Source organism: Dipodomys merriami, unplaced genomic scaffold, assembly GCF_024711535.1.
Source record: "Dipodomys merriami isolate MVZ:Mamm:240054 unplaced genomic scaffold, mDipMer1.0.p SCAF_7, whole genome shotgun sequence".
Taxonomy (NCBI): domain Eukaryota; kingdom Metazoa; phylum Chordata; class Mammalia; order Rodentia; family Heteromyidae; genus Dipodomys; species Dipodomys merriami.
Genome location: NW_027206290.1, coordinates 36,579,347 through 36,651,435, shown reverse-complemented (window position 1 = coordinate 36,651,435; position 72,089 = coordinate 36,579,347).

The following is a 72,089-nucleotide window of genomic DNA, read 5'->3' as shown; positions in this document are numbered from 1 at the left end:
TGCTGAAAACAAATGACATATGGAAAATCAAAGTAAAAACTATAAGATGTAGGATACACAGAGAGGAATATAAAGGAAAATATTAACAGGACAAATGGGGCTTGATTTTGTAAATACAATAGAGAACGAGTCTAGCCACAAAAATAATGAATAAATGTTTGCAGACAAAAAGCAAGAGAGAAGGGGTGAAGAGAGAAAGGAAGAAAAAAAGAAAAAGGAAGGAAGGAAAAAGGTTGCTTAGGGTAGTATAACTAGTGAGAGTCCAATGAAATTAAACAAAATTCAATGTAGGCTGCATTTCTAGGGGAAAAATCTAAATCATCAGATCCATTGATTGTAACGTAAGTTCCTTGGAGGAAAATGCTAAATCCCAAATTTGAAGCACTTTTGTTGTAAATACCAATCGCTTGAAACATAACCTGGATGAGAGGAGAACATTTCATGGACCAACAGCATCATTGTGATAGATGATTTCCTCTTTGTAATATTCAGATAACTTTATTTCTGTGATGTGTCAGCATTTTAGAAACAAATACATTTTGCCACACAGCTCCTTTCCAAGTCTAGAATTCTACATTGGGTCAGAATGGTGAAGGTCATCACTCATGAACACATAGAGAATGCATGTTCAAACACAGAAATGATCCTGGAATGACCCAAAATTTCCCATTCCCATTCCTAGAGAGAGCACTTTCTGGGATTCAAGGGGACCCTTGGTATTTGAGAGCCACAAGGTGCAATTATATCCATGAAATATTTAGGCACTTGAGCACCAGCAACTTTTGACTCTCAGGCTGTTATTTTAAAACTTAAATTGGTTCAAATATTGAATTTGCTTGTGGATTTTTTTAATTTCTTTTTTCTGTATGTAAGCAGCTGCTAGGAAGCATTTGATACCAGGGACTGAGAACTATGGCATGGGATTTTAGAACTGAGATCTAAGTTGTGATCTAATTAAATAATAAGATATAACAAAATAGTGACTACTGTGCTGTTAATGACTTCCTGGGGCAGTTCAACTTCCTGTGTCCATGCAGAGCAAGGGCCATGACATATGCCTGTGGCTGAGCATTTTTTCCATAAAAATAATGTTTCTACAATTTCTTCTTACCCCCATTTCTTTTTTTCTGCTTCTCTTTCTTGTATAAAATCATACACTGAAGCAGTGACCAGAAAGTCTGATTTGAGTCCCAAAACAGCAAGAGAGAGAGAGAGAGAGAGAGAGAAAAAGTTCTTAACAATCATCTAAAAATATGCAAGAAAGAAATAGCATACCACAGCCCACAGCTCTACCAACTAGACACAGACAATGAGGCAGAGCAGTTGGATAGCTTGAAAACACACATTGCCACAGTGGAGACCATAAAGGAAAAGGCAAAGGGAGCAAATAGTCAAACCCCAACTCATCTGCTCTCATGTGGAAACATCTGCTCTCATGTGGCCACACCTGTTGGCCTGTGTGGAACACAGAGCCTGGCTCAGCTTCAGACTTGGGCTTATCATCAGCCCCTACTATACATATAGCTTCCTGAACGCTTTGGTGGCTGCACCCATTTTAGTACTGGCAAATTTTCTTTTAAGAACCACTGCACCTGCTTAGACTTAAACTTAAATACAACTTCTAGCTTTGAGGCTAGTTAGGTTTCTTACAGTCTTTTTGACTGCAGAAAAGTCTAGGACTAAAATAAAAAAGCAACAGCAATATCAATCTTGACTGCATGGAATTGAAGGTAGATTAAGTAAAAATGATAAAACTGCATTTAGAGTGCTTTTGAATTATTTTCTAAAATAAATATTTGAATAACTATTTTCCATGATGAGTTTCGGTTGGTTGGTTGGTTGATTGGTTGGTTGGGCATCATTTAGGTCCTTGGTAAATGGCATAACCACAGAATATTTGGCTGGAATTTAGACTTATTATTTTTTACAGAATAGTTAGATACAATAAAGAGTGCCAGGTAAGTTGTTTTTGAGATAAGTAATAAATAATTGTATGTTCTTGTTGATGTTCATGGCGTTTCTGTGTATGACTTTCAGAAACCTTATTTTCACACTATTTGGGGGGTTTAAATAGTTTTCATCACTCTTCCCTTATAAAGAAAGGGGATCGAAGAGAATCATACATATGATGTGTTTGACACAAACCCAATTAAATGAAAAACATTATTTTGAAGAAAATAAAGACTTTCATTGTAAGGTGACTGTATTCAGGCTGCAGATGGGTCCTTCTGCTAAGGGCAGAAGCCTGGGCACATCCCCAGAGACTGAGGATACAGCTTCTTTTCTTCAGCCTGGAAAGAAGACCAGCAACTCAGGTGACACTCCTGCATTATTGCTGGTGATAATCTTCATAAACACTGCTCTGGCTGTCATGTGTATGGCTTTGTTCCTTTCTAAAAATTTCCTCTTAAATTTCTCCATAATTATAAGGACATCTCAGAATACAATCAGGGGAGTGTCATTTAAGCGAGTAAAACAGATTCATTCATTTAATCTTCCTCGTAAGGATTTATTCACCTTCTCGTCCTCTAAAACACTGAGCTTTCTTTTTAAGTTTTTTAACGCAGCAAACATTATCCTACCTGCCTGCTTCCTTTGGGATTTCTGCATGGTTTGCTCTAATTACTCTCGATGCCAGACCTTGTGTGCTATGAACAACTTCAAAGAAATAACTAGAAAAGAAACAGTGTGGTTTTTTTCCTTTTCCACCCTCTCTTTTCTTTCTTTTTTTTGACACAGTATCAAGGAGACAAGATAGCATTTTGTTCTCATAATATGATGGACAAATCACATGGATGATCTATTAGGATGATGGATGGTATAAATTTTAATAAGAAACATCAACTGCAGTGAGTTTCTCCTAGAATGCCTTTGAAGCTGAACTCGCTGCTTGGTCCAAATATAATTATCAGATCTTGAAGTTTAAAACTTCTCTGTATATAAAAAATGATTTTAATTATATTCATTGCAAGAACCATTAAAATCTTAGTTGAGAGCAATGGTTTCAGAAAGAAGTTTCTCAAAAACAAACCCATTTCCTGCCTGAATAGTCTTTTACCTTCAGTGTCTATTTACCCTGTGTTGTCCTAAGTATTATCTCCTTAGTGTGGGGTTTTCTCTTTTTATTCCATAAAACTAAATTAATCCAGTGAAATTGTTTTTTTAAATCTCATTCTTTTTTGTTTTGCTCTGGACTTCATTTGTTTAGAAGGTATTATTTATGTGTCTAGTTTGTGCCAAGATTCACATCTCTTGGCCTTGACAATACTAAAACACTATCCTTGTCCTCAAAAAAGCTCAGTCATCATAGAGACATATAGAAAAGAGTCAAAGCAATAAGGCATGAAAAGTGCCTTATGTAAATGAAGTACTTTGGGAGGAAAAAACAAGGAGAAAACAACTCTTAAGTGTTGTCATATAATTCTAATCAAAGAAATTTTTATAGGGTTTTGAAGTTTGAAAGTATGTCACTGGTTTTTTCATAGTCATATATCATTTTAACAATTACTTAAACATCTTGCACTTTTGGATGCCTTTCTGTAACACATTGATGCTTATTTGTAAGAGGGTATGTTGTTAGAATTAAATTAAGTTGCCAGTTTCTAGTTCCTACTATTCAACTACTATTACTACTATTGGTTGGCATGCATTCTTGATTAGATTATTCTAAAACCTTCACAGCAGCTTTCTGAGTGAGGTTTGTTTCACCTGTGCCCATTTCACAGATGAGGAAATTAAGGTGCTCCAAGTCACATCTGTTTGGTGAGTGTAGACAGACTTTAGGGTCTCACCTATAAGGACAACACTGAAATAGTTCAAGGGCCTTATTATTCTACCATTTTTAAATACTTTTTTTCTTTACAATTTTGATGAAAATAATCTAGAATGATCTAGTGAAAGCCTTCCACCACTCTTTTTGTTTCTGTATCAAGGAACATGAGAGGAGTGAGTGGCTAAGAAACTTGGGGAAGCATAGACAGTATAAAATGATACATACTAAGTATCTAGATCTGCTTGCGCTGTTATAAGAATATATTTGAGACTGCACAATTAAAAAGAACAGCAATTTGGGCTGGGATGGTAGCTCAGTGGTAGAGTGCTTGCCTTGCATGTCTGAGGCCCTGGGTTCGATTCCTCAGCACCACATAAGAAAAAAGAAAAAAGCCGGAAGTGGCACTGTGGCTCAAGTGGTAGAGCGCTAGCCTTGAGCTGAAGAGCTGAGGGACAGTGCCCAAGCCCAGAGTTCAGGCCCCACAACTGGACCCAAAAACAAAACAAAAAAACAAAAAGAACAGCAATTTATGTCTCACAGTTGTAAAGATTGGAAGGACAAGAACAAGTTACTAGCTGCTTTGGTTTTCTAGTGAGGGCTTTCTTTGTGCTTCCAAGATGTGGTCTTGAAGGGGAGGAATACTGTTTGTTGCCCGTGATAGAACCCAGCCTGAGGTTCATTGTGCAGTGAACCCACAGGGCTAATAACTCATGGATCTCACTTCTTAGTGTCACATCTGAATCTAGAACCTTTGAAACCACAGAACTAAAACTTTTAAGTTCAGAGTGTTTCTCTTTTTTGCCTCAGGAGGATGACTAAAGTGGTAGCTGTGAATTTGCATATTGCAGGTAATTTTTATCCTAATATAATTTAAAAATATAGAAACATAGGTTCCTTCTTTGGTTCAGGGTTACTTAAGATTATAATGCCCCATCTGTGTGCCATGGAACCACACTGCCTTCCCAAGTGAAGGGAATACTTCACATATTACAGGAGCCCCAAGGTACCACATGTGGGACAGGCAAGGCCAAGGAGCTGATAGGTGTGCAAAATGCTCCTTAAATAAACAAACAAAGAAACCAAACTGCTCAACTTCTGAAATGGCTGATTATGCGACAATTTTTAGGCATTTTGATTGGACTTACATAGTAATTCAATTTCCCAGTGGTCCTACTCAATGGTTACATCAGAGAAGCTGAGAATAGATGTAAACCTGAGTGTCACTTAGTAAAAGGAGAAAGTATCTGAAAACAAATTCTTCTTTTAAAAAATTCATAATCCTTGAGGTATAATTGACATATAGGAATTCCTTATAGTTAAGTCACACACTTGTATTTTGCTGTGTGTACACACTGTGAAATAATCACCACAATGAATTAATTAGCACTATTACCTCCTCACATAGTAATTATTTCTTTCCTTCACTCTTTTCCCTCCTTATTTTCTTCCTGTTGGGGGCCAGGGATGTGACAAAACTCTTAAGATCTACCCTCTTTTAAAATCACAGTCATAAAGTTCAGTATTAACTATAATCATCCTGCTGTATATTAAGTCTCCAGAATTTGTCTATGCATAGTCTAAATTTTCTACACTTTGACTAATATCTCATTTCTTTCCACCCCATACAGACTTATCCCTGAAGACCAGGAAAATTTGTAAAATTTTCTCTATAAAAGTGAGCTATGCAGTGTTTGTCTTCTGTGTCTGCCTTATTCCATTAGCACAGTGTACCCCAGATTCATCCATGATGCCACAATTCATGACTGGCCATCTTCCTCCACTGCTAACACCTCTTCTCCTCCTCTCCTCTTCCTCCTCCTCCTCCTCCTCCTCCTCCTCCTCCTCCTCCTCCTCCTCCTCCTCCTCCTCCTCCTCCTCCTCCTTCTTTTCTTCATCTTCTTCTTCTGTCCTGTGACAAATAAATGATACAAACATCTTAAAAAGAGGCAAGGAAACCAGGCTCCAATGGCTCACACCTGTTATCCTAGCTACTTCGGAGGCTGAGATCTGAGCAACATAGTTGGAAGGTGTGGGACTCTTATCTCCAATTAATCACCCTCCCAAAAGCTGGAAGGGGAGCTGTGGCTCAAGTGATAGAGTGCTAGCCTTGAACAAAAAAATCTCAGGGACAGCACTCAGGCCCTGAGTTCTAGATCCAGTACTGGTACACAAATAAAAACAAACAAACAAACAAACAAGTAAATAATTGGAGGCAAGAGATATTTTGGCTCACAGATTTAGAATTTTCAATCTGTGACTATTTTAGCTCTTTTGTTTCACTGGAATAGTTAACATCCTGATGACTTACTTTATCTATCTATCTATCTATCTATCTATCTATCTATCTATCTATCTATCTATCTATCTATCTATCTATCTATGCTCTTTTGTTTCACTGGAATAGTTAACATCCTGATGACTTACTTTATCTATCTATCTATCTATCTATCTATCTATCTATCTATCTATCTATCTATCTATCTATTGATCAATCAATTGATCTTTCTATCTATTTATTTTTATTGGTTGTATGGCTTGAACTCAGGGCCTGGTCACTGTCCTTGAGTCTCTTTCTGTTCAAGGATAGCACTCTACCACTGAGCCACAATGCCACTTCCAGTTTTTCAGTGGTTAATTGAAGATAAAAGTCTCTCAGTGACTTTTCTTCCCTGTCTGCCTTTGTCCACGAGTCTGGTATTATGAAGAAAGTCTTCTTCATGTTTTAAGAGATTTCTACCTGGTGTGAGATATAGATCAGGAGTCAATTCATACTTGGAGATACTATGGTGCCAGAGCTACACCTGGCTAGTTTCATCCTTGTGATGATAGGAGTAGGAGGATAACGGAAGGGCACCATTGACAAGGGAGGAAGGAGGGAAAGAAATACTTCCTATTTAGCATTTTGAGGTCATAGGTTGAGGCTGAAGTATTCACACACCTCTTGGTATGTAATGGCTCCTGACTATTTCACTATTCTTGTCCAGAGTAGCCTGCAATCTTTTTTAAAAATTATTTTTCAATGTTAGTTTATTGTCAAGGTGATGTACAAAGGGGTTACAGTTACATACAGAGGTAGTAACTACATTTCTTGTTTAACCTGTTACCCCCCTTTGTTTTTCTCTCAGTTTCCCTCCCCCCAAACTCCCTGCCAAGTACTACAGTTCATTTTCAACATATTGTCTTGTGAGTATCACTGTTGTATGGTTCACCCTTTGTCCTTTGTCTCACCATTTTGTTGTTCCCCTTCTCTTCCCTAATTCAGATAAACATATATACAATACCAAGGTACCAAAATCAAATACAGTTAAAACAGGGGATAAACCATAGTAAAGAAAAATAAATAACACAAAAGAAAAAAGAAATCATATAATTCATTAAAAACAACAACAATAAAGAAAAACCTGGGAGAGTGTAGTTGTTGGAGATGGGAGGGAAGGGATGGTAGGGGGAAAACAAAGGAGAAGGCAACAATGCTTATAAGAAATGTACTCATGGGAGGAGGGTTGGGTGGGGGGGGTGGGGAGAGGATGGGATGGGAAGGGGAAACAAAGGAGGAGGCTACAATGCTTGATAAGAAATGTACTCATTATCTTGCCCATGTAATTGTAACCCCTCTATACAGTATTTTCACAATAAAAAAAGAAATGTCCTCATTATCTCGCTCATGTAACTATAACCCCTCCTCTGTATATTATTTTCACAACAAAAACATATTTTTTAAAAATGAAAAACCTCTTGTTTCCTGCAACCTTTTAAAGATTTTTTTTCACCTGATTTCCTTCTTTTTTCCTTCCTTTCCTTCTTTCCTTACTTGGCCTAGTCATTTTGGGTCTGTGGTGAGACAGAATGTCATGATGGGGAGCACCTGGTAGAGCAAAACTACTAACTTCAGTAAACAGAGAGAGAGAGAGAGAAAGAGAGAGAGAGAGGGGGGGGCAGAGAGAGACAGAGAGACCGAGAGACAGAGACAGAGAGAGACCGAGAGACCGAGAGACAGAGATAGAGAGAGACAGAGAAAGACAGAGAGAGAAAAAGAGACAGACAGACAGACAGTCAGGCAGGCAGACAGAGAGACAGAAACAGAGACAGAGAGACAGAGACAGAGAGGTCCTGGGCTCCCAATATCCCTTTCAAGAGCATGACCTTAATAATATCATTTCCACCTACTAGGATTCATCCTTTAAAGTTTCTACCACCTCCAAGTAACATCATAGCCTAGTGATCAAGCTTTTAGCACATGTCTTTAGGTGATTCTTCAGATCCAAATTCAAGCTGCTAGACAGAATATTTATGAAGCAAAATAGACAATCCTTCATAAAAGGACCCAAATCTTTTCCAATAAGGAATCTAAATTCCAGAATATTAATTAACAGGTCCAGGTCCTTACACTTAATTTGTACCAGCGGCAGGGCCACAACTCATATCTTTCTGACCCCTCCAAAGCTAATACTTTTTCTACCATTTTAGGTAACTTTTGAGGAGACCATGAATTTTAGAGCCCTACCTGAAAGAGAAGAATTTAAGTAGGAAAGGAAACAAAGGATAGCTGATTCAGAATTCTAAACCTTTTTCCTTTATGACTTTGTAAAATAGCTCCATTACTTGGTTTAGAAAGAAGAAATGGGTTATAAAGGGAAAAGGACCACAATAGCAACATCAGGACCTTCAAATTACTTCCTTTGGGCAATCCCTTCACAACAGTTGGATTATGATACCTTCATGACAACTTCTATATCATAAATGAGGAATATAATATTCAACTACACTCGATCTCATCAGACTGCCTCTCCTCTTTCTATCTAAAGAGGCAAAAGTTATAAATCTTGACCTTAGTGTGAGATACAAAGAACATTATTATTTTATCTAATTTTCAGGAACTATGTCCAGTCTCAAACGTTATAGACACATACACATACACAAATGAACACACACACACATATATATATATATATATATATATATATATATATATATATACACACACACAAAGGTCAATGTGGACACATTCACTAAGAGAAATTGTAATATTTCACATTTACGTTGTGCTATAGAGTGAGTTTTTTTGTGTTCTTAGGTCAAATTAACTATTGATAGCATCAAGGAATATGCTCTGGTTAATCATTTCTAAATGAGCTTCTCTTTGTTTACAGGATGAATTTGTGACAATGATATAATTGAATCTGATGCTGTCTAGAAGCATTTAAAAACCTGAAAGTGGAGGGAGACCAAAAGCCTATACTAGATGCCTACTCTATATTTTGTGGTATATAATCGAATTGTCTGAAACATAGCATAAGGAAGAATGGCCTGGTGATTGTTCAAATGACAACCCTTTGGTGTGTATGCTGATATTGGAGCTTAATTTCAGGGCCTTGAGCTCTTGATAGGCTTTTTGCTTCATGGATGATGCTTTACCACTAAACTTCACTTCCAGTCCAGCTGGTTAATTGGAGGTAAGAGTTGCTCTTACCTCCAATGCTTCACATTCAATTCCCAGATTTTAGCCTCTGGAATAGCTAGGTTTATAATCATAAACCATCAGTTCCCACTTAACATGACAACTTTTTAAAGCCTTGGTCCATTGTCATGATTTTTTTAAATGCTGGAAACTCAGCAGAGATTCTAAAGGATCTCTAAGCAGAGTAAAAGTAGAAATCAATGCTAGAATTATTATTTTGAGCAGGGTATTGACAGCTATAATAAAGTTATAGCAACTGGACCTGGGAATGTAAAGTCAGTTAATGGACTTTATTTAGACAACATCAGATAAGGACATTAGTAATAACTGTTATCTTGATTGATAACCTTAAATCCAAGAAAACATTTCCCCAAACACAAGGTGTTGTGAATTTCTTTTCCTTTTATCTTACAGTAGGCAGAAAATTGCAACCTCCTATTATGAAATAGCATCATAAAATGCAGGGCACAACCACCCTGACTAAAACCACCTGTCTCCTCTGCTGATACAGACAAACTAGCAGTAAATGCTTTTTGAGCTCCTGGCGTGCAGATAAATTCCTACAGACGTCCTCAATTGGACTGAGAGATTGAGAGACACAAGGGAGAGAAGAGCTGAGGCCAGGAGAATTTAACATGGCAATTAGCAACCCTTTGGCTTCCCTAGACCCCACAGCACAAGGTGGGATGCGAGGAACCAAAAATCGCTCCAGCAGTGTCGGTGATAAATGGGTTGGGTCCCTGGGGCTGCTGGACACAGTGATTACCCAATGGCGGGCCCGGATCGTGTGAGAATCTATGTAGTGAGGTCAGAAAATGAGACAGGGCTTTGAATTCCCAAGGAGAGTACCTTTGCTGACGTCTCAATTGGCATGACCTTTCCCCTCATCTAGGAAGGCTGTGGATCACATCACATCATCTGTATTACCTGCTCTTTCAACAAATAACTTCCAAATATTAAGTATATAAGGAAATTGCAACTATTATTGCAGGTGATTCTGTTCCCGAGAAGTTAGAAAGATAAAAAATAAAATTTAAAACAAAAATGCACAAGGTTCTTGCAGATCCCTCTCTTAAAGTTGAAGCTACTTTGGAAAGGAAGAATCTTAATCCTCTTTCAGTACTAATACTGAGAGCCGTGTTCACATACTATTTCCACCATTCAAGATAATACACAATAACAAAGCATTGGATTGATACTAACTCTTCACACTTCTAAACTGAATAACATGTTAAAGTTATCTTTAAGTAGTTGTATAAAGGAGTTTTAATTCAACAGCTCAGTTGATGAGTACACTGCATCGTGATGAAGATCACACCTTCCAACATTCTCCTCCATCTATGCTAACATCACTCCTCCCCTCCGAGTCTCAGTATTCTTTTCAGAGCGATGGGGCTAATAGTATCCCCTGTATACAACTCTGTTGTGAGGGTTCAGTGAACTGAAAGACTACCTCGCCCTTTGGAAATTCTCAGTGTGTCAGTAGTGATGATGATGATGACAATAGCAATGAGGACATTAAAAAAGTTGGTGATAATTATGATGGCTTTTAATGTCATCTTAACTATATTTTATGAACCATAGATGATAGGACATGCCTGACTTCTTTATAGTGAAAACCCTAGTATCTAAGCACATTGTCAGATATTAATTTATATTTATTGATTGACACATTATATGATCATCTGAGTGTCTTAAAGGCTGAATTCTACACTTCTTTTACTATTGATTTAACTCAGATATGAGAATTATTAGGAGTCATTATAAAGGAAGTGGGAAGTAGAAATAGTAAAAATCAAGGCCATTAGGACACATTTATTCAAGGACTACTACATGATTCTTGGAATATGTTTGCAATAGGTATGAAAAAGGAATCAAATGCAGAGGATGACCTAATGATGAAAATATATGTGCCATACATAACTGGTACAACACAGGAGATACATGAGATGCTTACAGATGTTCTGTTTTGAAAATATCTAGTTATCTTATCATTCTTCCCTTCCCTCTGCACTCCTCCTTCTCTCTTTCTCTCTTTTTCCTTCCCCATCTCCTGGCTTTCTATCTTGACTCTTTCACTTGGCATAAGACAATGTTTGGGGAATCATTTAGTAATGCCAATGTTCTTAGACTATCTACCTTCAGTGATACTTTGTTTCTTTTCCCTTTCTTTATTAAAATTAACCAAGTTGAAATCAAATTAATGGAGAAACTTTTAAAAGAGTTGAAAAACAGCCCTAGAAAAATGAACATTGTTTAGCCCAAACTTAATACTCGTGTCGATATCAAATATTCTCTTGAAATTGTAAAATATCTTAGCTCTGTGTAATAGTTTAAAAAAGAAGTTCCCGGAAATGAATCCATTTCCTGTCCTAACCCAGTGTCTGAAGTTTAATGGTCAGTTTTTAATTTTGTTTTTTTTTTCTTTGCTTTGACAAAATGCCATTTGTTAGCCATGTTGTTCACAAAGCTAACTATTCTCAATTGTTTTTTTTTTGCTGTTTCCTGTGTTTGTTTTGCCATGAATACATGATTTGCTTGTCACGTAATTTACTCAACAGATATTTTTAAACTGATATTGTGGATAGGCATCCAGAGACACAAAGCTCTCCTGACAACTGTGTATTTAAAGTCACTGACCTTTGTGACCTCCACTGCCTATGTTCCTTAACTTGTGGTCTCTCTTCCTGTCCCACATCTACTGGTCATGTATATTCATCTGCTTAATAGTGTGTTATAAGTATACATATGCAATGAATGAAAAATAAAAAACATATCTGCTAATAGGACTCATGGAAATCAGTAAGAACACCTCCACATAGTTTTGTTTTTATAAGCTTGGGGTCCCTTACAGAAGACTATTTTCTTTGTGACAAATGATTGGCTGTATATTTTCTTTGGTAGGTTGAAGGGGTGCATTGTACTGTACAGTGAGGAAGATTAAAAACAATCCCAAATATCTTTAAATCACATAATAATCCTTACTTGTTGGCTATGACAAATTTGTCTTAAGTGTTAATCTCAAAATACATTGTATGAACAAAGTATCTTCATTTCATAGGCCAAAGCTAAACTCAGGCAGCAAAATGACCCACTAGCTAGTTAACTACAAACTAAAAATCTTTATTTTGTGCCTACCTGGTGTATCCTTGACTACAAAAAAGTAAGTTCAACTGGGTGCCAGTGACTCATGCCTGTAATCCTGGAGGCTGAAATCTGAGGATTGTGGTTTGAAACCAACCTACACAAGAAAGTTGGTGAGACTCTTAGCTCCAATTAACCATCACAAAGCCAGAACTGGAGCTGTGCCTCAACTGGTTGAATATGAGCTTTGAGAAAAAAAAGGGCTTAGTAACAGTGCCCATCCCCGAGTTCAATCCTCCCCGCTCTACACACAGTTTAAAGGCAGAAAATGTTTCATAGGCCAAGTAGTATAAAGAAAAATGAACTAGTTACCTACTTTCTTGTTCCCTGCGAATACGTGCAAAGCTTAAGTCAAGTTCAGGTCTTCATTGTGGTTCACATAGGAAGGTGAGTTAAACAGTCTGAATGAAACAATCTTTTTGCAGACTGAAAATGGGTTCTAAACTACATCCAGGTGCAGTACAGAAAGTCATGGATTCAATGACAAATGCCAATTTGATCTGAATATTCAAAATAAATTCATGGGTGAGTGAATTCATGGGTGAGTGCCCCCCTGAATTTTAAAACATAAATTTGTTTCCTAGATAAAGTGTAGCCGGTAAGGTTGGTGGGCTTTTCAGCAGGAAAAATGGTGTCATGCATGCCTTTGGCATGTTTATTCTTGTGATTCCTCCTCATCAATCCCTGGAAGGGAAGCTCTACCAGCAGCAGACATCACCCAGATACCTGTGTGCCAGCACCAGAATTTTGTGCCTTTGGCTATGGTTGTACCTGATAAACAAGGAAGGGCTTGTTCCATTAAATAAATATTTCTATTGCTTATGAAAACTAATGTTGTAGAAACCAAAGAAAATAATTATGTCCTTCTTGAGGGAAGCTTATTTCAAATCAGAGCCAGGGTCCCATTGTGGCCATTGCTTCCATTTTTCAAAATTGATTTTTCAGCATATAAACCTTTACTCTGAAGTTACGTATGGGATTTCCTCTCCGTTAACAATGATATGGTGTCTTTGAAACATGTCCTGGTGTTTCTGATTTTTCTCTCTTTCTGTAACACTCATTTCTTTAACACACTTTCCAGGAGGATTTGTACCTTGGGTCTCACCATGCTCTCTGTTGACCTGTATGACCCAGGGAAACAAGAAATCAGTAACTTTTACAAGCAGAATTTTAAGGCAAAGGAAGGCTTGTTCTGCATTAGTCTCCCCTCAATAAGTCTTACTCACTTTCATGTACAGCGCATTAAGACCTGAACTAATCAGTTCTTGTTGTATTGCTCCCCAAGGCAAACTTGGGAAGAAGAAGTTGGTCTTTAGAGCTTATCCAAGCTCCCTTCCTTTCCCTCCTCTGTTCTCTCTTCTATTAGGAATATTTACTATGTGTCTTTCCTGAGTCCCATATACCAGTTCCCTAGGCCTTGGCCCATAGCTCCACATTATGGAACAAATCTATCAAGCTTCCTTCAGTGTACACCTGTTATGGGCTCTTTGATTGGACTTTTATTTCTTGTTTCTGAATGTAGCTATGAAAATAAGAAAGTAATTTAAAAAATATTTAACAAAGTTGCTACAGTAATTCTCCAATATGTGGTTTTGCTTTCCGTGGTTTCCCTTATATATGGTCTCTCTGCCCCCAAATCACTAAATGGAGAGAGACAGAGAGAGAGAGAGAGAGAGAGAGAGAGAGAGAGAGAGAGAGAGAGAGAGAGAGAGAGAGAGAGAGACAGAGACAGAGACAGAGACAGAGACAGAGACAGAGACAGAGACAGAGAGACAGAGAGACAGAGACAGAGAGACAGAGAGAGACAGAGAGAGAGACAGAGACAGAGACAGAGAGAGACAGAGAGAGACAGAGAGAGACAGAGAGAGACAGAGAAACAGAGAGACAGAGAGAGCAATAAAAAAGAGAGAGAGGACAGAGTGAAAGAACATGGATTTTATATATATATATTTCTTTCAGTTACTGTTTATCTCTTATTGTTACTTAACTTTTGTCATACACATATACATATTGGGAAAAATATAGTGTACTGAGAGTGTAGTTAGTATTATCTACACTTTTAGGTGTCCACTGAAGTTTTACAACAAACCCCTCAGATAAAAGGAAGTTACTCTACGTGTTGTTGGAGGAGGCAGAAATCTGTGGACTTGGATACAGAGGGCCTCAATTCACATTTTAGCATTTCCATTTGAGATCTGGGTGACAGGGCTTATAGTTTATAAAACTTGCTTTTCTTACCAATAAAATGATAATAAGGCTGTCAGTACAAACTTTAGTACTGTGATGCTGAAATAATAAGTGCATTAGTCTGCCTGCAAATTGTAAATTTTCCAGCTATATAATTTATCTTAAATAGAACTATTAGAGGAGAAATTTTATCTTCCTCTACTGACAGCATGAATGTCATGATCTACTCTACCAGTCTGCAGTACACAAGTCTCTTCCTAGAGAGAGTAGCAGAAATGGCACTCAATTCTGAATTTGACCCCAATGCCCAGTTTCCTGTCTCTATTTTTTCCATTCATAAATGGTTGAACTCTAGTATGAAAACTCTATAAGAAACCCAACTCTTCACAAGTAAATGACTTCCTTTGTACACTCTGTGCACATGAAATGATTGTATTTATAACCCAGGAGTAAGAATCTTACTTTGCTTCAAGGCTTTGGCCCCACAAAGTAAATTCAGAGCAGACAGGTTGCTGGTGGCTCACGCCTATAATCCTGGTTACTCAGGAGGCTGAGATCTGAGGATCACAGTTTTAAGCCAGTCCAGACAAGAGTCTATGAGGTTCTTTTCTCTAATTAACCACCAAAACCCTGGAAGTAATGCTGTGGTTCAAGTGATAGAATGTTAGCCTTGAGTAAAAAAGCTCAAGGAGAGTGTGAAGATCCTGAGTCCAAATCTCAGTACCTGCACGGACACAAACAAGAATATAAAATAAACTCAGCGCAATTGGCACTCATAAGGGATGGAATATGCCTCAGATTTTAGTTGTTTAGTTGTCCGAGGAGTCTTGTCTCCAAAGAACTCAAGGATGAAGGCTCCGAGGGCATCCTTTCACCCATAGTTTCACCTCCTAAGTGTTCCCAAAATATGTGTGTATTTTGAGATGCTAGAGAACAGCAGAAAAAGGAAAAGAAATATTCCAAAGTGAAATAATCAAATAAGGTACACATTATGTAGTCTCAGATCAGCACCACTGAGCAGTACATCAAATGTTTTGTTAGGCCTCTAGAGAAGGGATAAAATGAGAAAAGTCTTCATTCCACCAGGCCCAGACTTACATGGTCAAAGCTGTAGAATTTGGCAAAACTTCCAGTGTATATGGACGTTCTGGACTCCTGTCATGTGGAATTGACTGAGTTTCAATTAAAGTGGAATGTAAAAGCAAAATCCCCCAGGGTCAATTTCAGTAGGAAAAAATGTTTTTTAAGGATTTTTACTGGCTTGAGATTTAGCTACTGGCACACCTAGCCATGTCTTGACATGATTTTGGTCTTAAAACCGAAAGAAAAAGAGTCCAAATTCCTCAGATGTCTAAGTTAAAATTTCTTCCCATGAGTTGAATTTAAAAACTCCTTGGTGCAATAAAATCACTATTTAAATTTATTATGAATGGAAATTCACAAAAATAGAAGGGCCTCAGTGACTGCCTATCAATGCATTCACTGAATTGGTTCTAATCAGTCTCTCTCTGTGAATTCAACTTCCTCTACGTATCTTGCTATTAGTGATTTACAGCAGATAATGCAAATGTTGTGAGTGAGTCTCTCTCCTTAACTCCAAGGATGGATGGAAGACTTCTTAACAAGCTCTTTGAATTCATGTGCTTCCTAGAGAACTTTGAGGAGTGTGTGAATGGGGCAGTTACCTCTGTTTTTCTAGTAACACTGCAGCTCCATAGCAAGAGCTCACGGGCTCATTTAAAAATTCTTTTAGTGTTTTCATCCTGGCTCGTGGCATCACATTATATTTTGGTGTATAGAAAGCACAGTATGTGAGGAGGATAATATCATATCAAAAAGAACCCTGGAGATAGCTGTAAAGTATACCAGTTAGCAACTCGGCAGAGAACCCTCCATCAAACAACCTGAAGTGAGGTTTCTTTGTTCATTAAACTGACCCTACATGAACCATTATTGCTATTTGGCTCTGAATTATTAAAAATCAGTAGCAAGATTTAGCACACCTCTAACTCCAGGCTCTCCTGTTCTTTAAGATAAAAACAGTCTCTCTTTGTGCTAGTTAGAAAACATATGTGAACGTACTAGCACTCAGCTTCTAGTGATAACCTTGTTAGTGTCTATATAACTGCATGTAACCACTCAGCATGACATCCTTTTCCATTTCTCTTTATGAATAATTTTGTTATACCTCATCCATTTTCTAGTGCTCTTTATTACAGCATGCTACTACATTTATTAGAGTTCCCATCAGAGAATTCTTCTTCTTGTTATCCTTAATAGCGCCATGTACTGCCCTCTCTTGACTGGATAGCTGGCACTGTTCAAAGTACATTTATTAGTTTATAACCCTTACATTTTAAATTCCTGCCAAGAACTTCCTAGGTGAAATATAAGTTTGCAATAGATTTTCACACACACAGTACCATCACCAGCACCACTACAACCACCACCACTGCTGCCATATTAAAATGCTAGAGAATGGACTCTTTTTTGTTGTTGGTGGTGGTCATGGGGCTTAAACTCTGGGCCTGGACACTGTCTCTGAGCTTTTCAGCTCAAGGAGAGCATTCTACCACTTGAGCTACAGTGATACTTCTAGTTTCATGAACTTTGCTGCCCAGGCTGGCTTTGAATCATGATCCTCAGATTTCAGCCTCTTGGGTAGCTAGGATGACAGGTGTGAGCCACTGGCACCCGGCTAGAATGGACTCTTATTACATAAACACTGGAAAACACCTAGAGTGCTGCCTTTTTTTTGTTTGCTTAAACAGTTTAGAACCAAGTACTTCAACAAGCTTGATCAAACAGATGCTTCCATAGGTTGTAGAATGCACCCAGGAGTTAAATCTTTGAGCTGACCTGGGGACTTGTTTTTTTTCTTTTTTGTTGTTTCAAACACTTTTGTAGTTTTGTGGTGAACAGACTACCTTACAAGGTAAGGCAAAGGTTCATGGTTTCTCAACAGTGCAATTCAAAGCCTTTGAGCTTGGCCATATTAGATATTAGATGTTTGTTATTGCTAAATTATCTTATGTAGGAACTCTAGAAGATCACTTCTGGAATACATCCATCCATATACAATGACAGGGAAAATACACATTTAGTTGTCCCTATATTGGCTAATCATCTGTAAATGAAAAGAAAGTGTCTTTATCTTGCCAACCTCTGCCCTGCCAATGGACAGTGTGTCAATCTCTGTTTAATCTTGTGTTCTGGTAGGTGGGGGAAAAAAGAGGAGCCAACAATGCTGGATAAGAAATGTACTCATTACCTTGCTCATGTAACTGTAACCCCTCTGTATTTTCACAATAAAAAACTTATTAAACAATCTTGTGGCTAGGTGCCAATGGCTCACGCCTGTAATCCTAGCTACTCAGGAGGCTGAGATCTGAGGATCCTGGTTCAAAGCCAGCCCGGGCAGGAAAGTCTGTGAGACTCTTATTTCCAATAAACCACTAGAAAACTGGAAGTGGTGCTGTGGCTCAAGTGGTAAAGCGCTGGCCTTGAGCTGAAGAGCTGAGGGAGAGAGCCCAGGCCCTGAGTTCAAGCCCCATGACCGACCAAAAAAAAAAAATCTTGTGTTCTCCAGAGGGAGGGGTGAAGAAGTTAAAAAGGGACAATGACCCTTGAAATGGGAAGCAAGAAGAGAAACGTCGGTAGGACAAGGAGAAAAACAGGAAACGGCCACTGCTACCACACAAAAGTTCTTTCAGAAACGGAATTTGCCAAATGTACATTCATATGTAACCATAAAAATCTCTAAAAGCTTTCACCACTTTAGTTTCAAGTGGATTTACTCCTTCTTTGTCCAAACAATAAAACACATTGTTACAGGAAGATAGAAGTAAGGACCTGCCAACTATCTTATAATTTTTGGAGCTCACAAAACCCTTATTATGTTGCTGCCTTCCAAAAGTCCTAATGGATAACAAGAGGCAGCCATCATCAATAATGGGACAGAGTCACCAGGGGAAATAAACTATGCTTCACTCATAATTATATTCTGCTTTGATTCCCAGAGATGTGTGGTCCCCACTACCAAGTCCACAAACCACTTTACATGTCATTAGAATCAGCCCCTGGTCAGAGGGGAGACATGCCATCTCAGCCTTGTAGTATTAGCTGCTATTAATATTCTCCACTGAACCTTACTTTATTGCCTCTTGTTTTCTCTCTTTGATGTTATCATCTAGAATATACATGCTGCTTTGGAAGAGGCGTTGCTCACTCTAGCCTTTGCTAGTGTAGCAGGTAATCAGAGATCACAAGCTAAGGGTGGAAATTAAGAAGTAAAATATGTAGATGTGGGAGGAATCTGAAACAAATTATAATTTTTCCAGCTGGTTATGTTTTATTCATATATAATGCCTGTCAAAATGGTGGTGTTAAGCACTCTACCACTGAACCACCTTCCCCGCCCTGAGTTCGATTCCTCAGCATGACATAAGCAGAAAAAGCCAGAAGTGGCACTGTGGATTAAGTGGTAAAGCACTAGCTTTGAGCTGAAGAGCTGAGGGACAGTGCCCAGGCCTAGAGTTCAGGCCCCACGACCAACAACAAAAAAAATGGTGGTGGTTTTTGTTTATTTCCAGCCCCTCTTTTGGTATTCTGTGAAAGGCAAACAACACTTCCTACCCTTTTCCCCTTCTATCCATGTTTCTCCATGTGAGTTCTCCACAATTGCATCTTTATATACTAATTACATGATGTGTTCAATTTCTAGCAAACTGAAGGAAATTTCTTACGTGTCTAGTTAACTATTGTATATAACTCTGGAAAAGACAGTATGCTGAACAGGCTCAAATCAATGCCTGCAGTTCCTAAGACAAATTCTGAAGTGAGCTAAAGCACGAGCTAAAGTGATGTCTTAGAGGAAAGCTCACGGTAAGTATGTAAAGTGCAAGTACAAGGATTAGATCATAAAACCTTGATGAAAAGCAGACTTTCTAACTGAACTATATTATCCAAAAGAGTGATAAAATGAAATAAGTCCAAGGAATATTAGGTACAGAATCAAGAGAAGTGGAAAACAAAAATCTTTCTAGATGATACCTCAATATAGTGAGAACATAGACAAAAAAAAGAGGAGGCATAAATATCAGGAAGATAGGAAGGCTAATGTTAACATTGAAGAGTAGCCAAAGGGGTCCAAAGGGCCTTTAGACCTGGGATAAAATATCAGTGGGATAACCAGACTCAATACCTCAGTGGTGTTCCATGGAGGCCTTTTCATGGATGGAATGAAGAGTACTTTCTACAGCTTCCCAAGTCAGGAGATAGTGGGTTTTCTTCTACTATTTCTATCTCATCTCATTGATTTCTTTAAAGTGTTTTAAACCCAATAAACAATTCTCTTTCATAAGAATAACTACTGTGGCTCCAGTGGCTAAAGTGTTTCCTGAATGATAATTTTCTCAGATCCCTAGTATTCACTGTTGGGCTTGCTCAGGGATGAACTTGAATTTCAGGGGAAAAAATATCCAGTATAAGTTGAAGGTTTATTATTTATCTTTTATTGGAGAGACTGTTTAACTCAACTTCTTGAGCCAACTGAGAAGCAAGTTAGGAAACTTTAATTTAATTTAAATTTATTGTCAAAGTGATGGATAGAGGGGTTACAGTTACATACAGTTACATAAGTTAATGAGTATATTTCTTGATGAACATTGTTACTCCCTCCCTCATTTATCTCCCACTTTCCTTCCCCTTACCTTCCCTCCACCACTTCTAACTTTCATTTCCAACATAGTGTCTTGTGAGTATCACTGTACGATGAGATAAAAATCTGAATTCCTCTGGTGATTGTAAAATATTGCCTGCAAAGACTTTATGTGTCATTGGTGATAGTTAACTATGAGAATGGGTTGGTGAAACTATTCAACACTCACTGCTGTGGTTTTTTTTTTTTCTATTTTCTTTTTTTGGGTGGGAGTCCGGTTGTGGGCCTGAACTCTGGGCCTAGGTGCTGTCCCTCAGCTCTTCAGCTCAAGGCTAGCGCTCTACCACTTGAGCCACAGCACCACTTCTGGCTTTTTTTTTCTGCTTATGTGGTATTGAGGAATCGAACCCAGGGCCTCATTCATGCAAGGCAGGCTCTCAACCACTGAGTCGCCTTCCCAGCCCTTTTTTGCTATTTTTTTAACTTAACTCTTAACCTAATCTGCTGTTTAACAAAAAGGCCTTATTAAGGCCATATTCCTTGGCACTGAGATTTACCCATCTTTTGTTTATACACAAAGAATCATAAGTGTGAATCTTAAATATTAATTCTAATTCTTGTAATATACTCCGTGCCAGGCAAATATTCCTCATTTTTAATTGTTTTCTAATATTCTAATATTTTTCCAGAAATATATGAAAAATAGGGACTTTCTTAAATGGAAACCAAATTTACTATATCTTATAATTCTCACATGAAATCTTAGAGTTATTTCATATTAATTTAACACTTGCATGTTGTTAGGTGTATATAAGTTATAAAATCATCAAAAGTCTAATCTTTGGTTATAAGGAATGTACTGTTACTATTCTCCCTTAACTGCACATTCTGGGACTTGTATTCCACCAAGGTAATGAAAGCATTAAGAGTGAATGATGTTCACAATACAGTTTCCATCTTGGATTTACCCCCATAAATCTTTAAGTGTGTGCTCTCTGATCACTCAGAACCAAAAAAGGGCTATGAGTAGAAGGCAAAGATTCATGAATATTAAGGATGACCAACATTCTTTCATAAATGTTACAAGTTGAAATATATAGCTATGTAATTCACATGAAAACAAATAGAAGCATATTGACAAATATGGGGTAAGTCAACTTTTCTTCATGGATTTATTGTTATGAAAGCCTCTTATACTACCTGAATCAGATAAAATAATCCAAACAGAAACAGGTTGTTTGCTTAATGGTCTGTGAAACTAGGACCAATGATTGCACTTTTAATTTCTGGCACTGAGGCTCTCAAACATTTAATAAAACCATCAGATTGCTGAAATTTCTTCTCTTGCCTCTGTACCCTGTAATAGTTCAGAGATGAAATTTCAATAATGCAATCGATAATGTGATGAGGAGACTGTGACTTTCTTTTCAGGGATGTATTTCTCAGAGAAATTGGGTACCACTTTCTAAACTCATGTAGAAAAAAAATAGTTTAAACAATGGCAATCCCTTTTGTCTTTATCTCTGTCCTCAAACTCCTCTACCCTTTAACTCAATACATATTTTGATGTTCCTTTACACGTTACTGTAAAATCCTCAAAATAATAAAAGCCCATTACCTTCTATATGCATTTTTTATTTTTCAATTATATTACTCCATCCTCTCTGAAGGCAGTGTGCATGCTTACACAAAATGTAAAGTTAAAACAGTGAAACAAACATTATTTTAAAGATCATTAGCTAATTTCTCAGGACATTTTCCTTATGAGCTTTATTGCTGTGACAGATGATAAATCAATATTTCAAGTAAATTTTCTTGATTTTTAAAATTCACTTTAGAAGAAACAAATCCAAATAAATCAACATTATTTTAATTCATAGAATAGTGTTTTTTATTATTTATTTTTTTTAAACTTTGTCAAGGTGATGTACAAGGGGTTACAGTTACATAATTGAGGTAATAAGTACATTTCTTGTCGAACTTGTTACCCCTTCCTTCATTTTTCTTCCTCTTTCTCTCCTACCATCCCCCTACAGGTTGTACTGATCATTTCCAACATATTGTTTCTTGGATAAATTTGGGTGCTCCGGTATTTGGTGAATAGATGTTTAGAATTGTTATATCCTCCTGTAGCAGAGATCTCTTTATTAATGTGTAATGTCCTTCTTTATCTCTTCTCTCTAATTTTAATTTAAAGTCTATTTGATCTGATATTAGGATTGCAACTCCAGCCTGTTTATGGGGCCTGCTTGCTTGGTAGATTTTGTTACAGGCTTTCACTTTCAGGATATATTTGTTTTGTGGGCAAGGTGTGTCTCTTGAAAGCAGCAGATAGAAGGATCCTGCTTTTTGATCCACTTAGACAGTCTATGTCATTTAATTGGAGAATAATTTTTTTTCTATGAGTGTAAGTTTCAGTTCTTCTCAACTTTCCCATAATCACTGGGCTTGCACTACAAAGCTATTTTCAATCATTTCCTTAGCATAACTGTGAGCCACTTGTTCGCACTGAGTTAAGTTTACTAAAAACAACACAACTTATAAAATGGCACTATTGTCCATAATAAGCTAGAATATGTCATACTATTCTGAAAATTAACCAATGACTTGAAGATGACTTAAATTAGCCATTTTGCTGTACAGAATGTGTGTGTGTGTGTGTGTGTGTGTGTGTGTGTGTGTGTGTGTGTGTGCTGGTCCTAGAACTTATACTCAGTGTCTGAGCACTATCCCTGAACTATTTTGCTCAAAGCTAGTGCTCTACGATTTGAGCCTCGGCTCCACTTCTAGACTTTTGGTGATCAGTTCAGGATTTCCTGCCCAAGGCAGCTTTGAACCATGATCCTCGGATACCAGCCTCTGGACTGTCTAGAATGACAGGCATGAGCCACTGGCACATGGCTGCTTTACACAATTTCCATACCATTCTTCTCAGATACTTAACATAACACATATCCTCTGAAATGCATATTGAGGATAGTTACTTTAATTCTTAAAAATTATCTTTAGGTGGTTGTACAAAAGAGTTTCAATTCAACATATCAGTATATGAGCACAATGCATCATGATCAGTGTCACCATTTCCATCCTGCTCCCTGTCTCCCAACCCTCATCCCCTCAAATTTCCTAGTTCCATTTCACATTGTGTACCATTAAGTGTTATGACTGGATTCACCAGAGAAATATTTTAATGTTTATTAAATCTTCCATTATTATTATTAACACAAGCAACAAACATATATAAAAGCTCATGCTTTCTTTTATTTAAATAGATCATCTTATATACTAGAGCTGGTTTACATATCCAGGTTTCTATCTCAACTAATAAACTAAGGTTTGCTTTTATGTTTTCCATCTCCTAAAATTGTATGTGTATGTACACACATACACATATAATTGCTTACATACGTACATACATACACATCTCCATGTAAAAACTCTACCACTTCAGAACTGAACCTACATGGTAATTAATGGCTCCCTCCATGTGCTACTCATCAAATTCTTATACTGTGGCTGGACAATTATTTTTTTTTTATTATGGGGCTTGAAATTGGCCTCATACTTGCTTGACTCACTTGTTTGTCTGGTGCACTAACACTTAAGTCATCCTGTTTGTATTTGTTTTTGTTTTGGGAGGTGGGTATTTTAGAGATGGAGTCTTGCAGCTTTTTCTGACTGAGCTGACTTCAAACTGTGATCCTCCAGATCTCTGCGTAAGAAACCAGGATGACAGATGAATAGCACTTGGCAGGATGATCTTTTTTCTTTACTCTACTTTTCTTCTTCTTCTTCTTCTTCTTCTTTTTTTTTTTTTTTTTTGCCAATCCTGGGCTTGAACTCTGGGCCTGGGCGCTGTCCCTCAGCTCTTCAGCTCAAGGCTAGAGCTCTACTACTTGAGCCACAACGCCACTTCTGGCTTTTCCTGCTTATGTGGTGCTGAGGAATTGAACCCAGGACTTGATGCAGGCAAGGCAAGCACTCTACCTCTGAGCCACCTTCCCAGGCCCGGATGACGTTTTTTAAAAAATAGATATTGTTGCTCTGTTGTAATTACTCCACACTAATGTTTCCCCTTTGTTCTATCTGTAGTAATTTGTTTTCTAAGGACAGAAGGATGCCTTTGACTTTGCTGTCTCCCCCTCTCTGTACTCACTCTTACACTCTTCTCTCACACCACTGACTCTAATCATCCCAGGTGAGTTAAGAATCCTAATGACATCATAGTATTCCATAAATCCATTCTAAGCTTTTCTTCTGTTTAAAATGCGTAAAATGCCAGCCAACCTCAACCCACATTGAAAATTCATATACATTTGATAACATAAATTTTCTACTTCTAATTTTTCTGACTCTATATAGGCTCCTGTTTATGCTAGCCTAGGTATCTTTTTTTCATTTTATTTTAATTGATTTGCTTATTTTCTTCTCTGTCTGATGTTAAACTTACTTAGAAGGAGTTATTTCTTATTTCTGTTCATAAAATATATGTCGAATCCAGCATGCAGCAAGAAGACATTTCATTAACACAGTGTATAAACTGGTATAGAGGTTGAAGATTCAAGAGTGAATAAAACAAACAAAAATCTGAGTTTGTACAGTATGTATTACAAGTTACAATGGATTTTATCCATATTACAATCTATAAAACAATGCTCCATAATTTATATTATGTTTGTTTGAACTGAAATGTACCAATCAGTAAAAAAATCACTTTGTTGTCATCAATCTGACCATAAACTGAAAATACATTCTGCTTTTTTATTAAGAAGCCCTTCTTGTAATCAGATAAAGAAAAGTTTTACTCACTAAAGGTAATTTACATGGAACCAATTTTAAACATTTAAGACATAGGACATTTTATATAAAATTGGATATATTATTGTTGAAATGTTTTCTGTGCTCATATTTACACACCTTTGCTTTTCCAGAGTAATATCTCTTAAAAATAAGTCTGCATCAGTATGTGACCACATAAATACAAACTGATTAATAGCATCAAATATCTGATTTCTTATAACTTCTCTTCAAGTAAAAAAGCTAAATGACAAAGTGGATAAGCTAGGAGCAATGACATGTTCAGCACAAACAGTGTACTATTTATTTTTTATTTTATTTTAGTGTTTTTGTTGGGGGATGTGAGTTCAGGCCTGTGTTCTTGCTTGGCTTCTTTTGTCAAGCTGGTGTTCAACCACTTGAGCTGTGCCTCCACTTACGGCTTTTTGCTGGGTGATAAGAGAGAAGACTCCCATGGTCTTTTCTGCCTGGTCTGGCTTCAAATCAGCATCTTCAGATCTCCTGAGGAGGTCAGATTACAGACATAAACCACCAGTGCCCAGCACAGTGTATTTAATCTTCTCAAAGGACTGGCTTTGGCAATTTCAAAAGTTTTTTTCCAGGTGTAATAATACCAGATGACTATGTCATGAATCTTTTTTTTTTAATTTTTATTTATTTTTTATTGTGAAAATACTGTACAGAGGGGTTACAATTACATGGGCAAGATAATGAGTACATTTCTTATCAAGCATTGTACCCTCCTCCTTTGTTTACCCTTCCCATCCCTTTCCAGCTTCCCCCTGCCCCCCCACCTAATCCTCCCCCTCCCCACCACCAAAGTTGTAAAGTTCGTTTTCGACATGACAACTTGTACTTCTCATTGTTGCAACAGGTCCACCTGTATCCTTATTTAAACGACTTGTTTTTCCCCTTCCCCTCCACAAATTATACCGACATCAAATACAGTGAAAGCAGGGGTTATACTGTGGGGGAGGGACATACAAAGCAACAAAGAAATAATCTTATAAATGCGTTAGAAACAAATGCATGAAAGAAAAAATTTAAATACATATCTTAGGGTTCATTTTCCTAACATCAACTTATCTGACCTTTTCTGCTTGTATGTCATGAATCTTATATGAAGTGTTTTGCATGAAGTATCTCATTAAATGGTCACAACAAATTTCTGAGATATTCTTATATTTTGCTTTGTGATGAGAAGATTGAAATTGCTTAATAGTCTTTCTATCATCAACTTTGATAACTGAGAGAGAAAGAATTTGAACTCATGTAATACCCAAGATTAGATACGTTTTTCACTGCTGTTCCCTAGGGCACTACTAATGAAAGTTAAGTTTGAAGGTTATAAAACCACCAAAACTGCCTGCAAACATATGTATCATCTACCAGAGTTGAGAAATGTACACATATACACAGTCCTGGGGGAAATGACGAAGGGAGGAAGTACTAAGTATGAGTTGAATGTGGAAGTTGTAAGTCTTCAACTTCAAAAAGTTTCAAATAATTAACTGGCCATCAGCTCAGGAAGAAAAAGAGAAAATAGCACTACACTGATTATTGCTAAAATTGTTTATGGAGAAATGAATAAACAATTTTTGCCTCTGCTTCATGTGAGTTTTAAATCCATGCTGGCATGCACAATGTGAGAATGTCCGGATGGGACTTAGAATCAGCAGAGTATGCTGGATGGGAGGGCCCAAAATATATCACTGCTATTTGAGATTAATATATTTAGTATAAACTGGTCTATCAGGCTTCCCCTGGTTATCAAGCACAGAGGTGATGAATGGGACTTCGGCAATCATGTTTTGAAAGGATATTGAATTTGGATTTGGTGAGCAGAGGACAGAATTAGAAAAATGGAAATTGGGGTCATGGTTGATTGAGAAGAATGATGATGGGGAGATGGATGGAAGGAGAGTTAGAAACAAATTCTACTTCAATATATTTTCTATGACTATTTCTATGACTTAGCAACTTACAAATTTTTGCAGCTATTCACACCTCAGAAATGAGTTCTTTTTGATGAGCAAGAGGCCCATGGTCAAATCTAAGTTACATTTCTTGCTAGATTTGCAAGTTTAAACTTATCGGGATACCTGCTTATTCTGTCTTTAAATGAGAATAGTACTATTTATCTCTCCAAATGACTGTGAAGACTGAAGAGGTAACATGTGATATCTTAGTACTGATTGAGGACATGGTAAATAATCAGTAAATTTCAGTTATATTTTTCTCCAGTGAGTAATTGCACTATGGAAATAAATGTGCCTTTTATAAGGAATTATATTCACATGAAAGCTAAATGATAATGTTTTGGAAAGTAAGAGTTGTAAACTCTGCTTGCCATTCAAGCTATTCAATGTTTATGTCCTGATCTTCAGGCCTTGTGTCCATTAGATGGGCACTCTACCACTTGAACCAAGTCCTCCACCTAGGCAGTCTTTCGTAGGAGTACTACCTTGCAGTCTTTTGTGTATCCTCTGTCCTCCGTGGGATGTAAACTTTTCTCCATCTTATCTGTAATTAGTATGGCATTTCAAACAACTGTGCATATTCCTAAACTGTAAAACGTGAGAATGTTCTATCCTACATTCAACATTCTTCAACTATGATGATGCATAATGATTGTTTTATGTTCTTTCTAGAGGCTTCCAAATAATACTTCATACATATCAGTGATGATGTTTATACAAGGACTTAGAACTAAGTTTTAGTCAGCCTTCTTATTGTTGCTTCTTCTTCTTGTTGTTTAATGTACTGGGCACTATTTTAAATGTTTACTTTATATCATCTTGATACTATAAAAGAAAAGCTACATAAAATGGTTACTGTTCCACTATGCCAATAAGGAAGTTTGGACTAGAGAGGGTAAAAATTTGTTAATAGTAAAATACCTGTAAATATATACCTGCCCTCTGTTAGGATCTACTCTATTCTGCCATACGCAACTGTGTATGCTCTGCTGCTTAGAATCTTTCAGGGAAATAAGGCAACTTCTTCCTGTAGATTCAGTTTTTCCTATAGAATTTATACCCTATTCCACTCTTTACCCAACTTCTTAATGATGAGTAAGGAACTTTCTCACAATATGGAGAGAATTTCTTGCAAAATTCAAATGCCACACTAAATTTTTATGACAGTTGCAAAAACTCAAAAGAATCTAAGTTTATCATGATGCTGCTGATAATGACTTTGGTCAAACACTATAGTGTAAGAGTGTAGAGACTCAAGTCAAGCAAACCAGAACAAAGATTCAGATGCTCTTTTAAATTCCACACTACTCTCTTCTTCCTTTTCTCTGCAAGAAGGGGAGAGATGAGGAAAAGTAGAAGAAAAAAGAGGCTTCCCATAGGAAGCCCAGTAGATCTAATTTTCTGAACTCTGGTTTTCTTTCAAGTAAAATGGTATTCAGTACATTGTGAAGTTCTTTGAAATTCCATTTCACTAAATCCGCTCAAGATTTAGGAGGCCAATTTAATAAGTGATTGTAGAATTCCCGCCATCCAAGTGCTGCCTTAGGAGTTATTCCCCTGTTGTGTGTTTCTTTTTAAGTATTGGAAGGCCTGGGGAAATACTAAACAGAATTACAAAAAATGAATTATACAACATGTGACTTTAAAGTAATGAGACCCATTCTAGGAGCCACACCTGAAAATCAATGATATTACCATAATCATACTTGTACTTTTTGTCAGAAATGCATAACACATAATCAATGGGATTAGGGAACAAAAAGGGATTAGAAGAATCCACATCAAACTCAGAATAGTGGTTACCCTTGGGATTAAAAAGGAATTTTTAATGTTCTAATTTTTTAAGTGCAAAATGTTCAGGTGTGTGTGTGTGTGTGTGTGTGTGTGTGTGTGTGTGTGTGTGTGTGTGTGTGTGTTTACTCTTCTGACTCATTTGGTTTAAGGAGTATGTAAGCAACTCCAAAAAGAAGTAAAAAAGATTTTTCAACTTATTTTTATTTTTCAGTAAGATTTCATGCTTTTAGGAAGAAACCATCTCAAGGATTCAACTCTTAGTGAATACTATATTACCTATATCTTTTTCTGTGTGTCAGTATTGGGGCTTGAACTCAGTCCTGGGCACTGTCCCTGAGCTTTCTGGCTTAAGGCTAACATTCTACCACAGCTCCACTTGGAGCTTTTTGGTGATTAATTGGAGATAAAAGTCTCATGGCCTTTCCAGTGTGAACTGGCTTTGAAACAGATCTCAGCCTCCTGAGTAGCTAATGCAGCAAGCACCTAGTTTTATTTCATTTTTGTTTTTAGAGTTAGTCTAATTATCATTGCCAAAGAGAAACACAGCAACTTTTCCATGAATGGGTTGTCACTGATTTCTTTGATATACAAATGGAACACTGCCATATTTCTCCCTAAGACTCCATTCACTAATTTGTTGTCAGTTTTGCTATTATACTTAAAAGCTCCGTCATTCATTTCATTTCTTTCGTGACATTTTCATCAAACAGATTAGACCAATTGATTAGATTTTTTTATACATCTCTTAGATGTTCAAGAATAAAATTCACTTTCTTTCTTTAGAGAGCAAAAGCAAAAATTATTTATTCCTAAACTTTATTTTGTCATTATGGCAAGTATTCATAGGTGATGAATCTTCAAACAAACATGATCTATCCATTGGCACGATTCTTGGAAAAAATTAGATATATACTTTAGAATACCTAATGGTAAAAAATACATATTTTGGAGAAGACTAAAGAAAAAGTGCATTTTAATTTCACCCAAAGGACATGTATTGATCAACATAAAATTAAACTTGAAAGCAATATTTCTTGTTTCCTCCTCCCCAAAGACTGCCTTCTATAAAGTTTTTTTTTAATATCAGAAATTTATGTATTTTTACAAAAATTTTGTCAATTTTCATAACACAGAAGAAAAAAAACTTATCATGGAAGGGAATTGGCCAGTGAAGACAACACATGACAGTGTTACAACCAGAGATGACTGAAAGTGTTCAGGCATACCATCATGGCACAGTCTCTGGCTTAGCACACAGGCCAAGAACAAGAGAAAAAGAGTACCTTTCTGTTCACTGATCTGCATAGTAACTCCAATATGGAAAAATAGCTTATCATAAAAAGTAAGCTTTCAGCCTTTCTATTTGGTGAGGATGGGTAACCCTGAAAATAGTCCCATATATAATTATTGGCAATAAAATTTCAATACAATGATCATTGACAAGAACTGAACAAGAGCATGCATTCATAGAGTATGCAGTGTGAGACAAATCCCTTTGGAAGAATCCAAGATAAGACATCCCTGACTCTTTATCAAATAGTGAAATTAACTGAGAATGCCTGGTAAGACTGCTCCCTGAAGCCAAGTGATATTCATATGAGATCTTTCTGGGTTAACACTCCAACCTAGGGAATTAAGGTATAACTACTAGGTTCAATCCCTCCAGCTGCCTGCTCCCATATGACTAGAAAGCTTTACATTAATCTGTGCTGGGAGCTAGAGTCTATGTTGCATTGAGCAGATGAAATATCCTAGAAAAAATTAATTTCTTAAAAATTCATATGAATGTGTTTGTAAACGTCAATTTTAAGGGGAACTTGCTAAACAGCATTTTTAAGAAAGCAAAGATATAAGTTATTATCATTAATAGAAGTCAGAGGTATGACTGTCCAGACAGTATTAATATATCTCTAATGATGTATGGACCACCTAAGTTAAAATCTCCTAACCAATATCTGGAGAGACATAGAAGTAATAAGGTCTTTGGACCAAGTGTATCACTTGAAGCTTTACTTGCTGGCTGTTTGTCCCTGTTGGAGTGGTCAACCTTCTTGGAGTCATAATTTCTCCATCTTCAAAACAGAAATAATGTTTATATAACCGAATTGTGTGTTATAGAGAAAAATGTATTGGGAAACTGGAGCAAAGTTGGGTCTGCAATAGTGTTTTCCTTTCTATTTTTGGGAAAATGGATGCCAGTTTTGTAAAGGCCTTATATTCTTCTAGGAATAAACCATAAAAGATACTAACAAGAGTAGAATGAGCAGACTACCTACTCAACTTCTGGTATACACCCCAAATTTCATTTGTACTTTTTACATATTAACTCATAAAACTTAACAAGCGGTTTTTAGGAAGCAAGGAATGTAGCTCTGCTTAGATGTGAGATGACTGAGAATGAACAGGATTAGGTTATCTCCTGAACGCCACATAGCAATAGCTGGTCAAGTATCATAAAGTGGAGATTTCTAAAATGCTGCTTGTTTGTCATTGCTTTGCTAATTGAGTCTTTGTGTCTGTCTAGATTCACTTCTTAACCAGCAGATTGTGTCAGGTGTAATGTCTATGATCGTAAAATTACAGTTCTCACTAAAAATGTCTTCTGGCAATCTGCAAAGAGCTGCAAATACGGCTCAGTTGCTTCGTGACAATGTCCAGAAATCTCAGTAATGCAAAGCTTGGAATTTCATCCTCAGTGTTCAATAGATCTTCTCTGTGAGGGAAAGGTTTATTTTTCTTCATCATGGTAAAAGAGAAGAACTTGCATTTTCGAGGTTGAAAATAGACCTTTCATTTCCCGCATTTCCTTCAAATCGCCTAGGGTGACAGTTGATCAAGTATTCTGTACTACGTCAAAACTGTTTGTGGAAATGCTCCAGGAAACAGTAAATTTCAAAACATGTAGTTGTGTTGTCTTCACAGCACAATAGCTAATAAAGTCATAAGGGCATCCAGGACTATTTTTATCTTTGGGCCTTCAGTGTACAAAAATTGCAGACATATATCCAGCTGCACACACACTCAGATGGTCAAACAATCACCTGAATTATCCACATTGCTGGATATTTATATATTCAAGAGATTGAAGAAATTTAAGTCAAAAGGACAAATCTAAGAACTCTGTTAATTCACTGTATGAGATTGCTTTGCCACTCACTGGATGTCTAAGAACTCTTGCTAGAGTGAGTCATCATAAAATGTGCCTGTATAGCACCTTGCTTTAAATTACCGTCATACGTGCCCAGTGAATGAGCAAATTAGTTCAAAAACACAGAACATATCACAACCCTTTTCCCTGTGAAAACATACAAAACATAATTTCTTGGTTAAGGTCGCCAGATGAATCATTCTAAATACATGCTTTCAGAATGAATGACTTTATTCTCACTTAACTAATTCTACAAGAATTTATACTTAATATTTATGCACAGAACATGCAAAATATATAAAAACCACAAAAGAAAGCATTCTTAGTACTATGTATCTGTAAACACCTTAATTTAGGTAACAATTATCTCATGCTCCATATTAAAAGGAATATATAGAGGGCACTATGAATTCAATATTCATTTATTAATTACCAGAATTAAGTCATTTGGAAAGGCACATTTACTTTACCAGTAATGGAATGAATAATAACAATTATCTTTTTTTTGCCTTACTAGGGGTTACTTATTTAACAGATTATCTGTCTAGAGGATTCCAGATCTTTGTGATGTTGGTAAGTTAGAATGGCCCCACAGTTTGGAAAGACATTGTCATTTATTTCACACTACCGTCTTCATTGGTTGTTCCTGCCCCCCGCCCTTCACAACAAAACCAAAACTTCCATAGTAATGAAAGACTTTTATATGGAAACCTTGCTTTCCTTTAACTAGGCTAGGGAGCTTCACTTTCAATCAAATAACACTGACTACAGTTTGGTAAAAACCCAAATTAGACCTTTCAGAAGATCTGAAGTTTATGAGAAACTTCACTATTCCATGTAGCAATGTATCTGAAAGGTTTCAAAGACTATCAGTCTTTTTGTCATTCTATCAGATTCCAACCTAAAGGAAATATAAGCACTAGATTAATCCCACCCCAAAGTATCTAATGGCAAAAGATAGTTCTTTCCAAATAAAATCACATTCTTACTGCCTTAGAAGTGGAAAGAATAGTGGCACATGACAATAATTGTCCATCTTTTCATAGTGTTATTTCCTTTCTCTTTCTTTCTATTACCTCAGTTCTTGCTGTTCCCTGTATCCTCCAGATGATCTGACACCTCCATTTTATTGCCATTCCATATCCTTTCCCCATCTCCACTAATTTGCCCTTTCTTTTTCTGCTCTCATCATATAATTCTGACCTATCCTCCAAGACTCTGCTTCTTTCCCAAGAAACTTTGGCTTACCTTTCTTCCTCACACCCTTATTCACAACTGGATTATGTGTCCTTATTTCCACAAGATTCTGTCTTTGCTTTCATTATTTCTCTTACCAAAAGTGTCATTGTAATAGGAATTACATCTCTATATCTCCTCCTCAGGTCTATCCCTACATTAGTCTGTGGCTCTCCATTCTTCTCTTTCTTAGGTTGAAGATTAGCGTGCTCTTGGGAGGAAGACCCTAAAGAGCACTTCACAAGTCCAAGAATTATAGTGCTTCCCTCTTTGGTGGGTAATTTCTGATTCTCAGGAAATTGGTATCCGGTCAGGATGTGGGGGAAAAGGTGAGAGGTATGGACTCTCAAATTCTGGGTTAGCATATCTTCTTGGTCCTTCAGTTCGTTGGCCTCTAAACCCTGTGCCTAGTGTATGGACGCCAGTTACCCAAGTCCAAGTCCTATTCATCTAAGTTGAGGCTTACTGGAAAGAAAAACCATGTTTTAACTTTGTAAACCCAGAAATTCCTATAAGTCATTCATGGTTAGTGCCCTAGGTGAATTTGATGGGGACTAAGTGAATGGGCTCATAATGGTTTAGTTGTGAGTGCTACGGAAGAAATTAAAGACTTTAATAACTCATTTTTAAGACCTTATCAAATACATTAATGTTTAATTGTAGTTGCTTTCTCAAAAAATGATTCACAAACTGTTGTACAGAATCAATTAGAGTTTATCTTGCATGTGTCGGTGTTTGTAATATATCTTGTATGTAAAGCTCTGCACAAATTGGACTATGATCGTTAATAATATTACAACTAGCTGGGTGCTGGTGGCTCACATCTGTAATCCTAGCTTCTCAGGAACTGAGATCTGAGGATCAGAGTTCAGAGCCAGTCCTGGCAGGAAAGTCTGTAAATCCTTGAGACTCTTATCTCCAATAAACCACCAGAAAACCGCAAGTAGCATTGTGGCTCAAGTGGTAGAGTGCTAGCTCTGAGCTGAAGAGCTCAGGGACAGTGTCCAGGCTCTCCAGAGTTCACAACCAACCCCCAAAAAAAGATTTAGTATTTTAAATTCTCATTATTTACACTCCTCTATTTCCCTTAAAAATGTTGGTAAATTCAAGTTGGACAAATTGATTCACTTCTATAATTCTAATTGAGAGATTGAGATCAGGATTAAAGGCTAACCAGTACGAAAAAGTCTATGAGACTCCTTCTCAACCAAGGGCTGGGCACCATGGCTCATACCTATTATCCAAGCTATCCGTGAAGTACAACAGATGGGGCAGGGGACCATTTCTGTCATTGCCAGTGACAATGGGAAGCCAAAGTAGAAGAGTAGCTCAGGCCCACCTGGGTGTAAAGCAAGATTTTAGTTCAAAAATAATGAAGTGAAAGAGCTGACTCTGAGTTCAGTACCCATTATCACATACACATTTTTTTTAACTAAATCTATTATAAATACTAGAAGAGTTCTTAAACAGGAAAAAAAGCAGCTCCCAACCTGGCACAAAATATTAATTATTCTTAACACACTTAGATATATGTGAGATAATTATAATAATGCTGTCATTTTGGTTACAACTCCATTTTGCCTGTGATTAAAATATCCTTCCATATAAGCTTATTTATGCAAGAAAGTTTGTCATGTACAAGTATGACATGACTTCAGTAAAGTAGATATTAAAAGTAGGCTTTAGTATAGACAGATTCTCTGCTGACTGAGCTGTGTTCATCCATGTATTCATTCTTCACCCACTGTAAAACAGTTACTGATCAGCAGTGGTTCCTGTAGAGGTTTTAGAAGAGGTAGGGATAAAAGAACAAATAAAACAAGAGATTTCTCCCCATGAAACTGAGGTTCGGTTCAGAAGACAAAGGTACTGTAGCAATAACTTCAAACATAAATATGGATATAGAGGTAGATGTTCACTCCATTCTTCCTAGGTTCTGTGGATTCTGGAAACCTCAGCATTGTGAAATTAATGGCAAAATGGGAATCAGCCATTTAATTCCTTCTTATGATGTTTTATGTTTGCTCAAGTTTCAGTTTCGCTTTATACTTCTCAATTTTATTTTATTGTAAAGATGCTGGACAGAGGGGTTACAGTTACATGAGTAAGTCCATTTCTTGTAGAGAACTGTTACCCCTTCCCTTGCTGTGCCCATTCAATTTTTGTCAACAGATTGATTGAATAACTACCAGGTCACAAGATGAAGATGACTGTGCCTTAAACATCCTCAACATCAGCAAGAATGACAGAGCTCTGGAGAACAGGGATAGTACCCTTAATCCACGCCACTTACCGTTAGAAGCATGTCACTCAGACGCATTTCTTAAGTGTTACTTGATGAATCAGGCCTCTACATTTAGTTCTTAATTGTGTATCCAATGTTCTGATGAAATAGCCAAGAGCTTTGAACACTAAGTGCCTGCCATGAGTAAGCTATCGTTAACAGGATCCGAGCTCATGTGTCTGGCCTCACTCTGAGCTCACTCTAGCATCAGTGACCTACAAACTTCAGTTGACAGCAGAGTAACGTCTCCTTGACTTTTTCACATTCTTCTAAATACCAGGACTCTTTCAGGTAAATTGAACTTGAGAATTTAAACGAACAATATTTGAGAAGCAATAGCACTAGAGCAATGACTTGTTCTTCAAACTTTGATGATGTTATGCTAAGAAAATTCCAGTAAAAGGATCAAAAGAATCATAAAGAAAGAAATGCATAGTCTGAGAAAGTCTTACTTTTGATACCCCCAACCCTTGACACATAGTACCTACCAGATCATGAACTATGCTAAGCTCTTTGTCACATTGTCTATGTAATATTTTCTGAGTTCCTGAGACTGGCTTATGTTTGTTTAACATAGGTCTTCATTTACTTCCCTCAATCCTGGGGGACTGCATGCAACAGCTGTTTATACGTGAGTCAGGAGGAGAAATAGGAGTGTCTGAGCTGGGTCTGCAGATTGTCTCATGTCAGAAAAGGTTCCAAGTCACTGAGGGATATGGGAGACCACAGAGTTGAAGGAAAGTTCGATCTTTAGTATTTTCTTTTCTGTCTTTTTATGTTAAAAGTACTAAGCCCAGGCTCAGTCTGGCTCCCACTTTGTGGGCCAATTTGCATCAAGTGTTTCCTGATGATCAGGACTGTTGGGCAATAATGAATCCTAACCTCCTCAAGTTGTATAGGATATGACTTAATAAGCAACTTTCCTTGGGGATTTGGCTTAAAACAGTCAGCTTAAATTATTTCCTTAGACGAATAGGAAAGAGAGAGGAGAGAGAGAGAGAAAGAGAGAGAGAGAGAGAGAGAGAGAGAGAGAGAGAGAGAGAGAGAGAGAGAGAGAGAGAGAGAGAGAGAAAGAGAGAGAGAGAGAGAATGCTCTGATGGCTAAGAAAATCTAAGGGTAAAATGCAAATTATATGAACTATACAGTGGAGTATTCTGGGTAGCCTTTAACGTTGACCTCCCTCTCAGATGGCTGTTCACATTGCTTCACCTCTAGTGGCCTCCTTATGACTGTAGTACAAGCATCATATTTTTTTGTGCCACTACTAAAAAGACAGATCAATTATGAAAAGATTGTGCTTCTGTTACTTAGGTGGTGGAGACAAAGTGCATGATTTATAGCCCATTATTTTGATTTTGTGTTTTTAAGATCATTTTGAAAAGAACCAGTCAATAATAGAAGCATAGGACGTAGGAGCAGAACACTAAGGACCATGGGGGAAGTGTATGCTCAGATCAGTTCACCTAGACACCATTCTGGAAGCTTTGACTTTGCAGAAGGCACTGGGCAATGGTATGCAAATGTGGTTCTAACCTAAACTTTATGCTGAAGAGGTTTTTATAAGCAGGCACTGACACACACTCGTCTGCATTTTACAAAGGGAACTCACAAATGTTAGTACATGCAATCCTCTCCATAACATCATGATATGGAAAAGGCATACAGGAAGATAAAGCTTTTCCACTTAAGTGATGTTTGTTAAGGCCACAAGCGTAAAATGCAGCGAAAGTCACATCTAGCTTCTGGGCTGTTTATGCTTACATTGACTATGAAATTTATGTGTAGGAAGGGAAAACAAGGACACATCTAGCCAGAAAGTCAGACCTGTGAGGTTCTATCTTATGGATGTAATTTCATATTTTGTTTTCTTCTTTTTTATTCCAATGCATTCACAAACACATTGCTTATTTGCTTAAAATATGGGCCAATTAGATACTACTTACTTCCATTTTACTCATCCACTGAGTAGGAAAGGAAGAGTTCTTAAAATACTCACTGAGCACAGGTGGCTCATGCTTATAATCCTAGCTACAAGAAATACTGAGATCTGAGACTGAGACTCTTATATCCAATCAACTAAAAAAAGGCCAGAAATCATGATGTGGCTCAAGTGGTAGATAGCCAGCCTTGAGTAAGAACAACTGAGGTTCAGAGCCCAAGCCCATTGTTCAAGAACTAGTACTGGCATGTGTGCACCTGCAACCCCCCCCCCACACACACACAAAGAGATGTGTCCATCCACATGCTTACTTTTACTTTAAGAGGGAATATGGTAAGGCTATCCTTGGAATTCTTAAATTTATTCTATTAGTTTACAGTAGGAACCTAACACTGTAATTGTCTGAGTCTTCAGAAATAAGTTGCAGGTGAACATAAAGGAAACTCAGGAAAAATCTCTCACCTACACACACACACACACACACACACACACACACACACACACACACGCACACACACACGCACACACACACACACACACACACACACACACACACACACATGATCCTATGCTACCTCACTATCATCCTGAAAACATCTTCTACCAGCTTTGCACTAAAGATGCAAACTACCAAATAGCAGATGATAAATCATGGTTCTCTAGCTGTTTTCCATTTGGCAGGCCTGTATTCACAACCTCACAACCTTGGTAGCAATAAGTAAACCTTCTGTTTCTTTTTCAAAAATTTTATAGGATGCTCTCACATCCTCATCTACCCCATTCCTCCTCCCACAATGCAGCTCACTCCGAATATGCTATAAAGTTGCAGAGAAGAGGTTTGCTCAAAGCAACTACAAATAAAGTGCATGTACATAAATAACTTAGCTTGACTTTTTGTTTAATGTCCAAGATGATTGGAACAGATTGTATCATGAACTACTTTCCCTTTGGCTAATTAAATAGCAGTCCCCATTTACCATAAAGCATATTCTTATTAGAACAAGTATCTATAGTCACTCTACTGGATAAATTACTCGCAAGTAAGTGCCATAAAGCCCATTACATTCCTGCTTTTGGAATGGAGCAAGTCCAAACAGACAATCAAAAGATTTCACTGGGATTATTTTAGATTAGAAAAACTAAGGGAGACATGTGGCACTGACAAGATCGTAAAGGCATAAAGGATAAATTAGCGGTTCCATCCCAAACAAAGTGCTCGAATGGTATTACAGTATATTCAAAAGTAAAAACAAAATCCTACTGTATTAACCTTCGCCAAAATGGAAATCTGTTTATGCAGAAATAAAAATGTCATGAACAACTGTTATCTCCTGTACAAATCAAAATGACTGTTTTGAATAATAATAAAAAATCTTTTCGAACCAACTATGGAAATATGCCATAGAAAAGAACATGTCCTCATTCCAATAAATTGCCTTTTACATTTTATGGTAAAGGTTATGTTATGATTTATCACATTAATGAACCATTATTGTACAACCATATTTTTATTTCAATACATTACCTGATAAATGTTGATTTTTTTCAAAACAAAAAAAATTCACAGAACAGATTCTTAAGGGAGTTTTTCTTGCTGCCAATTGTTAAATCTTTCAAAAGCTGTCAGCACCCTCAGAAATCAAGTTCAAAATACCATAGCCAACATGAGTATGGGCATAGGGGAGTCTTTTTTAAGTTGTATTGCAAAACTGACAGAGGAGTACCTACACACAAATGATTATTTAAAAGGAGATCTCTTATCTAGCTTGTCAATGTAATCTAGCTTGACAAAGTCAGTGAAGGGAAATTTAACCCACAAGTTCTATAAATACCAGTAGACATTTGAGAACTAAGTGATTTTTCTTCAGGCTAATTTTTCTTACACTATATTTTTCTTTTTTATACACTAATTCCTTACAGAACTGGTCCGTGTCAGCCAAAGAAAGTATGGCTGGATGAAGACACTAACAGTGTTAGTGGTTAGTTAGTAATTAGTAATAGATACTAACTACCTAAGCAGTGAAAAGATTCATTGTTCTACCTTGCCTCATTCACATGAGGCCCTTTCCTTAAGGGTGAATAGATGGCAAAATCATGGGCCTCTGCCCTGAAATAGGAAGAGTCATAGTTGTTCTGGAAGATGGTGTCCTGATTTTGCCCTGTCTCTGCCAGCTCTGATCCACCATATTGTGTGTGCAGGACTTGACTGTGAGCATTGCAATCATAAAAACATCAACTGGGAAAGGCTCAAGAATCTTTCAAGCTCGTGACTGAGCTACTTACCTAATGGAAGCAGAGGTAGAACATGTGGGCTCATATTTCTATTTGCTCTACTTCTGTCATATTTTCTGTAGACATAAAAGTATATGTTTCCATTTCTTAAGGCTCTGACTGCCTTTGCTTTCAGTTCATGAATACACCCATCTTTGGGAGATGGTACACGTCAATTATTCAAACCACACCTTATTAGTAGTATTAGTATTAATATTATTTGTAATAGGTGTCAACACTGCATTTACATATTGAACACAAAAATAAACAAGATAAGTAAGTTCTCTACTCACAAAGAACTTTAAATCTAGTGAGGATGACAATGAACAAGAATTCAATGCTTTGGAATATCTGAGCTCTGTAAAAGTGAAGCCTTGGAAAATCTTAGTGCATTTTCCCCCAAAGCAATATAAATAACATACAAATATGTGTGTGTTACAAAAGATCTAAATGATCCATTATTCTGAAAATTCTTTTTATCTCCCTACAACCTACACCTATAGGTAGATACTTCACTTACGTTTAAAATTAACATCCAGACATGTGTATACACATACGGGTTTACATATACTTTCTTTCAAGAACAAGATTATACTGTAAATATTATGCAATTTCAAATTATCTCTGGGAACATTTTCACACAAATATAAAGACATACCATATGCTTTGTGATTATTAAGTTCCTATATATGAACATAACATAATATGCATGATCATTCTCTTTTGGTGAGTGTGTTTACTCGATCACTGTAATAAATGAGCCCAAATTACAGAAATGTATTATTTTACAGTTCTGGAGGCTAGAGGACTGAAATCAGCATCACTGGATTGAAGTCAAGGCATTGTAGAGTCCACATTCTCTTGGAGACGCTAGGAGAATATCCATTTCTTATTTCTGAGCTTATGGTATCAACAGTTGTTGGCTTCTGGTTGCATCACTGTAGCTTCAAGTCCAGCATCAGCAAGTCTTGCATCTTAACATTACTCCTTTGTATGTGTGCAATTTCTCTTTAATAAGAGTACTGTTATTCTATTCAGAGCCCACCCAATTAATTCCAGGAGATCTCCCATGCCCAGATCTTTAAAATAAATTATATCTGCAAAGTTTAATTTTTAATAGAGAGCAACAATCAAAGGTTCCAGAGATTACAACCTCATGATTTTGGAGGCCAGTATTTGTCCAGTATTTGTTTTTATTTTTTTAATAAGAATGACAAAGCAATGATGTCATATACTATTTATAATTAAGCACTTGTGTAAATATTTTGGTGGGTAAAAATCCTGAAAGTTAAAGCAATTTCAGATCCAAAGACTACATACAAAACTTTTTTTAATTTTAACTCTCCAAATCAAAGACAAAAGATTATCACATCTCTGTACAGTCTCCAAAATACTTGTGAAATTTATTTTCTCAGTATTAAAAATCAACATTATATATTTCATCATCGTTGTTATCAATTTGAAAAGTGATAACTGGCAACATATATATGTAATATTTTATTCTAGTACATTACCTTTGTCCATTTACCATTTATCTTTAGAGATATGTTCAATTTTAATTAATGGATTTATGTCATTATTGACTTTATGTGCTTTTAGTTTGGGATCTTGTTTGGAAATTTTTACTTCCCTTTGAAAATGAAAGCACTCTCTTAAATTTTCTTCAACTTCACAATTTTATGTACTATTTTAATTATCGTATGTCTAAACTTTCTGTGAGGTATAAATTGTCTAGTTTTAATTTTTTCCAATAGAAAGCTAATAATACCAGTGATATGTATATATACATACAGATATGATTTATTTATTTTTATTTGTACTACAATCTAAGTACTCAAACATAATAAATATGCTTTGAAACAATATATGGTTGATGTCTTTTTCTATCTCTGAGAATTCTATGAGAGCAGACTTTATTTCTTCATTATTGGACTCAAGTGGCACAATCAGTAATCAGCTAAGGTTTTTGATGAAATTCAGTAGTTTACTTTCAGCTAAATATGAAAAATAAACTTTAGCATAGTTGTGTCCCAAATACTAAAGGGGATATATGTGTACCAAAATGAGTTTTATTATTTTTATAAATGCAAATTTAAATAATATCATATTTGTTTGCTAAATCTATTAACTTATTAACAAGAATAAGTGAATACATTGTACCAATTTTGTAGAATATTCCTCATAATTTTTGAGCTATTGCTATTTTAATTATGTTTTTATTATCTTTATGGAGATGTGCAAAGGACTTAACACTCAGCAAATCAGTTTATGAATACAATGCATCTTGATCTTAGTTTGTAAATGTATTTATTATCAGGCAAGAGAATTTCTCCTCATTGTTCTTCCATAAATATTTTTGAGTATTTTAAAGAATGATGCTTGTTGATTAAATGTCAGAAATACATTACTGTCCATTTTTTATTGAAATTTAATCAACTTCATTAATGATGCTGGTGTTCCTTCTTATGTTTTTGAGACCTGAACTCAGAACTCCATTCGCTCAGTCAACTTGCTTGCTTATGGCACTACCAGTTGATCTATGCCTTCAGTCTGGAATTTTCTCTGGTAAATTCGAGGTAATAAAATCATACTTTTCTACTCTGCTTGGCTTTGAATTGGTTTCTCAGATCTCAGCCTCCTGATAGGCATGAGGCATCAGCACCCTAAACTTATGTTCTTTCATTCATGATATGAAGTTGTATTCTGTTAAAAATAAAATAAAACCTCTGGGTAATATCATGATAAATGTGTAATCACTAAAACATTATATTGAGAAAAGAATAAAACAAGGGTAAAAACAAAAATTACTAGGAATTTTAGCCTCTTTCTATTGGATGAGATAGCTTATTACCAACCTGTCTTGGCCAAGGAAACACCAACAAACCAATGAAACATATTTGAATTAACATGAATTTGTTTATATTTTTGACTAAATAAAATGAATATACAAAGAAGTAATTTGATACATTTCAATAAAAATAGAAACAGAAATTATAGTCAACCGTATTTATTTCTTCACTTGGAAATAGAATCATAAAATTGCTAGAAACAAGAATAACAAAATGTATGCAATCAATAAAGTCTATAGTAAATTTTAGTAAGGGAAAAAAGAGAAGTGTTAGAGGCATGACAAGATTTTTCCTATTCCTGGGTAAGAAAACTTAATATTGAAGCATTATTTTATTAAAATTGCATCTGTTTATTATAATCTTTATTACAAAGTACAAAATTTATGTTTTTATATGTTTGAAAAATCTTTTGACATATTTTATATTCTTCCTTATAAAGGAGTTTTCAAAGTCTGTGGATTATTTACCTGTCTTTTATATATCTAGATTATTAATTTTAAATATATGACCTAAAATAATGCTAAAGTTCTTTGTTATATTTATGTGTGAGGGCCAGTTACTTGTGTATCCAGCATTAATGAAAGTGCCTTCATTTATAAAATGCATCAAAATCATTCAGAAGAGGAATTTTGTTTAACTGAATCCTTGAATTCAGTTTGTACTAGTAGATATGAGAGAATAGGATAAAGACACAGAAATAAGATTAATTGTTTAGGATAAGACAAAAATACTTTAGGATGGAAAGTGTGTATCCATATACTATAACACTCTTATCATATTTTTATTCCCAACAGAGATAAAAATGAGTTTTTTCCCCAAAAAACTTGTCTTGAAATAACAGGTTCAACGTGACTATTTTCCGTGTAGAGTTGTCTCTTGACCATCCATCAAAGAAATATTTCTGGGACATCTCTCTTACATATCAAGAATGTGGAGGCTCACACCTCTTATATAAAATGGCATAGTTTTTTTTTTCCTTTGTGGTCATGGGGCTTGAAATCTGGGCCTGGGCACTGTCCCTGAGCTCTTCAGCACAAGGTGAGCACTCTACCACCTGAGCCACAGCAACACCTCCGGTTTTCTGGTGGTTAATTGGAGATAAGAGTCTCACAGACTTTCCTGCCTGGTCTGACTTTGAACCAATGTCCTCAGATCTCAGCCTCCTTAGTAGCTAGGATTACAGGCATGAGCCACTGGTGCCTAGCTGGCATAGTCTTGTATATAAGATAGACACATCTTTTCATATATCTTAAATCATTTCTTGGTTGCTTTTAATACTTGATATGATATATAGGCCGTATAAATAGCTGTTATTCTATATTGCTTAGAACATAACAAAGAAATCTGTGCTTATTGAACACAGATGAGCATTTTTGTGTGAATAATTTTAATCTTCAGTTAGTTGAATCTATAGATGAGGAATTAATGGCTAATGGATATAGAGAGCTGACTATAAATACAAACATACATATAGACAAAGTCTGTCAAATCAAAGAAGAGAACAGGAATGGAACAGAAGAAAAACAGCAAAACTTGGAAATTAGATGCAGGTGGTGTTAGACTGACTAGGGAAACCCCACAAGGAAACTCATAGACGAAGAAAAGTAAAAGTGGTTCATTGCATCTGAAGAATTTCAAATGTAAGGTGATAGTGTTAAGAATGGATGAGTAAGAATGGAATGATTACTTTTAGATGTCAACTTGATTGACTAAAGAATATCTGGGATCCTGGTAAAACATTATTTGGGGTATGTCTGTGATGATGTTTCTAGAGGAGATCAGTATATAAGGCTCTTGGTGTGGGAAAGCACTATCTAGTAGATCAGTGGCCCAGGAAGAACAAAAATAGAAGGTAATTACTCTCCCTCCCTCTCACCTCATAGCTGGAAAAGATTCACCTCCTGCCTTGGACATCAGGATTCCTAGGCTTTTGAACTCCAGTATATTCTTCTATTCATGAACAAATACTCCCAAACTAAATTTTATTGGTTCTGAGGCTTTAGAATCTGTGCAGAATTCTGTGCTTCCTTCCACATGCCAGAATTTTTAGCCTATTGTGACACTTCCCAGCACCATAATTACAGAAGCCAATCTATAGTAAATCCTCCTTAACATATTTATATGTGAGTGCATATATACATACCTATATATAGATACATGTATACATACACATATATACATGTATGTATATAAATATATTAGAGGATTTACTATATATATATATATATATATATATATCTTATTGGTTGTATCATCCTGGAGACCCCTTATAATCCTCAGAGACAAATATTTAGAATAACTGAGCAAGTTGTTCCCCTTCACTTTCCTTCCTGAAGAGGGCAATTGCTTTCCTTTTGAACCCAACAGGAAAGAGGGAAATTGATCAACACATGATATGTTTAGGTGTGGATAGCAATAGCACAGAGAATATATGTGGGAAGTATTGGGGTTCAATTGAGGTCCAATGCCAGCATGGAGAGAATCTGAGAGAGTCTTATTCTAGCAAAAAGCTAGAATTGGAGCTGTGACTCAAGTGGTGGTTTTAGCCTTGAGAGGAAAACACTAAGCAGGAGCATGAAGTCCTGAGTTATAATCCTAGAACCAGCACAAAAATATCAACCAAAATTAAAATATAAAGTAAAATTGTGGCAGGAGAGATGTGTGTCTAACAATTAACTATACATATATTTCCCTCCACTAATCCAAGAGATTCATATCCAGTTTCCCCATAAGGAAAAAGAATGTTCAAAAATGCATCCCTGAAAATATATACTATCTCCCTGTAGTAAATCACTCATGAATACAATACAACTAGAGAAAGTTAAACACTTGAGTGAAACTAGCCCATAATAACAAAGATAAGACTGATAAGAAGAAAAGGGAAAATAACCTAGTGGATATAGCCATAATAGAAATGACAGAAATAAATAAACAATTCTCACTAGAAACCTCAGTACTTTTAAAACAATGTATCTGCAAAGGAAAAGAAATCAGATAATGCCATAAATTATAGTAGATTCAATAGAATAGAAAACTTCATAGCTCCCGGCATAGCTATTTGTAATGGCACATGTGAGAGTAAAGAAAAGTCATGGGAAATGTTATGACTGAAAACATGTGAACATGGCTAAGGATGTGCAATAAATGCATGTACTCATTAGTAGAACAACCTGTTCTACTAAGGAGAAAGAGGGAGGAGAAGAATGGAGTTACTTTATTACTTCTGTATAGTTTGAATTTTTCTCCGGATGATTTTTGTAGGGTTGAGAGGTAATAGTTTCTCTTTCACTGGGAGAGTTTTGATGTGTGTAATATACCTCATACTATAGAACTTTTTCAAACAGGGTTTTAAAAAGAGTTTGTAAATGATGACAAACTTAAGTTACCAAATTCTCCATTCCCACTCTTTTATTCCAAGCCCTTGCAATCACATATGACAAGGTATAAGTGAGATTAGCGGCAGCAGGGATGCCACACTTCAACTTTTCCTTTATTCCCAAACAACTTCATACTTACCTGATAAAGATAAATTAGTGGGAGTTCACAGATGTGCAAACAATTGATCACTGGTCAGAAGGGAGTGAGTTATGAGGACTGATAGAACAACTGAATATGTATCTGGTACAGTAAGTGACAGCTGGATTAGGTGGTAGGGAAGCATCGTGTGATCAGTATTCAAAGAGCATTTGAGAATGAAACATTTCAAGCAGAGCAAATCTGTATTATTAACCTGGTGTCAACAAATGATTAATATACTTAGATGAAATGCCACCTCCACATTCATCTGGTAGTAGTAGACCTATTTCTTTATAGCTTCTACTTCAAGGTGTTGCACTTAAAGGTGATAGGCCCTCAAGGATCATTTTGGAGTAGAAAGAGTCAGTTAACTATCCAGGGGCTTCTGGGTGTCTCTCAGCCCTTAGAGCCCTTCATGAATGTGCTGTCCCTAGTATTAACTTACAGCATGGCTGATGAGAGGCTGTGCTACAGAACTGTGCCTGCAGCCTATAGGATCACTTCTAGAGCTCTTCCTCTCGCCTTTTACCTAGTGCTCCCACAGGACTCTCGTATGTTGAAAGTCGAACAACTTCTTTCACTGATGGAATCAAGTTTCCTTCATACTGCAATTATCTAACATAACCTCCTACCTGACACTCATTTGGTTCAACCTCTTTTCTGCAAAGCTCTTCCTGGTGACTTGCCCAAGTGTAGTTACTCATTTGTGTTTCTTCCAGGAACACCTTGTTTGCATAATTGCCGAGGGTAGTGTTTTCACATAATGTTTGTTCCAATGATTATATACAAGTCTGCATACTCCCTTCATGAAGGAGGGAGATGTAAAGAGCAAATCACTTTCATTGACAATGCATGTGTAGCTTCTCCTACCCACCTGTTTCCTTGGTCATCATCTATTATATCAAATTTCTCAACTATACTTGAATTGGAATCAATCACTCTTTGCCCATTTTTTTCCTCTAGCTTTTGTTACCATGACTGGCAAGTAGTAGGAAGTCACTAACTCTGCTAGATAAATTAAGTTTTCTGAATATGGGCATGCTTGTCTTCATCTCCTTCCACAAATGCACATTTTAAAATTAAAAATAGAATCCACACGCCATAATATTTACCTTTAAAGTGTACAATTCACTGGGTTTTCATATATGCATAAGTCTAGGAAATGATGATTACAATCTCAGAACCTTTCCATCATCCCCTCATGGTATTTGGAACCCAATATTGGGTTCCAACCCCGTATTGCCCCTTAGCAATTACTATTTACTTCTATCTCCCTATCCGTTTGCCTATCTGGATACTTTACATAAATGGAACATACATATGTGTTTTTTGGTGCCTGACTTTATTCACTGTAGTGTAGTGTTTTCAAAGTTCATTGACACTATGGTATGTTTGAACACTGCATTTTTCCCACGATTAAATAATAGTCTCTTGTGTGGCTATGCTACATTTTGTTCATCCATCATGAATTGAGAAGCATTTGGGTTGGTTCAGCTTTTTTTCTATTATTAGTACTTTGGCTATGAATATCCTTGTACAATTTTTGTGCAGGTATGACTTTAATGCTTGATATATATCAAGGAGAGAGATAATTTGGTCATCTGTTAACTCCATGTTTAGGTTTCTGAATAACTGAAACTATTTTCCAAATGTGACATGAGTGCATGAAAATGTATTTTCAGGCATTCCCACAAGCCATGTATGTAAATTCTGATTTATCCAAATTCACAGAAAAAGTGCTTTTAATCCAGCTTTTTTATTGTTACCATCTTAAACAAATGTGACATTATTTAGATTTGTCTAATGGTTGGTGATACAGAGTACTTTTTAATATGCTCATTGGTCATCTGTATATTATCTTTGGAGAAATGTCTCTTCACATATTTGCCCATTTTTAAAGTGGACTATTTGGCCTTTACTAATGAGTAATAAGAGTTACTTTATGTTTTTAAAAAATCCATTTTTCAGTTTGTACCCCATTCTGTGGATTCTCCTTCAGTGTATGTATATATATATATATATATGTATATATGAATATATTTTATATATTTATATTCCATTGTGGGGTTTGAACTGTCCCTAAGCTTTTACTTTCAAGGCTAACACTCTACCACTTTGACCCACAGCACCACTTCTGGTTTTCTGGTGGCTAACTGGAGATAACAGGCTTTCCTGCCTGATCTAACTTTGAATCACCATCCTTAGATCTCAACCTTGTGAGTAGTTTAGGATTACAGGTATGAGTCACCAGACCTGGTGCATGTCAGATTCTTTTTTTAAAAATATATTTTATTTTCTGTAAGTAGTTGTAAAAGGAGTTGTCATTCAACAACAAAAATTATTAATTCAATGCATCTTGTTCAATGTCACCGCTTTCATCCTTCTCCCCTATCTCTCCTAACCCGACCCTTTCCCCCAATTTTCTTAATTTTGTACAATATGCACTTGATTTTATGACTGTTCTCACCCACTTTCCTTGATCCTCACTTCCTTTTCAGTTGTTTATTTTGGTGTTTATTCTGGTGCTTATTGTGTTATACTGTAAATTAGCCTTTCTAAGTCAAAATGTTCTCCCATTCTCAAGACCGTCTTTCATTAACTGTGTCCTTTGTCTTGTAGGAACTTTTTAATTTGATAAAATTCCATTTACCAAGTCTTATTTTGATTCCCCATGCTTCTATATCTTTACTCAAAAAGTCCTTGCTGGTACCTAATATTTTTCTTACTCCTTTAATACTTTTGTGGTTTCAGATCTTCCATGGAAGTCTTTGATTTATTTTTCATTTTGAGTTATAACTGGAGCAAGGTGATAAAGATCCACTTTCAGTTTTCTGCATATGGATAGCCAGTTTTCCACTTGAGACTGTCTTTCTTCCAGCCTATGATTTTGGATCTCTTATTGCATATTTGGCTGTAAGTCTATAGGTTTATTTCTGGGTCTTTTATCCTGTTCCATTAGTACTCAGGCCTCTGTTTGTTGCAATACCAAGCTGTTTTCATTATTATAGCTCTGTAATAGAGTTTGAAGTCTGGAATTGTTATGCCTCCAGCACTACATTTTCTGGCCAAGATTGCCTTTTGCAATTCAGGGCCTTTTGGGGTTATACAAAGTTTTCGATTGTTTTCTCTATTTCAGTGAAGAATGATGTTGGAATTTTGATGAATATTGTATTGAATTTTTAGAGGAATCAATACCAAATTTATTCTACGAACCTGGTACTACCTTTATCCCTAAACCAGAGATCCATGAAAAAAAAAGAGTTATAGACCTAGCTCTTTGATTAACATAGATAAAAAACTTCTCAATAAAATACAAGCCAATCAAATTCAACAACCAATAAAAACATTATACACTACCATCAACTGGGATTCATCCCGGGATGCAAGTCTGGTTCAATACATGTTAATCAATACATATAATGCAATACATCAGTAATAAAACACATTAATAGAAGTGAAGACAACAAATGATCATCTCAATAGTATACAGAAAAATCCTTAAGAAGTTGCAATATCTTTTCATGACAAAACTCTGGAGAAGCTAGGAATCCATGGCACATTCTTCAACATAACAATGCCTGTTTATGATAAATCTACAGCTAACATTATACTTAATGGTGAAAAATAAAAATCATGTCCATTACAATTCAGAACAAGACAAGCAAGCATGTAACTGTCTCCACTAGTAATAGTATTCCTAGCAAGAACAATAAGACAGAAGAGACATAAAGGGGATCCAAACAGGGAAGGAGGAAGAAAAATTATTTCTATTGGCAGATGACATGATTCTCCATTGAAAAGACTCTAGTGACTCCGCCTCCCAAGCCCCTAGAGCTGAATAAAAACTGTGGCAAAGTAACAGCATATAAGATCAATGCACAAAGATCAGTAGCTACTCTGTATATCAACAATGAAAAGATTGAGACTAAAATCAGGAAAGCAACTCCATTTGCAATAGCTGCAAAACAAAAAACAAAAAAACCTAGTAATCAACCTAACCAATGACCTCTATGTCAGAAGCTATACTTTTCTTTTCTTTTCTTTTCTTTTTTTTTTTTTTTTGTCTGTAGTGGGGCTTGAATAGTGGGCCTGAGCACTGTCCCTAAGCTCTTCAGGTCAGAGCTATCACTCTACCACTTGAGCTACAGCACCACTTTCAGTTTTCTGATGGTTTATTGGAGACAAGAGTCTCACGGACTTTTCTGTCTGGGATGGCATTGAATTGTGATCCTCAGATCTCAGCCTCCTGAGTAGCTAAGATTACAGGCATGAGCCACCAGCACCTGGCCAAAACTGTACAATTTTGAAGAAGGAAATATAAAAAGACATAAGAAAGAGGAAAGAACATTATGTCCCCGGACTGGCAAAATAAATATTATTTCACTTTCTTGATGTTATCTTTTAAGAAGCAAATATTTATCATTTTGAATTTCAGATAGTGTAACATTGAAGGCAATTTAGAATATTATTTCTTTAGTTAAATGCATTTGGTGTGATGTGTAAGATATCATTGTTAATTAGTATTTAAAATATTTGGATGGATGTTTCTTTACCTACATTTTCAAAGAATTTTAGAGTGTTAACACTTTTTACTTTTGTGATAATAAAAGGGGTTGAACAATTTACTTGTTTAGCTATTTACTACTGAAACCATACCCCATGTCCTTTTTGCTTTTAGATGGTAAACTTTAACTAAGCCTGGATTGTGATTCTCCTGTCTCCACCTACTAAGTAGCTGAGATTACAGGAATATGCAATTACTTTCCTTTTTTTTTTAGTTGCCATTGTTGCTGTTTTCATTTTATTTTCTTTTTTTTGTACCTATTTTATTGTAAAAATGTTGTACAGAGGGGGTTACTGTTACATGAGTACATGAGTACAGTTAATGAGTACATTTCCTATTGAGCCTTGTTGCCTCCTCCTTTGTATTTACATCTTGTATTTACATCTCTGAAGCATTTTTAGTTCATTTTTTCCATAATGCTAAATAAAGGTCTTACTTCATTTCCTCATATCAATATTCAAGAATCATTTGCTGAGAAAACTATTTTTTCCCTCACTGAATTGTCTCGTTATCATTGTTGGAAATAAACTCTCCATAAATGCAATGGTTGCTTTTTGGATTTTCAGTGCTATGCCATTGATCTGTGTGTCTACTTTTACATCAGTGTTGTGAAATCTTAACTGCTTTACCTTGATAGTAAGACTGGAAATAAGTTCTTCAACTTGGTTTTCTTTTTGAAGAGTCTCTGGGATATTCTGTGTTTCTTCCATTTCTTTATGATTTGATTAGACCAGCTTTTCCAGTAAGCAACAGAGATTTTGCACATTATGTTGAACTTAAAGTGCAATTGGGATTTATTGCCACTTTCACAATAATAAGCATTGCAATCAATGAAAATTAGATATGTTTACACTTATCTATTATTAATACTATTTTATATTTAAAATGTAAAAAGCTTGCATTTATTTTATTTGTGAATATTATTATCAGATATTATTGCAAGTGAACTATCTTTTTAATTTAATTAGATTAAGCATTTTTCTATTTTTCAAAATTTTATTGTAAAGATGCTGTACAGAGGGGTTAGAGTTACATGAGTAAGGCAATGAGTATATTAATTGTCGATCATTCTTACCCCTTCCCTTCCTTGTTGTTGTCTCACCCCACCCCATGCCTCCATTGCCTGAAGTTGTAAAGTTCTTTTCCAATATATTGTTACTGTGTAGAAATAAAAAAGTTTTTAAAGTGTATTTTTCTTATATCCTGCAACCTTACCGAATTTTTAATTAATTGAACTTATGGTTTTATGGTACCTTAAAGTTTTCGGTATATAAGATTACTTCATGTGTGAACAGAGATTATTTGATATCCACTTTTTGAAACAGTATACATTTTTCTTCTTCTTGACTAATTCCTCTGTTTAGAACCTCTAGCATGCTGCTCAATAAAAGTGAAAAAGTCAACAACTTTTTCTTGTAGCTGAAATTAGGGAGGGAAGCTTTCAGTCTTCTAATACAATATGGCACATGTTATCACAAAATTATACATATCTGTACATAGTAGATATGTACACATATTTTACATGTAGATGCTCTTTTTATTCTTATTATTATCATGAAAGATTTTGTATTATCAAAAAATTTATGATATTCATATGATTGATTTATATAGTGTCATATTACCTTGATTGATTTTTATATCTTAAAATTTCCTAGGATAAAATCAACTTGGTCATGGTTTATCATCTTGTAAAGAAAGCAAAACAGTCATATAGGTTGAATTTCCTTGATGAAATTTGTGATCTTATTTATAAAGAATGGGGCCTCATAGCTTTCTTTCCTTCTATTGCCTTTCTGGGTTTGATATCAAAGAATTCTGCTCCATAAAAATAAGTTATGATCACCACAAGAGAAGAGGGGAGAGATGAAGTCAAGGATTCAATGTATATCATACAAAATTGTGAAGAGTGAGGGGAGGGGTGCATAAAGGAGGGAATGGTGAGAATACTGAAAGATCTGTAAAAGAATTAACATTTGTGCATTAAAATGAGTTACCATGATTTTTCACTTCTTCCAACTTTTCAAAGTTTCTATACAGTTGGTATTATTCTTTCCAGGCTTACCTATTTTTACAGTTATCAGTGTAATTATCTAGAATGATCTTGCTCATTGGGGTGGTTGTGAGCCTTTTTTTGTTGTTGTTGTTTTTGTTACTAATTCAATCTCTTGTAATAAATCCACAAAGTTTTTTGGTTTGATTCAGTCTTAGCAGTTAATATTATTGTAGGTTATCTAATTTTTTGGCCTAAATTTGTTCATTATACTCCCATATAGTGATTTTACTTTCGGTAAGATCCTTAGGAAATGACTCTTTTCTTCTGTCTCTTTCTTTCTTTCTTTCTTTCTTTCTTTCTTTCTTTCTTTCTTTCTTTCTTTCTTTCTTTCTTTCTTTCTTTCTTTCTTTCTTTCTCTTTCTTTCTTTCTTTCCTTCCTTCCTTCCTTTTTTCTCTCTTTCTTTCTCCCTCCCTTCCTCCCTCTGTCCCTCCCTCCCTCTGTCCCTCCCTCCCTCCCTCCCTCCCTCCCTCCCTCCCTCCCTCCCTTCCTTCCTTCCTTCCTTCCTTCCTTCCTTTCTCTTTCTTTCTTTCTTTCTTTCTTTCTTTCTTTCTTTCTTTCTTTCTTTCTTTCTTTCTTCCTTCCTTTCTTTCTTTCTTTCTTTCTCTCTCTCTCTCTGTCTCTGTCTCTGTCTCTGTCTCTCTCTCTGTCTCTGTCTCTCTCTCTCTCTCTCTCTCTCTCTCTTTCTCTCTCTCTCTCTCTCTCTTTCTCTTGCTGATACTTGGAATCAAACTCAGGCTCTGACAGTGGTAGGTATGTGCTCTATTGTTCTTTAATTCTTGATTTGATTTAGAGAGTTTGAATGTGTTCTATTTCTTTATCAGTTTAGACACAGGTTTGCTAGTTCTGTTTATCTTTTCAAAGGCCAAATTTGACTATTTCTTTCCAGTTACTCAGTCTGGAAATTTCTCATTCATTTATTTTTATGTTCACTGATTCTTCTGCCAGCTCAGATCTGCTATTGAATCCTCTAATGAATTTTCATTTTAGTGCTTTATGTTCAACTCCACAATTTCTATTTGGTTTCATTTAGTAATTTCTTTTTGTTGACATACCTCTTTGGTTCCAGTTCATGATTTCTTTTTGTCTTTTTGGTCAAACCTGCTTTTCATACTTATTTATTTTCAGTTATGCCTCACTCTTTTTATTGCCTTTGACGTGTCTGTTGGTTGTTCTTGAGAACTTTGTGGTTATTTTTAAATTTATGTTAGAAAAGATTCTTACATTTTTCTATTCTGACTCTCTATTCTGAGTAACAAAGAATCAACATTGTTCTATTTCTTCCATTTACAACTGTTTTTGGACATTTACTTTACGTCTGGACTCTAAGCTGGTAGAGTTCCACAGGATACCTTGCTAATGAGTTTTCTATCAGTAACGAGCTCATAGACAAATAATAGACACAGAAACAAAATAATAATGTAAGTTAAATTGCTCTACTTGCAATCTAGATAGTCTAAGAGATGACTGGGGAGTGGCTAGAGGAAGGATTCTAAAGGTAAACACAAAGGTTTTTGATACAGTTATGCAGCTTGGCCATGCATAATCCATGCTCTAAAGTAATACTAAGTAAAGGCAGTCTACTCAAGGATGACTCCAAGAGCTCTGAGGTACCCTAGAACCATTAAGAGACACCCTACCTTCCTACTCCAAAAAATATTGCATGAGACCTTACAAACACAGTTATCCCATTACATGATTGCCTGTATTTTTTAGTAATTTATTGAATATTGAATAAATATATGACATAGAAATAGTAAAGCCTTAACCCATCTAAATTTCTGTTACTGTCTGTCTCTCACCTTCCGTTCCTGCCCAGTTCATTTTCTATATGATAATCCACTGTTCAACATCCAAGTGTGAATTAGTCATTTGGTCAACAACAGTCTTAAAAATTGCTTTTGCCATTACTATTGTTCTTTTGACATGTTACCAGAGCTCTTGTTTGAATTCCTGTCAATATGTAATATGTATCTGTCTGAAATTGAGGCTGTTTGTGCTATTTGACTCACAAACTTAGCTTTTGTCACCTTTGCTTGTTATTTTGTCTGCATTGCTCTTGAGAAGGATCCTGTATATCATTTTATCATAGATTTTTAATAAACAATAGTAAACTTTAAACATTAAAATGACACTTTACTACACAAGCACGTGGAAGAAAAAGTGAAGGAAGCAGCCCTGGGATGGGAGACCACAGCCCCACTTGGCTCTGTCTCTGCTGTATCTTGGCCTTTAATAAAGAGTTTTTCCATACCATCCTGCTTATCTGTGTGTTCACAGGTGTGTGAAAGACTCTCTTCTTCAGAATAAAACATCATGTGGCACCATGACAATAATAAGTGGTGACTCTCATCTATCTTTGCCTGAGGGAAAGAAGGCTTGAGAACACACAGAAATAGAATCTGGAAGGGAAAGAAAAGGCCACAACTGAAGTTTAACTTGTTTCCAATTAGGGTCCAAGGAAATACTTCATGAGGAGCTAAGAGGCAGTGACTTTGTGATCCAACAACTGAACCACAGATGTGGAAGTTGGTGGAGGGCAGGGCCCTAGTTGGCACAAATGTAATCGTGACATAAATTAAAGAAGGATAAAGACATTTAAAAAACAAGATAAGAACCTAATCGCATCTTTCTGGAAAGAGAGGGAAAGATACTGTTAATAGAATAGATTGGGAGGAAGGACAAAAGTACAAAGAAATATCTTGAAGAGTAGACAAGTTCCCTTTAAATATAAACTTGAGAAATCCACATCTACAGGGCAAATTTGGTTAAGTGGCTGAAGAGTTCTTTTTATAAAATTTTCTACTTAATCCTTTCCATTATATAAGACAATTCATCAAAATATGATGAGATCCCTTGTATTTAAAGTGTATGAAAAATGTTATCGTTAAAAAGTGTACTTTTTAGTAGCCAAAACTAATACCTTTATACTAAAGTACTAATGAAAATAAATGAATTCTGAATCGCAGCTCAGGATTTGTCTCTTATTTGTTCACAAACCAATGTCACTTTCATAACAAGGCAAAGTAAAAGAAAAAAAAAAGAGTGAGGAGAAAAGAATAAAAATTTTCCCAATGTCTCTGCCTAATTGTGAATGCCAAAGTATTGTTGTCCAGATTTCATTTGCAATATCTGTGGGAAGAGCCCCTGCTATGGAGATTTGAATGGTATTATTTCATTCAAGAGAACAGGGGCCATCTGAGCAAATACAAAACCAAAAATCAGGCCTCATTTGAAGCAGCACAGTCTCCCCTCAGATATTTAGCCTCCTGGTAAGCCAGCTACCTATTCAACAGGATGCCACAAGCCTGGATCCATTTTCAAACATCCCATCAGCTCAGAAATGGAAGGAAAGCACATATTCCTAGATAATATAAAAAAAACAAACTCTTATACATTGAAGGGCATCGATTTCCTTATACCTGGCAATGCTTATACTTTCAATCAAGCATTCTGGGTATGAAAGGGAGGTGCATGGAGAAAAACAGTGGGGTGTAATGATTTTCACTGCAGTGGACTGAGGTTTATATCATACTGAAGAGCATTCAAATGAGAATGGTCTATATATGTGCAGAGTGGACACATTTTACTACGCTTCTACTTCTCCACAATTTTACCTTCCCAAGCTTGGATTTATAGGCTTAGGTTTCATAGTGCAATTACTGGGTTTAATATCAGAGAGGAGAGCAGCTTTGGTTTTTAGAGCATGTTTGGTGTTTATTCAAGGGATACAATCTCCAATGCAGTTTCATTTTCTTTTCATTTTCACTGGGGAAGGAGGGCGGAGATGAAGACTGGTATTTATGGAGTTTAAGGGTCTGGCAGCACTGGGAACTCAGAACTTTTGTTTATCCAGAGTCCAGTTTCAAGCCAGAGGAGGCCAATGCAAACTTTGCTGGATGACCAAGCCAAAAATGTCAGACCTGTCTTGGAGGAGCAGCTTACCCAAGCAGAGAGAGAAGTTATGCAGAACTAGCTCTGTTTGAAGCTGAGCTATGGAGAAAGCCCAGGCACTAAAACCATGCTGTCTCAAGCACAGCAGTTTAAAGATTTTTTTTTAATCAGATTTTCCTCCTATTTTGCTTCATATTTTTTTATCTCAGTAGGAGCTTGAAATCACCAGCTAAGCTGATTGACTGTGTCCTCTACTAGTATCTGCCTTTGATATTCTTGTCTTCAGGAAAGTTCCATCCCTTTCACTTACACACTTTCTGGGGGTCTCTCTTTATGTACCCATTATTACTATCGTGGCAGCATCTTTCCCCCAACTGGGAAGGAAGCTTTAGCTCATCAGGATCACCTGCATATCTCCTAACTGTGTGTGCCATCAGAATGTAACATTGTCAGCACTTTTCTTCCATTCTTGAAACATTACATCTCTGCAGACCTTGGGGTGTTTCATTCTAACAGCTGGAAATTCTTGATTTTTCAATACAATTTGCTTCTTCCTCTTTATATTGCTTAGTATCAAGGCCAACTTTTTAAGGCAGTTTTAATGAACCCATAACCAGTGTGTTAAATATGGTAGTTGAGCTTTTCCATAAAGCTAAACTAATATACCATGATTGTTTTCTTAGGCACCATGTAGGGAGTAAGAAAGGTAAGGTACAGGGAAAGTGAGGTTGTGTAATTGACATCGTTGGTATAGTGCCAAATTATCCCCACCTTTCAGGACCCTCCCCCCCATCCAACAGTGAGCTGATCTCCTTCATGTTCTAAAATGTTCTAAAATAAGAGCTCATCTACAGATGAGAGCCAAGAGATTTAAGTTCCAGTATAAATCCTTGGAAAATACAGTCAGGCTTGGGAAAACTAACTTTTGAGATACTGGTCAAAGTTAATTCTTAATAATGAACACCACACCAACCAAACTATGACATCAAACTCCATGCCTTTTGCATTCATTCTTAAGTATCTTGTCATTGTCAAACCATGAAAAATCATGCAAAACTGCAAGGCTGTAGAAAGATGGTACTGAAAATTAAACAAACAAATAAACAAGCAAGCAAAAACCAAAACCAAACCAAGAATTTAAATATAATGTGCCAATTAGAATCTCTGGTTCTGGAATTAGATTGTTTGAATTTCAGTTTTAACCATACAGTGTTGAAGATTCATGTCAACCTTCTTGAGCTTGGTTTTCTCATGTGTAAAATTTGAGATAGTAATAGTATTTGTTCATTTTATTATGGTGCAAGTTAATTAAGTAGATGTCTATAAAAAATTTAGGGCCTATCATAATTACCTACCATAGTAATAAGTATATTTAGACACTGATGGAAGAAAATACAGTCAAGATGTGGTTATTGATAAAAAGATGTTGTTTTATTATCAAGTTTGAAAAGTATCATATGACCAATTGTAACAATGAGATGTACAAGACAGAATGTTGAAAATGAACTTTACAACTTTGCAGGAAGGGTGGAGAGGGGAGGGAGGAGTTGGGGAGGTGGGGAGGAAAGGGATGGTAGGGGAAATATAAAGGAGGGGTAATAATGCTGTAGGAAATGGACTCATTACCTTGTTCATGTAACTGTTACTCCTCTGTACAATAAAAAATATATATTAAAAAGTATCATAACTTGAAATTAGGTGTATGTTGACTAAGAAGAACAAAATCCATTACCAATAAAGCATTCTACTACTGTGATACATATTCAATGTAGAACACAGTATTAGACACAGCATTTGCAACTTTGTGAATGATGTTTAATTTAAAGTAACTGACCACAGTTAAGAAACAAACTGACAAAGGTTTTGAATTCCAACCTTGACACTGGTAAACTATGTGACTAAAACTTCTTCAACCTACATTCTTTTCTGTGAAATGGATTTATAGTAACGTCTTTAGTAGGTTATGATGATGTCTAAAGCAACACCTATTAAACATGTGTGTATACCATAAAAATAACACAATAGCACAGAAAATTTATTTTTCAATTAGTAAGACATCAAATATCTTTGATCATGAAATTCCAGTGTCTTGTCTTGTGGTCAGGACATTGAATTATATAATCATAAAAATTCTAGACATTTTAAGGACTGAGACAGCAAAGACCAATTTTAAAGATTAATCAAAATCCTCAGTTTTTCTTTTCATTTGTGGGCTAAGGTTGAACTTAGAACTATCAAGTTAGAGCTCCCAGAAGAAACAAAGTCTCTTTTTATTTTTATTACACTTAACTTTTTAAAGGGAAACAGTCATTATTATATGAATGACTGTTGAGTTTAATAAAATGCTCTATAGTCATCATATTGCTAAAAACATGTATAAAAGCAGAAAATATTTCACAGGAGTACATAGCATTCTAAAAAGATATTAAATTACAAATTTTTAAAAATATTTATCTGAATTCATGAAATTTCTATTTCCTGACAAAATCAATTTGTCTCCATCTTCCTTTAAACTCTTTACATGTACAGAATCCAAAGTCAAGTAATCTTAAAGTGAAAAAATGCATATGGATTATCAGATGAAATCTCTTCCTAAGGAAACTGACCTCAGACTACTGAGGGGCAGAGGAAAGCGTAGAATCTAGGATTATGGAGTTCTTTCTTTACTTAGTCCAGTGCAATGAAAAATGTTGCTAAAATTTCTGGAGAACAGCCATCACTTTCAGGTTTGGTTTGCAAGGTTTGCATGTACATGGCTGTTTATTTTCTTTGCGAGACCAGGTCTATAACTTGGGAACTTGTCACCAGGTGAATGATGGCCCCTGGGCTGCAGACTCCAAAATGCAAAGGTTTTTCAAAGAGACTATCTGCTTTCAGTCCCTGCTTCCATTTGTGAGGCTGTAGGTGTATAATTTATGCATATGTTTATGCATACAAACAAAAATACATATTGCTCCATCTATCTTTAATCCTCTGGTATTTTAACATTTGCTAGATTTATATACATATGTAATATATACATTAAATGTACAATTTGAAGAAATGTGATGCTCAGGTTCAAATTAATGCAGTCGTCAACAATCTGGTATAGTTTCGTGGCTCCCTCAAAGAGTTCATGTATTGGAAACTTAATCATCAATGCAACAATGTTGAGAGGTGGGAGATTTTTAAGAGGTGATTAGGTCATGAGAGCTCTTCTCTCATGAATGAATTCTTATCATTATCTCAAGAGTGGGTTAGTTATTATAGGAGTGGATTCTGGATAAAAGATGAGCTTAGTCTCTCTCTCTCTCTCTCTCTCTCTCTCTCTCGCTCGCTCGTTCTCTAACACACGCGCACAAACACACACACACCATGCATACATATCCTTCTGCCTCTCTCTCTTTCTCTAACACACACACACACGCACGCACACACACACCATGCATACATATCCTTCTGTCTTCTGTTGCTGCTAGATGTGGCCTTTTAGACTTCTCAGCTTCCACAACCATGAGTTAAATAAATTTTGCATTATCCTGCCCATGTAATTGTAGCCCCTCTGTACAGTATGTTCTCAAATAAAATAAAATAAAAATTTAAAAAAATGAATAAATTACCTAGTTTCAAGTGTTCTGATACAGCAACAGAAAATGGGCTAAAACCTAATCTCAGCTAAATCAAATTACATTCTTCTGCTCAAATAGAACAACATTCACAATAACTTTGAACTTAATGTCATAGCCCATAGGGGTAGAAGGATACTGAATTTGGTATCTTCAGTTAAAGGCATATGATGTTTTAAGTGACTCTACTCATCTCCATTAAAACTCATCACAAATACAGCATGATTTTCACATGTCAGAACTACAAATGATTTTCTTATTCCCTGTGTTTTACAGATCCTTCACCTTATTTTGAGAAAGAAGAGCACAAGATAAATAAACAACATCTGGAAAAAGAATTCTTCTTTTTAAGGATTGTCTCATTTTAAATTATGGTTTATTTTTTATTATCTGCAAATAGTTTTTCAAAGGGATTTCAATTCAACACGTCAGTTTATCAGTAAAATGTGTCTTGATTAATGTTAACCCTTCTGTCATTCTCCCCCTTCTCTTCCAACCTCCTGCTTCCCTTCCAGTGACTTGGTTCTATTTTCACCTTGCGCATTGAATACTATGACTGTATTACTTAGCTTTCTCACCTCTATTTGGTCACTCTCCTCTTGCCATCCTATAAAACATGTTTCAGCTTCCTGGTATTTATTTTGTTAAACTGTAAGTTTTTTAAAGAAGTTACTCCATTGAAATCACTCTAAAATACTAAATAACACTGTCCTAACAAATTGGCTAAAATACTTCAGTCAATTTGTCAAATATGAAGTCTTAGCAACACCTGATAATATAGAATCTGTTATATTTCTGTCTTATAATTAAAGAGTCTGAAACACAGAAGGTTATGGAATTTGTCCAGTAAGTAACAAAACTGAGATTTGGTGCCAGATGTTTGTGTTCCAGTCCACTTTGTTTAGCACAAGAATCACAGCTTTTCTAATAAGCTAAATGGAAAGATTCTGTTCTTCTGGTTGAGACATAATAGGAAAATCTGATGATTTACCATTCTTTACAGTCCTCTAAGTCATCCTTAAACACACTTCCAATTCAGAGAGTAAACTTATTCTCTAGGAACAAAACATGCACTACTTTAATGTTATTACTATTATATATACTTGACTATACATAAGGAAAATATGAAGTTTTAAAATAAGAATTATACTACATATGTGGTTTTGTCAAGGATATATTGCATTACCATTAAGCTTTGTATATGTATTCAAGTTTTTTAATGATTTTTAAAGTTGAGAGTAATTAATCATGCTGCATTTTAAAAAATGGGCTACCCATTCTGAAAACTAAACATAAACCAAGAAAATAAATGGTATATAATCAAATTAAACATATAAAATTTTGATGTAAACTGCATGAGAAAGTGAATAATTATTTTAGCAGGGAAGCAAGGTATAAAAACAAAATAGCACATTGTAATTGCTATAATGGTTATTTCTCTTACATGGCAAAATTATGCTTTACAATTTTTATCCTCATTTTGTTAGCTCTTACAATCGATAAGCATTGCCATTAAGATTTTTTTCAACATATATTCTTAGACCCTGTTTATCTATTTACAGTGTCATGCATACTACAAGACAATGTTCTAGGCTTCTACTGCAAATTATGGCTCTACTGTCTGTCTAAGACTCATTCCAGTGGCTTCCTAGGGTCAAATATGGAGTTGCTTTCCATATTGTAAAAGGTCATCCACTGAGAACTCTATCCCCACAATCTCAGGACAGGAGAATTTAAGACTATTGGTATATAAATATAGAAACTGTAGATATTGCCAGAATCACCTCCCTCTGCTCCCTGATTAGCCCTGCAGGAAGGAGTCACTGAGTGTGGGACAATAAAAGCATGGTAGAGAGAACACAGAGAGAAGGACTATCTCATATCCTGAATGTGGAGTGATAGTAATCAGGATTGGGAGACTGAAAACTAGGAGAGGGAAAAGGGAGTAATTTTTTGGCATGCAAGTCGGGGCGGGGAGGAAGAGTTGGGAAGAAGAAACAACAGTTGCTACTGACTCCAGACAGAGAGGATGGAGAATAATAATGACTAGGAAGGTTTCTCTGTTCAGAAACAATGGATTCCAAGTCATTGACTTCTTAAGCAAGAGGCTAAAGATTCCACTGTTGTTTTCTCCTGTATAACAGTTTATTTTCTGATGACCCAGAACTCTTAGAATAAGATCCCATGGATTCATCTGCACGGAAATGTAATCCAATACAACTCTTAGTTGAGGTTATTGTTCTTAGATTCTGTCTGAAACGTGAAGGTGTAGAAAAACTAAAGTAAGAAAACTCTACTTTTCTCTGAGTAAGTTACATTGTTAATCATTCTAGCAACAAAAGGAGCCTTGTTGAGCAGAAATACAGGGTGGTTCTACAACACTTAATTGGCTTGCCTTCCATACAATATACACACCAAATGCTTCCTTACTTTGGCTACCAAGAAATAATTCATGGTATAATCAAGGAAAAAAGATCAAGACAGCATCTGCTCTAGAAACAGCATGATTTAATTTATATTCTCACTAAAAATGATTACACCTTCATGTGCCTCTTTATCAATAAGGATGAGTACAAAAAGAGATCTTAGATAACAAGCCACTCATATTGGTATGCTCAATGAGATATGTTGGATATCTTAAAGAAAACATGAGTATTCAACACTTCCACTTTGATTGCCTCTTCAAGGATTATGGGAAAGACAAACTGTAAGACAAACTGTAATCATAACCAAGATGGCAAAGAGCACTAGGCAAGGATTCTTGAACTCCACCTTCCATGAGTGTCAGTTTCCTCAAAAGAAAAAACAAATAAAAACAAGAAGTTGTAGTAGTATACTTCTGGAGTCCCACCAGGTTTTAGTGTCCTAATTGCTTGCAGTTTTTATACATTTATTTTTGACCCAGAAAAAAATAGTTTTTCTCAACATATCTGAAAACTAACATGTACTGTTCTATTTCTAGATGAAATTGGGAAGCCTACATTCTGTGTTTGCAACTTCCTTGTCCACTTAAGCAACCTTGAGGGTTGTTCAACGGTTTCCATGAAGGAGTTCAAACTTAATATTTATGGACAAGAGAACAAGTGGAGACCACATGTCTAAATATTTAAAACACATCCTAGAAATGGAATTAAACAATTATTATATAAAACATAATGAAGCTTCCTACTTGACCAAATAGATCTTCATATTATTGGAGGGTACCATGTTTAAGTCTAGAATCTTTGGACTGTTTTAGTTTTTGATGGAAATGTCTGGGATGAGGAAGCGGAAATCTTAGTGCTTCATCTCTGGTGTCTAGCCCAGTATCTGACTTTTCCTACTATTCTCAGAATCTTCTCCCACAATGTGGCTCACACACATTCCACTCTTTGTTCACCACAGGAAACAGTGCACACAGTTGCAACAAAGTGGTGTGAAAACTATTCATGTTCACACCATTCTTCTCAGAGAAATCTGAAAAGATTTCTGAAAAGATCTGAGTATCTGAACAATACTCAGACAGGCAAAGGCTTCTTTTGGGCCACCACGTTGACTCCAGTGTCTACAGTTTGTAATCCTATGGAGAGGATTATAAGCATCAAGTGTTGAAACCTGTCCCCAAAGATTCTCTACTCAATCCAAAAATAATACAAAACAGAAAAAGTTTCCAAATCACTCATTTGAATCCTTGAGGATGTAATTTGGTGAGGCTTATGCACACGAGAGTCAGGTCTTGCTAATCAGTCCCATTGTCTATGTGTCTACGTGTCAACCAACTCCTGACACTTTCTCAACATACTAGATTTTCTTGTAGCTATTGTTACCACAACAGCATGAGGTAATTGTGTGTGTGTACATGCACGTGCATGAACACATGCACACGCACATGTGTGATCTATTGGTTTGCATGCTCTGTAGAAATCAGATAAAATTCTTTAGCCATCTAGACTGCATTGCATGGTTGATGTAGACACCTGAGGGTCTTCTCTCTTTTAGGGATTAATTCTCATGAAGCTGATTTGTAACAACAAATAAAAAAGAGAAAATCAGATTTGTATGATGTGGTTAATTCACATAGACATACTTTAGACAATAAATGTTCATTTTCACATGGGAAAGGTAGAGCATTTGAAATATGCTAGACCTAATTCAGATCCTCTGGTTGGCACTCCCTGTGTTGACCTGTATCTAGTTCTTGGCTTCTTTGACAATTCAATAAGTTAATCAGTCATCAGTTAAAAACAACTCTGCAAATAGAAATCTAAGTTGATATAAGCATGACAAGTACATAGAAATGTGTTACAAAAATAAACAACAACCCAATCATCACTATTATCATCCACATTGGAACAAAAGCTATTGCATTGGAAGGCAGTTAATAGAGAAATGTGAAAATGTTCATTAGATATAACATGGTAATTGGGAGGATTGGTTCTAGACCAATATCGTAATTTTCAAATATTTGTTCTATGGCTTATATAATATCTGAGGTCTCAGGCTCATACTAAACTTCTGCAGGCTCCCGGATTCTCATTTGTACAATCCATCTCACAGTTTTAGAATATACATAAGCAGCATTGACCACAATGTCTCTGTCTCCTAAGTACCAAATAGATGGTGCCTATTATCATCACTGTCCTAACACACATTCATTTCACTACGAAATATTTACTAAATACCTGCAGTGAAGAGGAAGAGAGCCTATCTCCACTGAATCATGGTCTGACTTACTCAATGCTTGACTTATGTAACTGTAACCCCTCTGTATATCACTTTTACAATAAAAACTTTTTTTAAAAAAAGAAAGTTTGGTGAGTTTCTTGTGACTAGTCAGTCTTTCCACATTGATATGATAGTGATAGTGATTTGTAGTGCAGGCTTTTATGTTTGAAATGTACCAGTAGTTCTCAAACTCAGAGCATAGCCATTATGAAGCTGTGCTGACTTGGAAAACCCGGTCTGCCCATGACAGAATGGTGCAATTTCTTGGTTAGTAGTGTGGGCAACTTGGAAGGCCAAAATACTACTATCCTCATAACTGAAAAACACATTGCAGTGAGAATGTGTGCAACTCCATCACTCTTCCACTCCATGAAATCTCACTACATGTAATTAATAAAGTCATTTCACTGATTTTTTTTCCAGAGCTTCCTTACTGCAAGAAGTAAAGTTTAAGTGAAAGGATTTCTTTCTGATAACTGAGAGACGTTTTAAGGTATGACATTTAATATGATAATGGCATAAATCTCCCCGTTACTTATCAATTGAAGGCTATATTTAAACATAAACATTATATTTTTACTAAGGAAAGCAAGACCAGGAATGACAATTGTCATTTTTATGGACGCCAGATCTCTCTGAGATAATTGCATGTGTACGTTCAAGGGTAGAGATTTATAGCTGAAGCACACTTTGTAGATATCAGTGACAGATACAGGCCTTGAAATACATTCCAAACACAGGAGATCAAACAGATTTTTTTTAGCTAAAGCTCACGATAACACAGTAAGAAAATGAGCTGACAACTTCACCAGTTAATCTCTCCCCTTTCACCTCCTGTACAATAGATTTTTCACAGTTCCTACCACTTTCATTGTTTCTTATCTCAGACGGCTCCCACCTGCACCTGAATTTTGCTGCCACTGAGTCAGGCCCCTAAAGTTGTCCTTGTTGGTGGACAGGCCTGGCATTCAGGCCCAGCTTGATTCTGAGAATAGTAAACTCTTCTAACAGAAAGCGTTCATCTAAATGAAGCCCTGGGGTTCTCCAACTCTTGGAAAAGTGCTCTGAGACCTAGAGCTACACCCTTGTCTGTAAATGTTAAGCCTTACGAAGACCCGTGGAAACAACAATTATTCATAGAACCTTTGAGCTCATCAAGTGTGGAGTGTCAAATTGCTCTGAGCTCGTATATTAACATACTGAAGAGTTGAATCAACACCTAAGCTTATGTCTCTGAATAAGAGATTCACGAAATCTCAAACACATGAAAGCCTTAATAGTAAGGAGAAATTGCCCAAAGGATCCAAGGGCTCAGGATGTGATACAGAAAAAGTAATAAACGGGTACAGGGCCTTTAGAAAATGGTCTAGTAGCAAGTAAAACTGCAGGCCATTCAAGTTAAATCCCACTGTATCACCGAAAATCTTCAATTCCTCAAAAATGTTTCCAAACCCTAACATGAACCTCACTTATGTTAAGGGAGTTTTTATGTTATAAGGACTGTCTACAGCAATGGAATTTAGAAAGGCTTTTGGTCTAGTATAGAATAAGAATAGCTGGCAAAAGAGAAAGCTGCCTTGTGGCCAGACAGACTCATGTTTAATTTTATATCTCCCAATTCAAAGCTGGGTGGTCTTGGCTCAATCATTTAATTGATCAACCTTGATTTCCTCATCTGTCAAAACAAAGTAGTTTATTATAGAGTCAGCTCTATAATGGGAGAACTATAAGTGGTTGTTATTAGTAAAGAATATGACCTCAGTTGGAAAAAGACAAGGCTGTAAATATCAAGCAATAACACTGGGCTACGCAGTCAATAGAGTGATGCAACATCCTATTTTGCTCAGGACAGCCCCAGTTTGTATTTGATGCCTTTGTGTAATTACTTACTGTGTGATAGATGATATGATCATTGTATAATAGTCCCCCAATAAGCACTTGTCAGCCAAGGTAGAAGAAAGTAAATGCAAGCAGGGTGCCGGTAGCTCACGCCTGTAATCCTAGCTACTCAGGAAGTTGAGATCTGAGGATCGCAGTTCAAAGCCAGCTGGGGCAAGAAATGTCTGTGAGACTCTTATCTTCAATAAACCACTAAGAAAACAGGAAGTAGCACTGTGGCTCAAGTGGTAGAGTGCTAGCTGAAGAGCTGAGGGACAGTGCCCAGGCCCAGAGTGCAAGCCCTGCGACCAACAACAAAAAATAAATAAATAAATAAATAAAAATAAGCAAAGGAAGAAACCAAATGCAGGGATCAAATGATCCAAATCCCAGGGAAGATCCAGTGTTCCCAGAACACTGAAGAGGTCCCTGAAGTCAATTTCTTACTCATTAAAGAGTGTCCAAGAAGAAAATGTCTTTGTGTACAGAGCTTCTGGAAATATTTTTGTATCATCAAATTTTTGAGGGTATCTGCTATTTATTAGGCATTCTCCCAAGAATATCTACCTATAACAATTGCATATCTGCTATTCAAGAAAAAGACATAGAACATAGACATTTACTCATATAATTCTTAAGTTCATTTCATATCATAATTATGAAATTAGATGTCTTACTTGTATAGTTAAATTTGGGGATGCCAGGTTTTATTACATAAACACAGTTTGGACTTGAACTTGTTCTGTAGTCAGAGCTGCCTTGAAATTCATGCTCTTCCTACCTCAGCTTTCCAAGTGCTGCGATTACAGGTGTGCACCGACTACAGCCAACTGTAATCGAGTCCTCAATAAAGTTTACTGGAGAATTTTTAGGAGGCATTTAACTTTGCCCAGAACAAAAAACAAACATCTTAGCATCTGGCTTTGAAATCTGAGTATACATTTGTTAGGCAAATTGAGCAGGAGACCATTTCTTAATTCAGCATAAAATGAATGCAGATAATTCTGAACATTGGATGAGAGAAAAGGATACTCTGATGGATGATAAAGTTACTAGTGAGGGCAAAATGGTTACCCATATCAGGTGAGAAAGGCCTTGTACTGACAAGAAAGATTTTAAGCCAATTTAGAATTGTTATAAACAATGTAATAATCAAAAACAGACGAAGACTTTTGCACATTGTCAAAACTTACTCTTGGGATTGTTTTTAGTATAATTTCTGAAAATGAGTATTTTAGGGAATAAAAGTCTTCAAGAAATATAACACCATCAGATAGTTGTTAAATTTCATATCCACTAAAGCAAACATAATTGTTCTTGTTTTTCCTTTTGCTGCTCTCTACGTCTCCTTTATTTTATCAGAGGACCCTTCCTCAGATTTCAAAGTTCCCTTTTGTTCTAACCTCAAAATGGAGTATCTGTTTAACATTAGCCTAAATAAATTTCTCTCTAGACTGTTTTCAGGAAGAAAGTATGAAGCCAGTGTGAACTATGGTATGGATTTGGGAGTGGATGGAATTAATAACTTACTGAATATTTTGTTGTGTTTTTATTCACTACTATCCATCTTTCCCGCTAGACAAGGTAATTAAAGAATCTCAGACATCTACAGATAATAAATCTTACATGAAATACTTGTCTAAATAGAGGTATTCATCAAAGATTGGGTGTGGCAAGAAAAATGTCCATCTAGTCACCTAATCCTTCAATTGGTCAATTTATTCAACAAGCATTATCTTTGCTAGCCCCTTTCTGAGTTGAGAAAGTTAGGCAGGTTTTTTTGTTGTCATTGTTTTGGTTGTGTGTGTGTGTGTGTGTGTGTGTGTGTGTGTGTGTGTGTGTGTGTGTGTGTGTGTGTGTGTGCCAAACCTGGGGCTTGAACTTAGGGCCTGGGTGCTGTTTCTGAGCTGTGTTACTCAAGGCTAGCACTCTACAACTTAAGACATAGCCACACTTCGGGCTTTTTTGGTACTTAATTGGAAATAAGAGTCTCATGGACTTTCCTGCCAAGCTGGCTTCATTGAACCCAAATCCTCAGATCTCAGCCTCCTGACTAGTTAGGATTACAGGTGTAAGTCAACAACACCTGGTGAAAAATAAGCAATTTTAACAAATAGGCTCAAGGCTGTTTTTCAACATGACTAGAAAGATGTAAAATTCCCCCTTGTATATAGAAGATGTTGCAGTCTGTGAAAGAGCATTGCTGAATGGCTGAAATGTTTATTGGCTGTATTATTTTATTAAATAGAGAAAGTTACAATATTTTTTTAAAATATGGGGCCCATACTCAGAGCCTGGAGTTCTTATTTTGGGGGGGGGATTCGGTCGTGGGGCCTGAACTCTGGGCCTGGGCGCTGTCTCTCAGCTCTTCAGCTCAAGGCTAGCACTCTACCACTTGAGCCACAGCACCACTGCCGGCTTTTTTCTTTTTGCTTATGTGGTGCTGATGAATCGAACCTAGGGTCTCAGGCATGTAAGGCAAGCACTCTACCCGTGAACCACCTTCCCAGCCCAAGCTTAGAGTTCTTGCCAGGCTTTTCCTGCTGATGACTGATCCACATTTCCACTCTCAGCTCTTCTGGCTGGTTTAATTGGAGAGTCTCTTCCATTTGTATGCACAGACTAGCTCTGAAATGCAATTCCCAGTTCTCAGCCACCTGAGTAGATCGGATCATAGGCTTGAAACACAAGCAACAGCTATAAAATTTGTTCTAAGACACAGTTTAGAAATATAAGCAATATCTTCTTTTGATTAATTGGTATCTTTAAGTTGCTATGGCCTATTACTCATTAATACAAATAACCTACACAAAACTTTGTTTAAAATACTCAAACGAGCATATGTTTTGCCTTTGAAACCAGAAGAGCACTTAGAATATATTACATTTTGTTTTGCAAATAATATTTATCAATATTTTGCACACTCCTTTCCTATTTGTGGTGCTTTCACATTTATTTTTCCTATGTGATACACAGTACTGCCAGAGACAGGCATTGATGTCATCTTTGTTTTATTCACAAGGCACTTAGAACTCAGAAAGGCAGGTAGCACTCATTGACTGGTATTTGAACCATTCTTGATTTTGATCCATGTTAGATGTGCAAATGCATCAAACAGATCTAACATAATGGCCTCTGTAAAACAGCTAATTGCAATGTGGTTCAAATTCTTTTTATGAAGAATTGTAGGAGATAGATATCTCCTTTGTGGATCACTGTGATCTACAAAACACAACTAGTGGACAGAATCTGAAAGTTGTGTTAAATTCAAGTCATGGCCAACTAAATTTTTTTTTTTTAGTTTTAAAAGTTACATATACATGGATTCTTGTGAAATTAAAAAAAATCTGATATCACATGGAGTATGCTGAAAATACATTTAGTGTAAAGGGTAACAAATAGAACTTTCATTTGTGGAGTTTCTTTCATGCTAAATGTTGTCCCCAGAAGCGTTACAGATCAATATAATAGGAAGCAATAGTAGAAAACATATGGTCCAGTGTAAATTACTAGAAAAGAAGAGTTATAAAGACATTATATGATGAATAAATTAAAACATTCAGTCATAAATCCAGTAAGAATGGGAGAAATTAAGAAGTAGTAATAGAAAGGAAGAAACAGCTCAAAATTAGTTCTGAAATGAACTGAAGAATACCTTGGACAAATGTGTATCTCTAAGAGAGAGCAGAGAGACAAAGCAATGTGAAAGCCTTGAACTCCTCTGGCAAAGCCTCCAGGAAGCCAGAGTGAAATATTGGAAAGAACAAGGCCCAGCCAGCAAAATAAATATTGGGTCACTGCCTACGATCTAAAAGAAATAAGGTTAAACCTAATGAAAATCAGACATCAGATCTAAAGAAAAATGTATAATATTCTGTTCTTTCCTTTTTCCACTTTGATTGGTTTTGATAGGAACATGTGTTTATGGGAGGGCTCTAATCTATGCATGCAGCTGTTTGTTTTCTTTAAAAGTCTGAGATGGAGAGGATCAGAAATGGGAGAAGACTGTGATGGGAAATTGGCTTAAGCCAGTGCAAATTTTGTGGGATGTTAAATGTCAGCATCCAAATGATACTTTTAAAGTTATTTTTATATTCTTTATACTTTTAAGAATCCAAAGTGCCAGGATTACATCTCTGAGGCTCACACAGACAAGGCAGGTGAGCCAAGAATATATTCAGAACATTTGCTAAGTCCTTTATTTAAAAATACTAGAGGCTCAGGTACCGGTAGTCAAGATGAGTTTGTGCTGGTCATAAACAAATCCAGGTTCCAGTGACGGTTGCTCCCCTGAGGAGGAAGAAAAAATTACAGTACAGATAGGACCGTGGTCACAGTGCTCCTAAATTTTTTTTGTAATCCATGGAGCAAGTATCTATGAACTCTAAATAAAAGCATTACTAGTTTCCTAACATTTGATATAGAAAGTATATTCAAACTGAAGTCAGTATTCACTATCTACACTCATGCACGTGAAGTCAAACGGAGAGATATAAGTAGGTAAAGGTAAACCTGGGATAGCTGAGAGACAAAGTGTGCCTTCAGTGCAGAAAGACTGTCTTTCCAGAAGAAGCAAAGAGGGATGAGGCCAGGATTGAGAACTCAGCTCTTCATACAGTGATGTTAGTTTCCCAAGTTATTATTTTTACCTACTCATTTCAACATTTGTTAAAAATGTATTGAACATATGTAATATATCAGGCACTATCTATAAAAATATGGACACACAAAGATGAATGAAGCACTGCCACCATCTTTGGGCTACTTAAAACCCCAGAGAAGTTATTTTTGGGAAACCAAGAAAACAATGACAACACACACACACAAAACAATGACAACACAGACACACACAGACACACACAGACACACACAGACACACACACACACACACACACACACACACACACACACACACACACACCCCATCCCCAAACACTGAAAGTTGATTGCTGTTCCCAAGCCTCTAATCACTGGCACTTGAGATGCTGAGGAAAGGAGGATCATTGTTTAAGATGAATCTGAGCAACAAATTCACCAGAGCCCCATCACACACCAAGAAAAGCTAGGCCCCACGGCAATGCTTAGTATCCGAGTTCTAAGGGATGTGTAAATAGAAGAATCAAAGTACAGTCAGTTGCAGGTGTAAATGTGAAACTTTATTGAAAAGCCATGAAATTTATAAGGGCTAGTGGTGTGGCTCAAATGATACGGCACCTCTCTAACAAGGTTATGGTCCTTTTTTCTGAGTTCAAATCACGCTATTTCCAAATAAAAAAGGAAAGCACTTACAAGAGGAAAAAGTCTAATTGAAAGGTGACAATAAAGTATGTTGGAAACCATGAGAATGTAGGAAAACACA